General features: G+C 38.4%; 1 protein-coding gene across 1 annotated transcript; it reads left to right on the top strand.

Moving 5' to 3' along the window:
• Positions 1–2,921: 2,921 nt before the first annotated feature.
• Positions 2,922–44,512, top strand: SENP7 (SUMO1/sentrin specific peptidase 7; the record flags this gene model as incomplete). The annotated part of the gene is made up of 22 exons (XM_010084936.1): positions 2,922–3,029; positions 5,301–5,395; positions 13,329–13,526; positions 15,141–15,338; positions 19,188–19,303; positions 20,036–20,205; positions 21,029–21,389; positions 21,983–22,137; positions 23,117–23,263; positions 24,743–24,776; positions 25,607–25,780; positions 27,888–28,150; positions 29,214–29,347; positions 30,341–30,457; positions 31,954–32,073; positions 34,252–34,344; positions 35,170–35,381; positions 35,814–35,866; positions 36,203–36,240; positions 36,468–36,536; positions 38,720–38,870; positions 44,375–44,512. Coding segments are annotated over 22 exons (3,144 nt in total), but the record flags the coding sequence as incomplete, so codon positions are not given.
• Positions 44,513–63,479: the final 18,967 nt, after the last annotated feature.

The raw sequence follows: 63,479 nt of genomic DNA, 5'->3' as shown, positions 1-63,479 counted from the left end.
CGGACTCCCGGGCAAGCCATGGCGGAGGCCTGAGCTACAGCAGGTCGGTTTGCAGAAGCCGAGCAGGTGGCTGGACAGCCGGACCGGCCTGACAGAGCCGGGCCCTGCCCAGGGCTGCTCCAAACCCATTGTTCGGTGCCCCCTCTTCAATATGTTATTCACAGAGGTGCCGATTGGCTCAGCCCTGGCCTGGGTTGGGTCCAGCCTGAAGCTGGGGAAACTTCCAGCAGTTTCTCACAGGGGCTAGATCAGTGGTACTCCTTCCCCCACTCCCCCTCCCGGTTACCAAAGGCTTGGAGCAGGGTAGTGGGGGTGAACCCTTAGGAGTCACTTACAGGAGCCACCACTGCAGCCCCTCCCTTGCTGCCAGCAGAGCTGGAGTATGGGGAGACCTTTAGCAGCTGCTTACAGGAGCCATTACTGTGGCCCCTCCCTGCTGCCAGACAAACCCATCACACAAAACCATAGCAGTTGGAGCTCTCTTTCCTGAGAAACGGTTTATTCTGGTAGTAGTCAATAGTAATGTCTGCTGTTGAACATGTATCAATACATGATAGCCTTAACATTTGATTTCACATAAACAGTGCATTTTCAGGATGTGTTAAGACCTAAGATAACATCTGAAATACTGAGAGTAAAGTACAAGTAGAAGAGCTGCATAACTGCATAATATTTAGTTTTCTGCAGAGGTGTGTTCAGAGGCTACTTCTGCTGGCGTTTATTTTTTCTAAAATGTTCCTATTAGTAGTAGTTTCTAGCAATGGAAGCACTGGTGAAAACAAACTGTAGGCAAAGCAACTGCCTTGATTGGGTAAGGTCTGTACTGTCTAGTGTTCTAGAAATAAGCTGTTTCTAGCACGTTGTTTATGCACTTTCTCTGATCCTTGCTCCTACATGTGGGAACCTTCAGTGGAAGTACTGCTGGTTTAGATGAGGAGTCTTCTAAGTGCATGTGCACATGGATGTGTTGAGTTAGTCACTTTCTATTAGGGAAAAGCTGCGGCAACTGCACTTACCATAGGTGCAGACCTCTGCTGGTTACTTCTTGGCTTTGTGTTTGTTCTGTAAGGTGATTGTGGGCATTGCAAACCAACATCTTCTTAATGAGTGCAAGCATTGGGAAGATATTGTACGGTGAGGTGGAATTTTTGCGGATGAACATATCTTGTACTTTTTATCCCTTTCTGTCTGTCCATCTCTCTGTTTTCTGAGTCTGACCTTACCTGTTCTTGGTGTTGTCTGTTACGTTATAACAGAGGTTAACATGCATTTACAGTTACAGACATTCAGATAAAATTTTAGATATATATGTATTCTTAGGAAGCTCATAACAGAAACCACTAGTGAGGCAGCAGGTGGAGTTCTGAAGTAAGAAATTTGTACCTGGTCATTAAAGTGCAGATCAGAAGAATGCATTCTGACTGATAAAATAAGTTTGTAGGCCACCTGTCCAAAAAAAAAAAAACCAACCCCAAAACCCACGCCAAAATCAAACAATCTTATTGCAGACATTTCTGAATGAGAAAATGTCTATTTCAGTCCTTAAATGTTGATTGAAATGTAAGGGAGGTACTTGTATTATAAGTTGTTGCCTGTGCGTGACACCTACATCCTTCATAATTTGAGGAATCAGTTATTAAAGGCATATTAATTATTACAGTGTTTGACCAGCAAAAGCAGTTTGAGGTACTGTATAGACATTCAGGTCTAATTACTAAAAAAAAATAAATCTTTGTTTCAAGGAAGCATGGAGCATAGTGCTCTTATTCCTGTAAGAGCACTCACAATTCAAACTGAAGAATTATCTCATTATGGTACAGTATGCTTCATTTATGTCTGAAGAATTACCTACAGAGCTAATGAATGCAGTTCCTGTTTAATTATTAAGTTGTTAGTGTTGCTGTTCTAGAGTCCTTACTTGTAATTTCATGTTACAAAGTAGGGCATTTGGTGGCTTGCAAATTAAGTTCATAATACGCTTGACAGTAGCCATCATGTGGAGTAGCTTCAGCTTTTTCTTGGCTGAGATAGACTCAGTTGTCTGAAAGCTGAAAATGTTGCATTCCCTCTCTGATATGTTCCAATCTGGTCGTGTTTGCAGTGTAAGGTTTTGCTTTTCAGGATACCTGGAGAACTGACAAAGCTTACACTTTTATTCTTTCAGTTGATGTTATTTTAACTGGTTTAATTAACTGATAGGAAATGTCACCCTCTTTCCTTGTCTTGATGAACTGGTAAGAGGTAAGAGTTTAGTTTTACCATTTTTGTTTTGAATTTCAGTGAATGAACATTATTTCTTAGATATTTTCTCTGAATTGGCCAGTTTCTATGGATTGCTAACTACTTTGTCTTTCAATAATAACTTTCAAAATTCTGGTTTTGTTTTTGTGAAGGTTGGCAATCACAATAGCTGATACCATTTTGAGTACATTATAGTGTATTGATGGTTAATTATCATATGAAGATGTAATTGCTCTTCATCCTGATTTTTTTCTTGAGAGAACAAACCTGATGTGGTATTCATCTATTTTGTTTTCTCTTTACCATTCTCTGAGCTGAAGTGATTGAACTAGAGTGTAAACAAATCCAAGGGAACTAAGAAAACCATAAGTACCAGTAGATTGGTTCTCACCTTTTGGGCATACATTTGAAGTTGTAAAGTTAATGAAATAGGAAGAGCTTTTTCTTGATTTTTAAGACAGTTCATATGTTAAAACTAGCTTCTCATGTGGTATGACACATGATTTGGGATCAAGCATCAGTGAGGAATGCATTTAAAGTCAAGTCACAGGATGGTGCTTCCCTTGCAACTTTTTTATTTTGCTTGACGGTTAAGAAAACTTCGTAGATGGCACTACGTCAGCTCATGGCACCAGTGGATAATTTAGTTTTATCATGTGTGTAACATCATCTATTTTCAGTTTCGTATACCAAAGAAGAAAACAAACGCCAAGTCAGAGGATGTTCAAGTTCAGTCCCTTTTGGCAAGGCTCCCAGGCTCCCACCATTGGGACTACCCTTTAAAAGAGGTAAAGAGAAGTTATTTGGAGTGTAAAGTGTGTAGGAGAATGTTATATGGGTTTTTGGTTCTGTTTTGGAGGCTGGATTTTTTTCAATACTGAGTGCTGCCTTGTGGCCAATATCTGACGCAGACTGTCTTGGAGAGTGACAAGTGTGTAGGGCTGAAATCTGCCTGCAAGCGTACAGTTACAGAGGTGGAAGTCTCAGTGCCATTTAGCAAGCCTAAATCATTAAAAAGCAGAGTTGGTCTTTGGGTGTAGTTTAAAATTATCTTGAAAATCATGAATTTAAAGGCAAATTTTGTTTTTTTAGTTAATTGTCTTCTGATTCCTGAACTTCTACGTTATATTCAGGTCACTTACCAAACTTTTTGTTATGATATGGAAATAATTTTTACATTGAGTTTTCAGTTAGTCATTATTGGTAGCCAAGAGCTTGAACATTAAGAGAATATATTAAATACTGCATGACTTTTGACAGAATTTTAGGTGTTAATACAGAAATAACTGATTTCCGTATTAAGACCAAAAGACTATAAGAGTACTTATATGGCATTTATCATAAATGACTGTCTTGATCATCATGGTCACATATGGAAGCAAATAGTTGCTTCTATAGATCTGTTCCAATTTCAGTAAGCATTTTTAAAATGCCAAATTTTGGAAACGTATTTTGCTACTCTTGACTCCTTCAGCTCAGCATTGAGAGTTTGTTGCTGGTGTTAGTGCTTTCAGGATCATGGGGGTGGACAAACAGGTTCTTCCCCGGAGGAGTTTTTAAAACCCTAGTGAGGGAAATTAGGAATTTTTTTTGACTTCCAGTAGTGGTGGTAGTGTGACCCAGGTCTCTTGGTAGGCCCGGTCATTTGACTATGCTGCAATACGAACTCACTGTGTGGTTGTGTTCTATACTATTAATGCTTTAAGTGAGCAGAACATCCAATTACAGTCAGGTTTTGAAGTTGGAAATAATGTCTCCTGTGGTTACAAGCAGCAGCCTCTTAGGCAGAGCCAGACAGCACTTGTATAGAATTCTTGTTGTCTTTCTCTCTGCCTCTATAAAAACAGTGATTATACAAGGTGAATTACAAAATCTTTTTTTATTCCTTATTTCCTGTATATTGTCTGATTTCCCATTTCTTATATTTCTTACCTCTGTCTATGTATTTCAGACTTTTCCATGTGGTAGGGGGCTTTATATGCTTGAAACAGTAGTTAGTCTTTATATTCTACTTTAAAAGGTTGCTTATGAGGAATCATAATTAAAAGTAATATTACTGTTTTATCCATACAAAGGTCTGTCCAGGTTGTATTTAGTGTTGCCAGAGTTTGCTCCATTTTGTTTGAGAAATTGTGTGCAGCTTTCAGTGATTTGGGCATATAGGTCTCTGACATGCTTGAAGGCCAGTGCTGTGATGTGAGCTAGATAATGTTTGAAGGCAGGAGGAGGGGAAGGCACTTTCAAGGCAGTTTCTTGCTGCCAGCTGTTTTAATAATGAGAGTGTTCTCCGTTAGAGTCAGCCCCTGTGGTAGTTGGGATGCACCTTTCAGACTTCACTAAAGTATGTAAAATATAGGCATAAATTTTTCAGATGCCCTTTCACTCCATGCTTAAACAGAAATGAAGATAAGTTTGTTGTCTTTCAGCCTGACTGACATAATTCTCAAAGATCTGTTTGGTTTATATTTACATTTTAAAAAGTGGGAGGAGAGATTAGGATGAGGTGATGGCAGAGGGAGGTAGGTTTATGGAATTGTGGAAATAATTACATGTTTTGGTGGGGCTTCATTTGTTTAATTTGAAAATGAGAGTGCATTCTGGTAAGGTAAAAAATTAAGTCTTGCTGTTGTGGGTTTTGCCACCCAAGAGTACCAAAACTTCACATTTCTTCTCAGAATTTTATATCTTTGAGTGGAAAATAATTTGGTTAAATGCGTGGAGTTAAAGAAAGTAGAGGTTATCTTATATATTTGTGATTGTGTAAAATGGGTCTAATATTTTAAGTTTCGGTTTGGGATAAACCCTCGTTTTAAATAGCGAAACAATTGAATTGTTCTGTGTTGTCAAATTTCTTTAGGAGAAAAAAAGTTCCATTCAAGATCAGGTGATACATGAATGCTTTAAGTCAAGCAAATTCACTTTGCAGAATTGTTGTACATAGTCTTATTTGACCAGTTGCCTTGTTTCAATGTCTGGCACTGTTCCCTTTTTTAGTGTAATATCCATTATGGCATATTTATGTCTTTTGGAACCTGCCAATTGTATCTGTTTTATTTCAGTGGAAATTAAGGGCCAACAACAGAGAGCCTTCCACAAAAGGAAAAAGGCAAAAGGACTGCAGCAGACACAGCTCTAATGATGAAGAATCAGTTGGGTAAGAAGTAATCTCAAAATTCATTCTACTCTGTTTGTGTATTCAGATTTCATAATCTTTCTTGAAGACGGGTATCTCTGGTCTCTGTGTAATTACTTGTGTTATGCAGAGATGGTTTTCAAGCTGTTAGGTAGCCCACCTTCAGACAGTCATGTTTCAACTATGAAGCAACTGTACCTCTTTGTTTTAATACAAAACAAGACTGCGATATTGGAATGGGACTCAATACTTACTAGAGGAATTACTGCTTGTTTACCTGCTTGGAATCCTGAAACATGTTCATTACTCTCTAAATGTAAATTATCATTCTAACCCTAGATATTTTAAAGTTTCCCATATTATCTTTTGCTTATCACTTTTTTGCTCTGTAGTCTGCAATCATTAAGCTGGCTTTATCAACTCTTAAAACCAACAAAAAGCCCCAAGCAATATGATGATTAGTAGGGGAAGGCAGTAGAGAAATTAGAAGGGTTTTGCCTCTGTGTTAAGACACCTGAGTAAGTAAATAAGATTGGCAATGTGCTGCTTCTTTATGCTCTGTTGCCAAGAACAAGTATCTTGGCTTCTTTGAGATTGTAGCAAATTACTTAAAATCATCTTCTGTGAAGCTATCAGCTAGATAATTGTTTATCCAAGAAAATTTTGAATCTAAGTTGAGAAATGAAAATTAAAATGTAGAATTAGATTCATTAACAGAAGCTAGGATGCATGATGACTTCATGATGAAATAAATTATATTTATCTTAATGAAGCAATTGTTATTCCACAAATCATTCCAGTCTAAACAATAGGCATATGCATTCTCTGCCCCACTTCCTGGCTTGATCGTAAGGTTTTTGTGTTCAGGGTTTTTTTGTTGTTGTTGTTGTTGGGAGAGGCTGTTAAAGGGCACAGGTAATGAAAATGCTTAAGAAGAGCAGGAGATTTTGACACTGCTGAATTGGCATTTTTGTGACCTATGAATTTTTGTCATTTAGCCTGGTCTTTGTATTCAGAATGCTTCAAACTGTTGCAGGGAGGAGCTGAACTTAAAAAATACTCTGAATTTTTTTTTTATACCTCCTCAGAGGCATACATGTCAGTTTACATGTAGTTGCCTTGAAATGCTTCTCTCAGTAACTTTGAATTTAGCAAAATTTAAAAGCTATGTTAATTGCAGTTTCCTGAGTTTTAGTTATGCTGTGAAATGATTGATACCTGATGTCTCTAAAGGTCTTTTAGTAAACTTTGAGCTGACTTTTCAATGTTGAGGAGCTTTGAAAAAAAGGTACCTTCGGATCTGTTACATATGGTAATTTTCTGTTGCATATGTTAATTTTGTTGTGCAAGAAACTTTCAGGTAGCATTTGTAGGTGTTCCATAATTTTTACCAGAATTCCTACCAGCACTTTAGTAAGAAATAGTTTAGACTGTAAAGAGACAATAAATAAATAAATATTCAGATATTAAACCTGTTAATTTTTCACTTCCTCAGAAGAAGTTGTGTCTAGAGACTAGCTGGAAGTTCTCTGCAAAATAAACCTTGTCTACTGTCTGCAATAAATCTTGTTCTGTGTATTCCATTTGGGTACCCAGTGTTTCTAAGTCAGTCAAAATCAACACACTGCCTTGATTGCATAGTAAGTAGAACACACAGGTTCTAAAGAGGTGGTGTTTGTTGAGCAAAAAGTCTGAGAACTGACAAAACGTGGAAGAGGGAAGTGTGAAGTGACCTGCTGAGAATCTTTCTAATGCAAAAGTTTCTCTGTTCCTTCTTCCCAGTGAGGAATTTCCCATTGAAGGAAATAAGTCTTAATGACAAACTCCTATTAGCTCCTGATGTTTTAGAAACAGTTGTGTTTATTGGTAGGAGCTAATCTCAAATGTTTTGGGAAGCATGTTTCATCTGAAGTGTTGCTTAAGCGTTGTTACTGACCATTAATTTTAGTCAGGACAAAGTGTTGTTTTGTCACAACTTCACCTTCATTTGTGTTTTTTACTGAAGTTCTGGATTACAAAATTTGGTAGTTCATTGCTTCTGTCAGTTCTGCTGTGATGTGAGACAGTGGGAGCTGGAAGCAGCAACCACAGCTCCTCTCACTTGAACACCTCTTCTCATGGCCTTGTGAAAGGTCACTGTCAGTGATTTGTTCACGATCCCAGACAGGGCTCTCAAGGCAGGTTATTTCCCTTGCCCTTCTAGTGTAAGGTCTCTTACATGTTCCTATAATTGTGTCACAAAACAGATTAGGACTGTCATGAAATATGTGTAGATCAATTTATTAGTGGCATTGCAGAAAGCTAGGTACAGTATTCGTATAACTGATCAATTAATGTTTTGTATCCCACTTATGAAGCTTTGTCAAAGTGGATAACACTATTTCAAGGGTACCTATCGCCACCTGGCAATAGAGCTTAGAGGCATCCACTTACTTCATCTGTATTACTCCTGCATTCTCCAGACTGGGAAATAAAAGCAAACAAACAAAAAACAAAACAGAACACTGTTTTGAAATTCAAGCTTCTCATCCTGGTCTGTCAAGTTTTCTTTAGGGGGGCAGAGTGGGAGGCGTACTTAAATAAGATGTGTGTGATTGTGTCAGCTCAGTGTTTTAAATATTAATTGAAATACGTGTCATAGCTGAATCAAGTACTGACCCTCCAGCAGTCAGGTTTTTGTGATAACTATTTCCATACTGGTTCCCCTTGCCCTGACAAGTGCATTTTGGCAGTAATAACTTCCAGGTGCAGCAAAGCAAGTAGGTTAGTAGGGGTGTTCACATTTGCTTTTAAAACATTGACTTTTACCAGTTGATGAAAGGTCAGGGCCTTGAAGTAGGAGCAGGACAGAGAGAGCCTTTCTTCTCAATAGGATGTAGTCAGTGAATGTGGCAATTGGAGTTTCCCATTAATGATGGTGCGTCACATTATTCCTGTGGACTCCGAAAGGCCAAGGACCTCCGGAGCTGTGCACATGCTGCAGAAGCTCAGGAAGATGAATACATATCATGTCTATTGGTGCCTTTACTCTGTAAACCCAGTTCAGGTGTTCAGCTTTTATGGGACCTGATGGGGTGACCCTCGCATGGTATGTGGCATCCCACTGTCAAAATATTTGTTTCACAAAACTTGGGTTTACTAGTAGAAGAATGTAAGTGTGAAGGTGGTGGTATAGACAATAATAATTTACTCCAAAAGGAGTTTATAGCCTCCAGATCTCATTTTAGTTATACCTTCTAATACAAATTAAAAAAAAAAAAAAGTTAGTGGTTACAACACTGGTGTATACACAAATATAATCATTGAGAAAGGAACTGAATTTAGCAGCTCTGACACCTCACTGAAGTAGAGGTCAAACATTTTTCCCAAAGGGGTACAAGCAATTAATAGCTTTTGGTCCTGCACCTTGTAAGGTAGGATAATCCCTTTTTTTGCCTGTGAAAAGTGATTTGATAATTGCCAGGAGCAGCTAACAGCGTTTTTCATAATAGGTATTTTTTTTTTTGTCTGTTCAATCCTTAAATGTTTAAGAATGTTTTCATTACCTTTTTTTTTTTTTTCTCTTTTGTGTGGGGGGAGGAGAGGGGGGCTTGCTTTAAAAACAAAAATAATTGCCTTTGGTTTTCCTTTACCAAGATGCCTCCAGTCTTACTGTTGTGCAGGTTATGTGCCGGATCTGCTGGTGAGACTTGCTTTTAATGTGTATGTTGCTTGCTTTTTTTCCTGCTTGACATTATTTTTGTCTTTTTAAATGTCTTTTACATGACTTGCTCACCTTGTTCTCAGGACAATTTAACAGGTAATTTGGGGATCTGTGTCCCAACCATTGTTTACAGATGTACAGGCTGTCTTAAGTGTAGATGTTTTTCCTGAATCTATTTTACACCCAGTCTTAATGACATAATTTTTTCAAGAAAGGTGGCCAGATGTCATTCCTCCTTTGGAAAGGAAAACCATTGAAAGCTCTGAAGCCACTCTACAGCTCTTAAGATCGGGTCATAACCAACTGTTCTATTAAGGTCTTTGGTCAAAACCTGGTGCCACGTAAGAAGTGATGCCTTAGCCTGGCACTGACATCTTTAAGTATAGCTGAACGTATACTGTTTTCTTGTTTGTTGGAGATTCCTCTGGTTTGCACAGGTTTCCAGTACAAAGCCGGTTGCATGAGTGTGTGTATGCTTTGAATTGTAAGATCATGTTTGCAAAGATACTTGCTTAAAATGTATGAACCCCATTTAAATCAAGGGAGTTAGAAACATTACAAATTCTGCACCTAATAACAATTGGGAAATGAAATTATGGAGTGTCTTGGAGCCTGTCAAGGTCTAGACTGACATGAATGTAAGCAAAGGATGTCAGACCTGAGTTTACAAAGTGGACAACAAACTACAGGTAATGAGATCCAGTTTCACTGGAAATTGTGCTTCTGGCTCCTTTACCTCCTGCTGTGGGCTTTCTCTGTCATGATGGTATTGTTAAAGACCTTAAAGGTTAGAATCTTTTCCATTATCTTTACAAGCCCTGATAATGCCATTAAAATAAAGACTCTGTGACCGTGTATGTTCCCACTGGACTAATTACCTTGCAAGTTCAGGCTAAATTTAGTAAAATTTCATTATAGTATCTTGTGTTTGACAAACAGAAAGGGAAAAAAAACCAACCTGTTTTTTCTACAAGGTTGAACAATGAAAACTGAAATAATTTAGTTCTGGAAATAATAGACCATTAAGCTTGACATGATTCTAGTTAGGAGAATTGAAGTGTTCCATGGAGAATAGCAGATTTATGTTGTCTCATGGTGCTCTACAGTAATGATTTTAAAACATTTTTTTTTAAGGAGAGACAATTTCATATTGCTAGGGCCCACTTCTGCAACTGTTTCGTATTTGGAGGAAAAATGCCATTTGGATACTTAAATGTTTGATTTGTAATTTCAAGTTCTGTTAGAGGAAGAGGGGAAATATCTGCCTTAGTCTTTCATTGCTTCATCTCTTCTGGCATCCCAAAAGATGAAATATCTTACTATACAGTTATTTTGTAATGGGACCTCTAAAGTAATTTGGGTCTTCCTTATTTTTAAGGAGGAAATTAAAGCACAAGAGTAAGTGTCAAGTTTTGTAAGATTAATTTGCATGAGTTACTTGATGACTTTTTTTCTTGAAATTGCCTTTAACTGCTGTAGTAGTTGTAAATTTTCTTAACAGTCTAGTAGGTTCTTGTGTATCTGAATTTTGAATTTTTATCACATTTCTTAAATGTATATATTCTTTATTCTTTATTTCCTTACATATTGCTTATATATTCCTTATAATATACCTTACAGTTGGACAAACAACAAATGATGTATAAATCTGGTTACTGTAAGCTCTTCTGCCATATTAAACTATGGTTAATATATCAACTCTGAACATTTGAGAAGACCAGAAAAAAGCCAGAACTTCTGACTTAGCAGGGACTTCTGCAGAAAATAAGTCTCTTGCTTCCTTTGCTAAATTGAGAACACTTTGCAGGCTTGGTGTACGCTCACTAGGCTGCTACAGTTGGCCTCCACCACGTAAGACATCAGTTACTAAACTGTCTCTCATGACCTCTATTTTCTTTCTAAGCTTTGCAGTAGTTAAAGTATATCTTTAAATGAAACTCCAGCCTCTGCGTCCTTGGAGTGTAGAACAAACCTTTTGTAGGTCTACAGTATTCTAAGCACATGCTGAGACTCTGTAGTAGGTTCTTAAAAACAGCAGTTCTTTGTATTAGTAGTCACAGAGTATACGTGGGTCTAGGTAAAAGAACAAATGTGTACCTGCCATTTCCTGACCCCGCCTAAAACATTCTAGAGCACTTCTGTGGTTTAGGTCAGTCTTCTAATGAGATTGTCTTTGTACATATGACTTCTCATTGCCTTCACAGAGTCAATCTCTCACTTCAGAAACCCTGGATTTTCTCCAACAGCTAATCAGGACCCATCCCTTACGTAGCACTTTTTCTCCTCTGTCCAGATTCTTGGCATCAAAGTGCCTTAACTTAGGAGTATTTTTTTAATCCATCAGCACTTTTTCTTTTGAGACAAAGCTTTAGCTCTTCACCAATTAGTTTTTCTTTGGGAAACTTCTAAGAGAAGCCTGGAGAGTGGAGGAAACTGCCTTCACTTGAGCTTATGTTACTTAGCTTTGAATGGGAACCATTTAAGTTTATTGTCCATTGTCTAGATAGTGAACTCCAAGGTGTGGTGTGTGCAAGACAAGCCATTGGGGTGCAGGAAGGAAATATTTTTGTACAATTAATAAATAAAATATTTCCTCTTCATTGCATCCTTTTAAATTTCTGTTTCTGTATTTTATAATGTACATAATATTAGTACATTAGTACATCTATATAAATTAAATAAGCATGTTGAAGGTACATGTTCAAAATACTGCTACTGATGGGGTGCATGATCAACAAACGTTTGGAGACTACTGGTCTAGGAAATATATGGCACAACTCTAAGAGAAAGCAGCTCATTGCATATGCATTATGGCATTCAGTGATGCAGAGATCTCATCAGACTGACCAGTGTTCATAGCTTGTATGCAGGTTCTCTAAGCTGTGTGTAGGAACCTTACTGTCCTCAAGTTCAGTGAGGGGTCCTGTGTCTTGTTAATATGGTAAGTAAACAGGGAAAAGAACTCTCAACATGAAGCAACTACTGAAGGAGTAAAATATAAAGATTATGTGAAACATCTTCCCCAAGTTCAGTGTGTTTCACTAGCATGGCAATTCTTTTTTTAGGTTCAAGTATTGTCTCTTCTTTAGCAGTTTTCATACCATACTTATATTTGTTTACCACTAGGTACCATGTAACCATGCTGTTGAGCTGAATGCAGCATATCAGTGGAACAGCTATAATTTCCTAAAAGTTGTTTGCACAGTTGTCAACCCACTGAGGAATAGCAGCCATTTTCTTAAGAAATGTCACTGTTGCATGCATGTAACAGCTATGTGAGGAGTAAAATGTTTTCTGCAGCTATAAAAGAAGGATTCGTGCTCTAGGATGTGAACAATTTAGTTTGCTATGCAAGACGTGCAATAGAAAAAAGCGGTTCTTGGCTCAGTAATCTTTTAAAACCAACAAATGAGCCTGAACTTCAGTGTCCTCTTAGGACCAGCTCTGGGAAAGCAAGTCCAATTCTCATCTGTTTGAAAATAAAGTAAATCCTGACAAATCATCTATGATGTATAATGCTTATCAGCTTATCAGGAAACTGTCCAAGTTACTGGCCATGCTGCAGAATTAATTCTTTATGTGAAGACTTCAGTACCAATCTAGCAGAATCAGCAAAGTATAGATACTTGTTTAAAGAACTTCAATAGGGAGTTTTTACTAACTTTGTAATTCATAATTGTGTGTCATTTCCTAAGTGAAAGTGAATAGAAATCAGTTGAAGCTTCAAAACTGAGAGATTGTACTACCTTCTCTCCTTTTTTTTCTTTTTTTTTTTTTTCCTCCAGCAAGATCATAATCTAATCTGTGATACAGGAACCAATAATATTAATGGTTCTAAAATAAAATGCCACAATATGAGTGCTTATTTTCATATCCTACAAATGCTCAGGTGTATGCTTTCGGAATAGTTTGTAAGACCATAGTGACACCACTTTGGACATTTTGCAATAAAAAGATGCACCAAAATTTCCATGCTTCTGCACTGAAAGTTTGCTTATTCAGAATCACATATGGATGAGTTAGTCATTGATGCCAGAAGAAGGAACCTTGAAAGGCTGTCTTGATCAAGAGATGTTTGTGATTCCTTTTCTTCAAAGAGAACTCCTTTGTAAATTGTCAGGGAAATGAACTTAATTCTACTGTAAGTATAAGGTGTGATGCAGAAACAGTAAACTGATAGCTTTGTTGAATTCATGTGACTTAAGAATTTCTCAGCCCCCTATTATTAATTTATTATTGTATGTATGGCAGGCAACCCAAAGTTATCTTGACGAATGTCTTGAGGACGGAAATAGGAAGAAAATACACACAGGTGCTACCTAAAACTGGTGCTAATTTTTCTGATGCTGGCAAGCTGCAGTCAGATCAACCACCCTCATCGTCTGCTGCCAGCCTAAAGATATGGCAAATTTTAAACCCTACTCTCCAAAGCCTTTTTCTGTCGAAAAGGTATGTTGTCTTCACCTCATGTCACTAAACAAAATATTATTTGTTGTACCACATCTGTCTTGTTCATTAAATACATTCTCATTTTTGTGTTATCTAACTTGACTGAATTCCCTTGTACCCAGTTCCTTTTCATAATCAGTGAGAGAGATGGTGCCAGGCACCCTGTGGTGGGTTTTCTGATCAGCTGGCTTCTAGATGGTCCCATACTGACAAGACCAATTAATTCTGATTCAGCCATTGGACTTTCAAAATGTTTGGGTTTTTTTTTTTTTTTTTTTTTCTTGTGAAAATAAGAGTACAGTTGCATTTAACTGCCCTCTTTTCTCAGAGAAGGTGTCAAGGTGTATTTTCACTGTTACCATTTCAGACTACACATGAAAATAGGAGAACTGGCCAAAGGGTCAGAAGAAAAGCATATCTAGTCCAGTATCTTCCTCACCCACCCCCAACAGTGGTCAGTTGTAGACACCCAGGGAAAAGTATGGCTGGAGTGAATGCTTTTTCACTGAGTTTTCTCTCTGAGCTGATGATGATAAACAGGTTAGGGACTTCCTTTATTGGAGGTTACATCTGGATTACAGTGTTCTCCTGTATTAGACTTTTCCTCTCAGTCACATCCTCATTGCTTGTCACCTCTGTGCCTCTGCAGCATCTTGTCTGTAAGGTACTCTTCTGATTAAAAGCAAATATACATCTCAGTGCAAGAGAAGATCTGAGTGCTCCCCAGACATCATGCAGTCTGTCCTGAAGTGTGCTTTGTGGGTGAATACAGACAACAGAATTATGCATTTGATACCCAAGAGACAATGTTGTTCATAACAGATTCAAAAAAGGTCACAACGTTACATCCTAACACAAAATAAATTGCAATGGAAGTGGTAGGATTTACGTCTCAGTTTGAGAAGCAAAGTGGGTAAATCACGGGCTGTACAACAAGCTGGCTGCAGTGGCATTATTATGAAATAAGTTATATTATTATGAAATAAGTTGTGCTGCTCTTGCACATCTGTGCTCAAGTGGGCAGTTGCATCTTCATATTTCTCTTTAGCTTATTTTTGATACTTGTCTCTTCTAACACTTGCAGATGTTTTTCTGAGCCTTGCTATTGATATTATGTAGAATGCTGCCTGGAAGTTGAGGAGGGGATCAAAATCTAATGCTACCTTTTTATGTGTGTGCTGCTTTTCTAGCTGTTGACTAAGTGCTTGAAAAAATTCAGTCTGTTTTGCTGGAGGCTTCTTGTTCACAGGAAAATCAAGATTGTTTGCTCCATAGTTCTGAGAAAGGTGTACAGATACTGTATGAAAGATATTTAGAGATGAACATTTACTGTTTTTTAAGTACTTAGATGATGTGTTAGAGGCAATGTTGTGTGAATTGTATCTAAGATTAAATTATATGACTAGCATTTCTTACCCTAGTCTTTTGTTGCCTTTTTGTGTTTATGTGCTTGCCTTGGGTTTTAAGTTCCTTGGTGGGATTTTGTTTTGTCTCAAAGGGACTGAAAGTAATGATGTTTGATTATCAAGCCTCTAAGATGCACGAATTTAACAAGAAGTTTCTTTCTTTAGATTTCAGTGTAGTATTTATGATTTACTGTTATATATGTGGCAGGCAACCCAAAGTTATCTTGACGAATGTCCTGAGGACGAAAATTGGAAGAAAATACATAGACAGCCACGTAATAATTGATGTAAATTTATCTGATGCTGACAAATTACAATGGGGTCAACTACCCTCGTCATCTGTTGCCAGCCTACAGACATATCAAATATTAAGTTCTACTCATGAAAGTTCTTTTCTGTCTGAAAGGTATGTTACTCACTGCTGATTTTACCAGTCTTCCTGAAATGACATAACTTCACAATGGAAAATAATTTCCCTGAAAATTTTCGTTATACTCTTGTCTTGAAGCAGGAGATCAATTTTCTGAGTGCAAACTAACATGCTGCTCCAATGAGCCATTTTAACATTGCATTTTGATTTGCTGTAACTGATGTTAATAGGCTACTTTTCTTTCATAGAAGGAATTTCCATTTGTCATAGATCAGTGTTTTGATTTGTGAAGATGGCTAAGTAATTGAAACACATTCAAGTTGGGTTTGTGTCCAGAACCAAAATCTTGCTTTCCTGTTGCTGTTAGTGTGTTCTAGCATGATTTCAACTTCTTTTGTAAAATTTCTCCAAATTCCTCTCTGTGATAGAATGTTTCTTTTCACATTAATCCACCAGTGGTTTCAATCCCAACAGAGTGTCATTGTTTAAGGGTTGTGTGTGTCCTCTCATTGCTTAACATCTACTTTTTCTCTTTTCTTCCTATGTTTGGGTTGACTGAGCATTACAGAAATACTTGACATATGAAATTAGAAGAAATCAGATATTAGAATTATATAACTTTTTTTTTCATTTAAGATGGCAGTTAAATTCAGAGTAAGCTGTTTCCTCTTGTCTTTTATGGCCACTTCTTTGCTCAACAGCAAAGTATCCACAGGAACAAATAGTAAAAAAAATGGGGGAAGAGAATAAAAAGAGGAAGGAAGAGAAGAATGATTTGTGAGGACAGGAATAATCACCAGTTCCCAGGTTAAAGAAATCTTAAAAATTCTTGAGAAAAATAAGTCTTATTCCTCATTCTGATACATTAACGTCTTATACAGCCTAAATTATTAAGAATTCCTTTCTGTTTTTCTGTTGGTGCTTAAAATAATCTGACAAAACTACAATTTGAATGAGGGATTTAGAACAGTTTATTAGACTGTCTTATTTTAGAAGTATTACATTTGTTGCTAATAAACAGTTTTCCATAACTTTAGGCTGACTAAAGTGTGGGGAGTTTGTTTGGATTGTTGGATTGGGTTTTTTTGTTTGTTTTGCTACAAAATCTTTAAGATCTATAATTTTTAGTATCCAGTTTTTTCACTTGGTATTGTTTTGGATCATGGGAGGTAGTGGGTTCATAGAGAGGAAGACATGAACTCTTGTGTATAACTCTCTAAATCTGAGGAAACATCTTGCATAGTTTATCAGGCTCATATCTGAAGGGTGACTTGAGTTTTATGTTAAGCACAAGAATGGTTTGAACTAGTCGGTTTTGTTAGTAGTTGGTGTACTCAACTTGTTTTAGACTTGGAGTGGCTCATTGGTTGAAGGATTAGTATTCCATTCCCATGATATGCTTTTTTAATGTATTAAGTAAAAAGCTTGTTATTAGCAGGAACCTACATTAGGAGGATTTTCCACCCCTCCCCAGTGACCAGCAGGTTAGTGCAAGTTGTAATAGATATGACATGGGAAATGGAAAATTTAGGAATTATTTCAACAAAGCCATGGTTTGATCCTGGTCACCTGTCCGTAAGTAAAGTCTGTGAATAAGATAGACTTGGCACTGATTCTTTTGGCGTCCCTTCTTTCAGAGGAGAGTAAAAGCTCCTCCCTTACAATGGTTATGCATATGTATGCACACAGCCATATAGAGATTCTTTTGTATTGTCAGGGCAGCTAGAATGCCAGTTTTGTACAATAGAAATTTCAGGTTAAGTCAAAGAATTGTGTGTGAGCAGAGCAGGATGGTAATAAGTTAACCTTTCTTTATCAGCTAGGACTTGCTGTGAGTTCCCTGTTTCATTTCTTGCTTTTGGTATTGCAGAATTGGTGGATTTTGCATTGCTTGTTCACTGCAACCCAGTGTGAAATGCATTTGCTTAAGTCACCACTGACCTATCAGTATAACTAGTGAATTTGAGGTAGGTTTTAAATGTAAAGAAACTTGGGGTTTTAAAGTGTTTCTGGCTTGTTTTCTTGTGGCTGTTGAGAACACTTCAGTGTACACTGCTTCTTAGGTTATGCATATATTTGTTAAGAGGTGCGTTTTAAATGAGTTATCAGTGAAGACTGGAAGTGAAAATAAAATGTGCAGAATTGGTGTACCGAGTAAATATGTTTAGGGAAGTCTCTAAGCTGAAACATTCCTATTGACATGTTTCCTATTGCTGAAAAGCCTGATTGTGATGTTGATGTGAAAAAAATGCTAAAAAACACTTGGTGGTTTTGTATGGTCTTTTAAAGCAGTCAGATCTATATAGCTGTTATACATACAAATATTTGAGAGAGAGATGTGGGTTCCACAGTCAAGTTTTCTGTAGTGAGGTTATTCCAGGACTAGAGCTGCTCAATCTGTGGGAGACTCTGTCTTGGTCAATATACAGAATGAATAATAGTGCTTGCCAAACACTTTTTTGTGTATGGTATAATTCATGATTCTTAGTGAATGGAAAGATAAGCAGTAATTTCTTCATGGTGCTTATATACTGTTCATCACTGCAGTATCAGAGCACTCTGGAAATCTTTATTTGTCTTTACAGTCTTCCCAAAGAGCAACAATACTCCAGTCTACAGATATGGCACTGAAGAGTAGGCATCTGTTTAGAAAGCATCTGACAGTTTTGGCTATCTAGTTAGAGATGTAGGAATGTTCTTTCCCATGCTTGATGATGTTCTTTACAGGTCCAGTCTCAGCTTTCAGTGATTTCAGTCATTATTATAATTGCTTATCTCTTTGCAAATTGGAAACTGAAACATTCTGAGTTAGGCACATAATAAAACAATGACAACAAAATCACTTTTGATTAAGTGCGGTGACAAAAGGAGGAATGGAACAGATTTTCCAGAGCAGCATTGAATTGTGTTATCTGTGAAATCTTGATTTTCTTTTTTGTTTTCCAACTCTCTCAGAAAATGAAGCAGAGGTCATGAAGGTTAGTTTCTTTTATCTTGTAACCCTGATAAATTTTCAGAAGGGAAGTCTTGTGTACTGAATGTAATTAAGTTCCTATGACAAATAACTAAATGCATACACTAGAAACTAAAATACAGTTATGTAGACTTTTGTCAGCTGTAACTAGCCCCCAGGGAAGTTGAGAGTATGTTTACAAGATCAGACCTCAGATGTGAGGATATCATACTGGTTAGTCTGTCAGTACCTCCTGAATAAATTCTCCTATTTATAAAAAAGCTAATAAAATAAAACCCCTTCCATGTCCTTCTTTTTAGAATGAAACCACAAACTCAGCTGAACACCTGTAGGTTGCCTAGTTTCTCATACTGTAATTGTTTTCTGTTTCTATTCTGTCTCTTCCTCATTCACATGTCCTGTCACCCCCACCTCCTTCAAAGTTACTGTTTCAAGCCCTTTTGAGCAGGAATTCCTATTTCAAATCTTTTCTCGTTGCAGGAACTTACTCAGTGGATTCTATTAGCCATTCTAAATCTAAATCAAAAATATACTACATTGCCTCATTCCTACTACATTCATGACAAAGGCAAGGATACACTCAGCTGACTGTTGTACTCTCTTTTTTTTCTTGTTACGTGTTCTTGTTGCAGTCATGCTTTACAGCAAAATACTATTTCAGTGCCTGATGTCAAGCGTGTCAGATTTTCATTCTGTGTGCCTTTTATAGAAGCATCCATTTCATTAATAATGTCAGAATATCTGTGTATTTTGATAATGGGAACTGAATTCATTTGTGTTTCATTTGCCAAGCTCCCCATGCTTATGAGAGAGGCAGAAGTTTGTGGTCTAACCAACTCTTGTTTCTGTTGGAATTTTCATTCAGTATTCTTTCAAAATTAAAGATAAATCATAATTAATATTCTCTACAGGTCTGAGGATTGCCTGAGAAAGACAGATGATGATCTGTGTAAATTGACCAAGGCTTCTAAGGAACCAGGAAAAAAAAAGGTCTTCGCTTTTAGAAGACGGGAGCTGCAGAAGAAAGGTTTGTAGTGACCAATAATCCGGCATCTAAATATGGATTTTGGAGAGTGCTGGGAGATTTTCTTTTTTTTAATCTAGTATTATCAGGAGAGCACAGAAACAAAATATGCGTTGCATGCAGTATATATGTTTCTTCAAAATGCATTTTTTTACAGATAGGGTAAAATATATCAAATAACTGTTTTTAAATAGGAATAAAGCTATGGTGAATCAGATCTGTGTGAAAAAAGGAAACTGAGAGAAGCCTTACTGCACCATTGTGATCCTGATTTTATAAAAAGTCTTTTATACTCAAGAATGTAATACATTAAGAATGCTCAAATGATTTGTGAACGCTGCTAAAATGTTTCTATTATATGACAATATTTGTATTTACTGCTGAAAATTGATGAGCTCTATGCTGAGTCTCCAGAGAGAATGTACTATCTTTTTAATACTGGTTAGTAATATTTGCAGATTAGAACAGGAAATGGAGAATATTGCATCTAGCAGCACATAAAAGAAAGACTGTGGAGTACAGAGTGCTAATTCTTACTTGGAAGTAAGCTATGAATTTGGTTATACCCTTATCTTAACTAATTGTGCAAAAATAATCTTAATTATTTTTAGGGAGTATATTCTGGCATCTACACACAATAAAAAAAAAAACAAAGAAGTATTGTGGATATGAAGAAGTACAAAGGTTTTTAAGGATAACCCGTGAAATAACTTCTATTTTTTTTTCCGGACGCAGAAAACAAGAACTATGATGAACTGGAAAAGAAGAGCAGAAACATGAACAGCACCACTCTTAGTCAGAAGGAATCACACTCTCTTGAGTCTCAGAAAAGGAAAAGAAGATCTAGTGGCCTTATTTCTGATGATTGTAATGCACACATTCCAGAAAAATCACGTCTGCTGTCTGTAAGTTGCCCTTAATTGTAATGTATGTGTTTGTGTACAAACATGTATGTGCACTTCAGTAGCAGCATTAGAAACATCCAAAATAAAAGAATTCTACTAATAAGTAGGGTATCTGGGGACACTGTTATACCTGCTGAAGAAAAGTAGTTCAGTGGTGCCTCAAGAAGAGTGAGTATTTGTGCTTCTGTCCACAACATCAGAATATGCCTGTTGTAGCAGAAAAGTTGTGAGAAGTGAATGACAGTGTTTCCTTCGGACAGGAGCATGGAGCAGAGCAGTTTCAGAAGTAAGGAATCTAGCTGTTAAGTGAAGCTTCTTTCACAGATTGTATAGCACTAATTAGGGACTTCAGTAAAGACTAAGGGAATCAGTCAGTCAACTACAAACTGTGCTTTGTAATCAAGCATTTATGTACAACAAAGGCATCTCTGTAACCTGATTAAAACACCACAAAAGTAGGTAGTTGCGAGTCTTGTTCACCCACTTGACGAAGCCACACATTTGCAAAGTAATGAATATCACTGGTGCTTGGTCTTTCAGTGTCAGACAGTGAGAGTGTTGCTAAAAAATCAGAAATAGTTTCTTGTTCAGTTTGAATGGAGGTCATAGTAGACTTTTAAAAGGGTGTCCCTCATCCCATTATCTAATCACCTTTGGAATATGAGGAGGGAGAAATTACCCTGACTTGAGCAATAAATGCAGCTGCATTAAGCTGTAATTATTTTGTCTAGCTCATAGCTAAGTCTTAGTGATCACTGATCTGAACCATCATAGAAATGTTAAGGAATAAACATATACCCTGTCTCTGATTCCTGTTTTCTAGAAAGAGCAGAGATTGAGTTCAGCTCAGTCTCCTGGCCGCAGAACACCCTGTGAAGATGGACAAGGTCGCAGATCTAACATAATTCTGGTGCCAGATTGTATTCCCCAGCCATTAGAGAAACACTATAAAGACACTTCTGCCAACAACCACTTAAGGGCTGCTCCCAGCTGCACGGAGGAACCGGGCTCAGAGTCTCCTCCCATAAATTTGTCAGAGAAACAGCTTTCTGCCAGCAGTGAGGACATGTTTTCACCACAAGTTAGTACCATCAGGAAATTAAAGATGGACCCATCACAGTACCTGATCAAGCTGCGGAACAGAATCTGCAGGGGTAATGGACAACTTGTTTCAGTTGACACAAGTATGTACTGTATCTGTGCTGCTGACAATTACGATTGGTATGCTTAGGTACTAGGAGAATTCATACATGACTGACTAGTTGAAATATGTGGAACAAAAGATTGAAGACAGAGATCATGTTGTTTGTAATGCATCGTGCTGGTTAGAGAACAGTGTGTAGTGCTAGTGTCCTCTACTGTCCTACACTGGAATGTAGAGGGTCTTGTACTTAAGAAACAGGAAAGATGACGGGATTTTCAAATTCCAGTCCTTACTTTGCAGCTGATTTTGTGGCTATCGAAGATCAAGCCTGTACTTTTTAAAGATGCCTAAATTGAGGAAAAATATTCTCTCTTCTTTGAAGCAGCTATGTTGTGGCCTGTTTTCTTTTAATAGTCAAATAATTTTGAACATCTTGCTTAAAAAGTGTTAACAAGTACTGCTTTGTATCTTTATTACATGTACTTTCATGCATGTAGACCTTGACTGGTTTGGGCAATGTACTTTGTTATTGCATACTGGAAGAGAGAATTCTTTGCTCCTCTGAAATCCACAATGAATGAAATATTCTCAAGTCTGCATCTTGTAGTATATGTGTACTTTTTTCCTGTTTAGTTATCCTTTCCAGCGATGATGAAGATGGACCTTCTGAATCCAAATGCACAGAGCTGCTGGAGGATATCACTGGCAATAAAGAAACAGACCAACAATCTGACTTCTGTTTCTCAGCAGAGCAAATGAAAGACAAGATGGAAAGTCACACAGACCAGGTAGTCCAGTTTTTGGCCTATGTATTGTTATGCCAACCCTTTAATTTATTTCTACAGTGTTTAATTTTTCTTGCATGTTTGGACAAAAGTGAAGTGCTAAGAGCAGATATGATTAGTACCAGGAACAAGCAGTACCTGTGGTAATTTATTTCACAGATAGAATTCTGGACAGTCTTAGAAGAAGATCGCTGGCTCTGAAGCTTGAGTGTTTTTGCAGCATACAATATATTTAATATTTTGAAAATAAACATTTGGAAATGTTTAATATTACAAAACAGGAAGGATCAAATAATAATCTGAGCTAGAGATAGACATGATGAAGGTCTGTCTGTGAAAGAGTTTTTTTCACACAATGTTTTATATTGATCGTAGTTCAAGTCAATAGTTTCTTGTCATCCTCATCCAGTCATCTGTTGCAATTCAGTGCATAGAGAAGTTCAAGGATCTTTGTTGACAGCAGACAGAGAGGGTAAAGTTCCGTTTCCTGTGTGGCTAGCAGTGGAATTTGAATCTAAACTATCCAGAAAGGCTGTTGTCCCATTTTGGGCTTGATTAGCCTTGTGCTGCTTACTTTGACCTGGATTTGGGTCATCAGTGTAATTCTGAAACAAGTCAGAAGAGTCGTTGCTGCCTCTTCTCACAGATGCATTGTTTTGAGCATAAGCCTGTGTCTTGTACCTTTGATATCAAAAGGGGGTATTTTTTATTGCTCTGTTGTTTGAGTTTTTACTTGCCTCTAGAGTAGTAAAGAGCACAGGTTCTGTCTTGGGAACTTTAGAGGTGGAATGAGATACTGTTAAGGCCCTTAAGAACATTGTCAGTAATGATTGTGATAACATTTACAGCTGTTTTATGTGGAATTTCTGTATGGAAGTTGGCTTTGGGAGTAAATTCTTGCAAACGTAAAGAGAATATTCCTAAGGTTACAGGAAGGAAGTATCTTATGTAAAGTCTTGTAGTAAATTTACTATTTTTCCAGTTTTTAACAGAGTCGATTGATGATAAGTGTCCTATCAGCTTACCTTCTGGAAGCACACCTAGAAAACAGATGAACCCAGCACTGAACGTTGAATTTGGTAGTCTATACATTGGGAAATATAAATGGTTATCAACAGGTCCTGCTAGGGTAAGTTGATCTGTTATGGTGATGTTTTGAGAATATTTAAAAATTAAAATTCTGGTTAAGCAAGGCTAGTGGAACTTAACGTAGAAGCACTGAATTTTGATTATTGTTGCATGAAATTGCTTTGTCGAAACAATGGAGTGTGTAGTCTATTACCTTGTATGCTTGGATTGCTGTCAGTAGAAAAACTAACAGGGATTTTCTGTGGTCCCAATTTTCAGAGGTGAAGGTTTCGTATAAATGCTGTACTGGCACAGAAATCACACTGAGGAAGCTTTTCATGAGTTCAAATGAAAAATAATGGCCACGTTAGAGTTAATGTCACTTGACATGCACACCAGTTTCTTTTTTCTGAAATAGTACAGACATGAGAATAAAATAATCCATAGTGATCAGAGTTCACCTATCTACTATGCGTTTATCTTGCCTTTTAAACAGAAGATTGCTTATTTTGTAGCTTTAAAGAGCATTAAAAAATAGGCAACATGCTACTCACAGGTTGTAGAAATATAAGTAAAGGTGTACTTCAAATGGAGTATCAGCTGCAGGAGTTTCAACAGGACTTTGACTATGCTCCTTCTATATATTGCAGTTGAAAAATAAATGTTTGAACATATATATGTATATTTTTGCTTACAGGAAGACATTTTGAAATCTTGGATTGTAATAATAATTTCATCTTTTCACAAAACAGCAGTTTTGTGCAGCAGTTCTCATGCAGTAGAAAACATTTCGTTAAAATTTCCTAAATTAATATACCAAGATCATTTCAGGGATGAGTTGAAATATTTTTAGAATCAATACTTTTAGGTGGAAAGTGAAAATTTTCCTTGGAAAAAGAACTTTGTTCTTTGTGCTTACTGTGGTAATGTCAGAGAAACCTCTTCTCTCAGTGTATATGACAGCTCTCTGTTGAAGTGATGATAATGCATTTTACCAAGTCTTTAACATAGCAGCAGTATAAGTGGATACTTTAAAGACCTTTAATTCAAAAGTTAAGATAAATAGCAAAGTAACACCCCAGTATTGGTCCATTTGTAGTGTCCTTAATTCAAATAATGCAGCTGACAGTCTTTATCATGGAGTGCTTAAGCTCCTTTTGTCCCAAGTGTTCATAATTTTGTTTCTTTTTAAGGAGTCTGTAGGTAGCTTTGCAACTTTCTGCTTATTTCTCAGTGCTGAGCACCTCTGGAAATCACCTTGCTGTCATTTAGATTCTGCAATCTCTTTTTAGGAGTGTTTTTTTAGATGAAATAGGCAATATTAAGTCTCAAACCAGGCATACGAGACTTGGTAGTGTTAGGTTAACAGTTGGACTCAATGATCTTAAGGGTCTTTTCCAACTTAAATGATTCTGTGGTATTATTTTCAGTTTATTTGGCTATAAGCAAAGAAAGATGTACAGATAATTAAAAATTCTTACTTTGTTATAATCAATTTGTAAAAAGCAAACTAATTTATATTTTTTTAATCTTATTTCAGTTTACAACCAAGTATATTATGATCCCATTTCAGGGTAAGAGAATTTTTTTCTTTAGCCTTCTCTTAACTATATCTTTGAAGTATTGCATTAAAATACACAGTATACATTACATTATGAATAATTTATAATCTTATTTGCTTTCACAAAGATATTAAATAATTTTTTAAAATTTACGTTTTTCAGTAAATAAAAGTATTAGTGTCTCTAGTGTAAGCATTAATAACTTATCAGCTTCTTACACTTTTAAGGTGAACTTGTAGTTTTAATAGCCTTGCCTCACACTTTCCTGCTTATATTAAGTGTTGAACTATAGTAAATATGCTTTGCCTGTTTTTGAGGTGAAACATTCATCTTTTCAGATTGGGATTTTAGACTCTTAGGTTTATTAAATAAAAATGTGTGAGTTGACTGAAGCTAAGAGGAATATAACTGTAGATTTGCATTCAGTCCGTTTTTTCAAACATATGTGGTTTCTGTGTCTCGCAGGAGGTTTATGAGCAGTTCTGAATTGAATTGACTAAAACCAAGTAAGAGTTAGTGATTTGCAATATTTTTTTTCTATATTTGAGGGTATTGACTGTGGTTATTCTGAGCAAAAATAGTTTTTTTTCATGAAGAATCCTGCATTTAGATGTTTAACTTGTGGTGTTACAATTTAGTAACTTTGTTTTACATAGTTTGATATAACTGATTTAAGTATTAAATTATCAACACGCTTTATGTAATGCCAGGAATAAAATATACAAGTACTGTTTTAACAAAAACTCTAGTCATACTTATGTCTTAGTATGTAATTACTCTATGACTTTACAATTATCCATGGCTATGAAAGATATGGTTATTTTAAATTCTATTTTCTGCAGTGGCTCTTAACAAGAATATTAACCTGACAGTGGATACTCTGGATCTGAGAAGGTTTGGCTTGTGGAGAAGTGATGGTGACTGTTCTTCAAAAATTATAATTTTCCTTTGGTTGTCTGTGGATTATGTAGAAAAGGTTGAAACGCAATTAGGAAAGTTAGTTATCAGCAAGCCATGTGAGTAATCACTTTCCTTAAATGCAATGAAAATGTCTCATATATGACATGTCAATAAAGTGGTTATTTTATAGTTGTGCTTCTGAAATATTGAAGAAAGCCTGTAGCTTTTTAAAGTTAATTTGGTCAGTTTGGCTTTTCTAAAATGCCTCACTATACTTGTATTTGGAAGGAAAACATAACCGAATGTGATTCAAAACCACTGCTACTTAATAAAAACACCTTGTAACACAGTCCAGTTGTAATCTGTGTGAGGAGGCCTTCTGAAACTAGGTGTGTGTATAAGTATTTCTCCCTTTAAAAAAGGTGGGTCATTTTAAGTGTTCTTACTCTTGAGTAATGTATATGCTAGACAAAAGGCTTGGCAGATAAAGGTTGATTTGATCTTTGACAAGGCTGCATTGGGCCATTGCATTATTATTGGAGAAAATTTCCACTAAATGCCAAATGGGCTATTTAGTCTGTAGAGGCTCATGGACTGGCTCTGTTTGTTTTTCTAGCATGAAGCTCCGTGAAACTGAGTGTAACATTTGCTCAGATATTCAGAGTGGCACTGGGTTTTTACATTAGCAAAACCATTGCAAAATGACATCTACCAAAATGGTGATGTCAGAGTTGCCTACATGAAATTTAACAGTCTGCTTACCCTCTACAATCACCACCTGTATGAAAAATTGTACGTAATGTTAACTTTAAGAAGCATGAGTAGTTTGAAGTGAGATACTGAGTGAAATTTTAGCAGACTTACTTGATCTAAGTTTGTCAAAGTTACTGGTAACTTCTACAGACACAGCTCTCAGTGAAATGGGTGGAATCTGAGTATGCACCTGTGAGGCACTTTTTAATCTTAAGTTTACTTGACTTGATTATATTATTATTGTAGGAGAAACGTTCAGGTGTTGTTATTAAATTTCTATGCTTGAATGTTTTATGCCTTTTAAATATGTAGTAATGTAAATATTTTGAAATGTAAGTAGAGACTTGTTGAAACAAACCAGTGGTGGTTTTACAGATTGTGGAAATGGTTGCTATGATTCTGCTCTGCCTTCTTAGTGTGTTAATATTACAGGAAAATATATCACGCCAGAGCTGACAGCCTGAGAGGGGTGAGGCTGCTGCAACTCCATGTTCCCAGGTCCAACCAGTAGCAGGGCTGAAGATGTCCTGATAGGTAGAGCACACAGAGAACACATGTACACCACATATATACATAGCTGGCCACATAGATAACACAGGCACACAGCACTCATACGAACACAGACAGCACCAACAGCCTCATCCTGCTCCCCTCTGTGGCTGAGCAGGATGGAGGCCCACTTGTGAGAAAACAGAAATACACAGACACACGGACACACACAGACAGACACACAGAGACGCACACACAGACAGACACACACACAGACAGACATAGATACAGACAGTGGAATATAGGAGGTTCCACCTGAATATGAGAGAAAACTTCTTCACGGTGAGGGTGACAGAGCACTGGAACAGGCTGCCCAGAGAGGGTGTAGAGTCTCCTTCTCTGGAGACATTCAAAGCCCGCCTGGGTGCGTTCCTGTGTGATCTGATCTAGGTGTCCTGCTCCGGCAGGGGGATTGGACTAGATGATCTTTCGAGGTCCCTTCCAATCTCTAACATTCTCTGATTCTGTGATTCATTTGCCTGCCTGTGCTTCTTCCCTTAGCAAGCATCCCATAATAAGTCCTACACAATCCCCAATGCTCTTCCCCTGCATCCCATCATGTGTGCTGTACAACTCAGCAGCAACCCCCCCTCAGTCCAAAAGGTGCTCTGGCGTTGACTCATCTTGACAGGTTTCAGGTCTGGACCCTGGGGCTGAGGCTCTCCTGGGACAGCCCTGGGAAGGGCCCAGACTGGGTGTCCCTTCCTCCCAGCCCTTAATTCAGGTCCAGGCCTGCCATTGTGCCCCTGTGCTCCTCTGGGCTTGTGGAGGTGGGCTGGTGATCCCTGTGATGGACCTGGCAGGGTATTATTTGGGCTCTACCTCCTGCCAGTGTCTCTCTGTGCTCCTCTGTGGGTATGCAGACAAGTTCTTGTCAAATAACATAATAGTTAATACTATCCATTTTCTCCTTTTGTCCAGCCAAATCTAGTGAATTTGTATTTCTTGAACTGTCCCAACCACTCACAGAAGGGGAAGAACAGAGACTGAATGAACTGATTACAGAAGTGAGCAAGAAGAACAGAGCACCAGATCTCCCTGAGTTTTTGTCTTTGAAGCAAGCATTACCGTTACTTATGGACCTTTCTCCTGAAGAGAGCTCTTTTATGAGTTACAGTAAGGATCTTCTAAAGCAATGTATGCCAAAAGAGAATACCTCAGATGCTCATGAGCCTACAGTTCAGGTTAGTGAGTAGCTGTTGCTGGATTCATCACCACCTGTTGGCATTCATATGTTAAGTAAATTTTAGATCAACCAGGTGCAGAAAATAAGTTCTTTCTTGATCCATAGCTCAAAAAAAAAAAAAATGGTCATGTTTGTTATTTCTCTCTCACAGTAGGGCAAGGGTTGCAGTAAACTAGATTGTGTCTGTGGAAGGATGGTGTATAGACCTCATTAGTAAGTGGAAAATACTGAAGCTTTAGGTTCACTTATGGTTGTGTGTGCCTTGAAACTCAGGGATTTCCTGCCCTTGTGATGTCTCCAGGACAGCAAGTTGGGAGTTAATCAAGTAATGAGTGATGGACCCATTTTTCGCTTGATCTGGAAATCAAGGGGTGCAGCAGAGGAGGAGCTGTGTATCTTGCTCATTCCAGACATCTCAACACATTCTTGTGAGGGCTCTACAGCTTGAAGTGCTAAATGATTCCAAAGGCTGCTTGCTGGGGAGATGGGGCCGTGCAAGTTAATATACCTCCCTCTGAGGAATAAATGTCTCAACCCAACCCCAAATCGTTGTCACTTCAGAAATTATTATGTTTGTTTCCATCAGAACAGAGACAACTGATCAATCTGGCTACGAAACTATGAACTTAAAAATTGAGCCAGCCAGTTCAAATCTGTATTATTTTTAGGGAAACTGTTAAGAACTAGATTTTCAAACCTTCTAAGCATACACAACTCCTAGTAAGACAGTCTGATACTTGTCTCCATTCTTTCAGGTCTTGTTTCTGCTCCAAAACAGATTCTGCAACAGTTGGTTGAATAATACTTAAACAGTTTTAGAGAGAGATATGAACAGATGAAGACCTGCCATCATTTTAAAAGGGACATAACTTTTTTATTGTCTGAGCAGTGTCACATTTGCCTAAATACTGATGTTTACACTTCTGCTCTCCAGCAAGATTCCTCTTCAATAATGCAGGGTACTCCTGTGGGCTTCAGGCTTAGTTTTTGTGTGTTCTGTTTAACATATCAAATTGTGTAGTGCTTTTTGCTATTATTATTTTTTGGATTTTTTCTGTTAGGTATCAAAACCAAAAGTGGCTAGGCCCAGTTATGCCCTTGCAAATAGGCAGAACAGTGGTTGCTATTCTATCTCTCTGTCCTCTGCGCTGAATGAAGAGTGGAAAGAAGTAAGAGAAACTGGAGCAGTTGACAAGTAAGTATATTTCATGTAAATGAGAAGGAGAAAATAAACTGAGTAAACAAATTGTTGGAATAAAAGCATTCTGTACTTGCTTCAACAGTGTTGTGTGAAGAAATCCAAAATGTCACCAGAGTGTAGTTGTTCCTCTTTCCATCCTAATAGTTAATAGACAAAATGGATGTGTTAAAGGATGACAGAAAATCTCACAGAACTTAGAGAATACCTGAATTGTGATTACAAGCTCATATCATGGATGCATTGATGGGGGGGATAGGGTTTGTGCATCATGGCCTCTGTGAGTGCCTGTTACTCCTCATTCTTCCAGTACAGCAAACAGTAGTGAAGTATATTGCTCTTAAGAACTCTTGTCTTTTGCTGTCATTGTTTTTACTGACAGTGTAGCAGTTGGTTTTGTTTCTGCAACAGCAAAAATGGTCAGCTCGTGGTTCCAGTTAAGTAGGATGGTTGTTAATCTAGAGCTTTTTAAATACCAGTGTTAGAAGTAACTTAGGCAGTTTCAAGCCACATAGATTACGTATGCTGCATGGTGCGTAAACCCAAGTTTCCCACTTGGAAATGTGGGAGTTGTTATTGGAGTTTTAATGAATAGAAATTCACTGTTCATTCATACCATTTGAGAATATGTCCCCTAGTTTTTTTGTCCTTTTTATATAGCCATTTGTCAATTACTTTTATTAAAAATAGAAAAACAAGATGAGAGTAAAAAATAATCTCCTTTTCAAAAGTTTGATCAAAATTTCAGTGTGCAGTGGGTGGGGTGCATATTTCTTTTGTAACACTTAAGTACTGGAGGAAGAAATGGTAAATAACTTTTTACCAGTCTTATGGTACCTACCTATGGTAAATGAGTTAGTCAACAGTTTTGAGAACTACCACTTTTAACAGGTGTTCTAGAAATTCTTCTACATGTGGAACTGCCATACTAAGATGAATGTCATGTAAAACACAGTTTGTCGCTGTTACAACATGATTTGTGTTTTCTAGTTTAATTGTTTATCCACCCCCACCCGCAAAAGGAGGACTGGGAGTCACAAGAGAAGACCTAGAGTGCCTAGAATATGGAGAGTTTCTCAATGATGTAATCATTGATTTCTATCTTAAGTAAGTAATCACAACCTTCATTGTACCCTTCTTTCTGGGACCTGCTCTGGACTTGAATGTTACTGTAAATGTTGGTCACTACATATGATCCAACAATTTAACTTTTTTTGAAGCTTTTGTGTATTCTCAGCACTTAAATTTGTTTCAGTTTCATTCTTCTTGTCCCTCTAAAGGACTATGATACAATCCAGACAGAATAGTTGGGGGAAAAAAGACTCTTGGTGACCTCACAGAACAGAAGGCGCTGACTAGTTTTAAGCAGGCAGTTGAACAAAGCAGAGGGTCTGTACTAGGTAGTTACTAAGTTTGTATGAGGTGGAGCATCCTCTGCTATTCTGTGCAAGGGTTCAGGACTACTTCTGATGCAGAGCTCCTGCAGAAAGGAACACAGCTAATACTTCTTAAGGAAGTTGTGCTTGGCTTACCTGCTTCATGCCATCCTGCTCAAGTTGCTTGTGAAAGCAAGTTTTCCAGAACCAGCATTGTGGGCCACCATTCCCTCAAGCTGAGGTTTGTTGTCCCTGTGCTGACTTAAACATCAGCAGAAGTCTGTCTCTTCTGAAGGCTGTCTGTGAGAATTCGATTTTGCTTGGTATCAGCATGGCTGCAGTAACTGTGAGCGATAGGAAGCCATTTAAAACTTCTTGTCTAGAGGAGTGGGAAAGGAAACATGTACCAGAATGTTTCAATGTGATTTAACAGCAAAGTGACCTGTGTTTTGCTCTCAACTAGAAATAAATGAGCATGATCCTCTCAATAGCTGTAGCTTTATCTCACCAAAAATTGAAGCTTTGGATAAAGGAATTTAATGCAGTAATTGCAGAAACCCCTCTGCTTTTTAGATTTTGTTACACTTCCCGTGTTCTCAGTTTTCATTGTGTTGCAAGCTGTGTCATGTATGACCGTGTTTCCCAAATCACTGGGTGAAGCTGGAGGCATCTTGTGTAGGATGACTGCAATTTTGAGAGCTTTGGCCTTGTAGGATGACCAAATAAACACTCAAGCTGATGTTTACAGTACAATGGTCAACAGTAAAATTGTACTGAATTAGTATCTGTAGAATATTTGCCTTAACTTTCATGTGCATAACCTGTAGAAGTAAAATTGACAATTTATAGTACTGAACTGTTCTATGCTTTTTTGTAGCATAGGCTTATATTTGGTTAGGTTTTCAAGCCTGTCTTAATTGTGAGGGCTAGAAACCTAACTCGAAAAATAAATTCAGAAGCATTAATACTGGAGGAGAAATCTGAGATCAAAAATAACTGCATTCCTACAAGTTGCTTGGCTGCTACATACTCTGATGATGTCTACCCATGTGCATATTGAAAATAGAGTAGAGAGAAAAGTTTGTTGTGATTAGTGGCTGTGAAGGCAACTGATAGTAAGCACAACCTGAGTATGATAAGCCATTAAAATAATTGTCCTTCTTTTTTACCAGTAATGGTACTTTATAGAAAAGGAATTTAATAATTTCTTTCTTTCTGCTTTGGTAGATACCTGTTGTTGGAGAAGGTGCCAAAACATCTTGCTGACCGTACACACATTTTTAGCAGTTTCTTCTATAAGTGCCTGACCAGGACAGAAAAAAACTCTGAGGGGGATTTCAAAGTTTCGTAAGTTCCTTTTAGATGCCATTATGACCAGAAATAAGCTATTGATGCCACTTTGAAGTTCTGCAGATCATCTCCTAATTAGCACATCAAAGGATCTGTGGTTAAATGTTGTAACTCACAATTTAAGCATTCTGGTGTTTTTCATTAAAATCTACATGTGATTCATACTGAATATGAATTAAAATGTTATCACTTTTCTCCAACTTTATCTGACTCTTTACTTCTGACAATTATCTATGGATTTTGATATTTTTATAATAAACTCAGAGTTTTGCAAGGCATGCATCGTTTTTAGATTTACAACATATTGGTAATAAATTATTTTCCAAGTATTTAGTAAGAAAATTTTCTTACACATGAAGTTTACACATCTGTTATTTAACAGTTAAGCACACTGGGATTGGACAGTTTCATGAAAAGGTATTATTAAGAGCTAAAGAACCCTGTATCACTTTTTGTTTTCAGCTAAGACTGTGTAAAGGGTAGGACCATGCCTAGCACGATTTCTGTTCTGTCTCATCACTGATGTTTGAGACTGGAGCTTGCCCTGCCACCTCACTTATGGTGAAGATCTGCTGGCAACTTCCATTCTGTTTTCATCATTCAGCTTATCAAAGTTTTTTTTCTGTTTTTCTGAAGTGATTTTTCTTCTACTATCCATGAAGTCCACAGGCTTTCCGTTCTACTGGCAAATGAGGCCACCTGAACAGAGTTGTGCCATCTTGTTTGTGTTACAGTCACTGCTGGGTGAAAGCTATGTTAAAGGGAAAAAATGCAACTTCTGTAATATTTTCAAAGATGTCTCAAAAATTCAAGGAGCTGTGCTTGAGAGAATGTCTTCCATCATTTTACTGTCTTCTGACCCTGAACGTTCTGAGGTGGAGACAAAATTATCCACATTAAGGATGCTGTTGTGCCTTGATCTGATTCCTTTTACAAGGCTGGACTGTCCATGACCTTCTTGAGGAACTAGAATGGCACTCTTAATTCACCGTATTTGAATGACTGTAGCTGCTCCGCATCAGCAGATAGCTTTGGAAATTCCAGTTTTGTGTTTGGGTATAGATACTTACCTGGTGAATACAGGTAGTCAGGGTTTTTTTGTTTCTGTGGGGTTTTTGTGGATAAATGGATAGTGGAAAATTGGGCTCTGTATTGTTGTAATTGAAATTAATCTCAACCGATACAGATACTTAACTTAAAGACCCTTTGCTTCTCTTTCTTCACACTGCTTAGGCAGTAGACTGAGAAAGCTGCTTCTACAGGTGCTTTCCCAGGTTGCAAACATGCCATCCCCTTTTAAGTTCCCAGTACTTCTAGAGTCATGTAGCAGAGGAAGTTTGCAGCAAGTCTTCACTTAATGCTGGCCCATGCAGAGTCCCACAGCAGCTGGTTTTTACATTCCTCAGTCCTTTTCTCCCATTCCTCTTAACCTGAAGTCACGTTTCTTGATCACAGATCAGGATGGCATCAGAATGGTCATAGGGATGTCTCCTGAGTAGAGTGAATTTTGCTTTCAGATGATATTGGAGCAAAGTTCTATTAACCGTTGGTTTCTGTTTCAACTTGTGCAAACTAAGAAAGTTGAAAATATAAATTTAGGTTTCTTTTCAAATTTTTCTTATTCTCTTAGTATCCTGTCCTCATGCTTTATTTCTGTAGGAACTGGAAATGAAATGTGCTCCAGCATTTAAAGCTGAGGACTGGAGAGAGTCTGTTTCAGTTCTGGCTTTGCTACAGGTGTGTTGCATGACCCTATGCAAGGCATTTAGCTTTTTCCTTCAGAAGATAAGGTTGTTTAGACAGGCCTTCAAAAGTGGTATTGTGAAGTTTAATTCATGGGTATTTATAAATTGCAATAGATCTGTTTTTACACTGGCTGGTGTTTAGATGAGATCTTTGCATTTAGTGTAGCAAAGTGCATAAATAACTGTAAGAAATCCTTTCAAATCTTTGGATCATCTTTTCCAGAAGAGTTTTAAGATGGTTCAGAAATTGCTTGTTAGTCACCTGGACTTAATGGTGTGCTGATTTTTTTCTTTTACTCTGTTGTGGAAAATTCACCAGTAAATGAAAAATCCATTGAGGGACTGTAAAGATGTAGGAGTACTAATCCCTATACCTTGCTTTAACTGGAAAGAGCAAAGCCGAACAACAACTGTCATTTGATTTCTGCAGGGCGGCACAGAGAAGACACAGAAGAGTAAGGACATGGACTCGTCATATAAATATCTTCAGTAAAGATTATATTTTTGTGCCTGTGAATGAGGAGTAAGTCTATGTGTTTTAGACACCTTTTCTGATATTTAAAGATTTAAATATTTGAATGCTGTGGTGATAAAAAGATTTATGTCTGTAAGCTTGGCTCATGGGAAGTAAACACATTAGGTTTTGAAGATGTAACAGGTGTGGCATGAGTAATTTTTGAAGTCTCTTCAAAAGTTTAGTTGTCTTCGATAAACTTTGCATCTTTTGTTTTTTGTTTTACTGAAAATTGCTTTTATGTATTTTTCAAAATAATTTGTGAGTCATTTTGATGATTCCTGTGCACTGAAGTAATATTTATATAAAGAAATCACAGCAACTCATAGTGTTAATGGATCAGGATTAGTACTTCGGTGGCCTGTGCCTTGGCCTGGTGGAATAACTGACCTGCACATGGAAACTCCAGTAAAACTGAATAGTCATTGGGAGTCACATATGCCAAACAGCTGCAGAAAGAGATAAGGCTCGAAGCCTGCCATACCCTCAGCTATATTCAAAACTGGGATCACCATCACAGATTATTTTATTACTTTTTTTTTTTTTAGTAGTGTGGAATGGGTGATGAGACACTGATAAATTGCTGTGTTGGGTTTGTTGGGGTTTTCTAAAGGAGCTGAAAATTAATTTTGTTGTTATGCCACAATGCAAAGTAAAAAGCAAGTGAGAGGGTTAGTATGAGATACCATGAAGGAACATGGCAGTGATTGTGTGTGTCACAGAACAGTTGTCCGTGAGCTCTTGATGTTATGAAAACTTTAAATATCCTTTTCATAATGAAATGTTATACAGTTTTGACCTTTTTTTCCCCCCCCTCTCCCCACTGCTGGGCAGGTCTCATTGGTACATTGCAGTTATCTGTTTTCCTTGGTTAGAAGAAGCTGTGTATGAGGAGTGTCCCCATCAGAATTCATTAAATCACCAGCCTCAACAGTCTCCATTTGGGTCAGAGAGTGAGAACACTAGAACTGGTTCAGTGTTGGCCTTTTCTGTTAACTGGAAGGATGAAGAAGAAGTGGTTGCTAACAGAGGTTTATTCTCAAAAGGTAGGTAATCTAGAAGAAAATTATGTCAAGCCATATACAGTTCTAATAGTGTCTTAATCTTTGAAGGACAGATATGATGTCTTAAAAAGTGTCTTTCACATCAAGATTGATGTAATATGTTTTTGTATTACCATGGATAGCAAGGACTGCACTGAAGTCTTGTTGTCCACAACTCTGGAAAATACTGGAAGGGACATGTAAAATCAGTGGCTCAGATCCCATCATGAGTGGAAAGTTCTTGGATTTCAGTAAGAATTTTGTCAGGAAGGAAGGTCCTCAGTAACTCTGCTGTTTGAGCATTCAGAAGGCGAGCAAAATTGGTTAATACTTTACTATCATATTTTGAATACAAATAGTCATGAATTTGAAAATGAAAATATTTAAGTTAGGAAATATTTTCTTAAGACTTTTAAATTTGTTCTTCTGTACTAGGTAGCAATGAGTTTGCTGCTTCTGCTTCAGTCCTGGATTCAGCTATTTCTAAAGTAAGTGCCTTTTTGTACTGACAGAGGAAACATGTATTATGCTATTTCTGAAGGCTCTGTGACTTGACCAAGTGATTTTGCATTATTTTTTTAGCAGCAGCTGTCAATGTTTGCATGGCCTGCTGCATGCGTAAGGCACTTTGAATTAGCCCGAAGTCTTCCTTTGCCTACCTATGTTGTCTATGCTATGCTTTCATGTGTTTTTAAAAATTATGTATCAGTTTCTCCTTTTCTGAAATGGGAGCCTCTCTGGCTTTAGCCTTAAATCTGTGAAGATGTTTGAGTTTGTAATTGTTGTAGTTTTTTTAAGGTTATTTTTATTTTCTCTTTTCCCAGATGTCCTTAAGTAATTCTAAAAGGCAGATTTGTAAAAGGTACGTTTCTGTTTTCATACTAATATTGTATCATTAAATTATATTAAGAAATTCTGCAGTCTTTCAGTTGTCATAAAGGCACAGATGTAGGAACTTCTGCATTTTTTTTTCCGTATTTGTTTAGATATTGATGCTCTTGTTAATCTGTACTCAAACAAAATATTTGCTTCAGTAGTGTTGGTTATGAAAGACTACAATGATTTTTTGTTTGTTTTTGTTGTGTACAGGCCTTGTATACTCATCTTAGATTCTTTGAAAGCTGGTTCCGTGCAAAAGACAGTTCAGCTTTTGAGAGAGTAAGTAACTACAGTTTCTGTTTATTAGAAAGAGATGCTATTGATCATATTTCTATGTTCAAAATACTTTTCTCTATAAAGGCGTAGATTTCTAATGCTAAAGAGCCATGACAAAGAAAACTGTAATAACAATACAGAGGCTTGTGTGAAAAGCCTGTTTTCATTCTGCAGCCCAGATATAATGCAAAAATTGTAAAGTGGACAGTCTTTTTGAAAAATAAAATAAAAATTAAAAGTAGAGGGGGGTTTTGGATTTTTTTTAATCTGCTTCAGTAATGGAGATTGTTTTTAAGGGTAGAAAAACAGCTTCTTTAAAACGGATACTTTGAAATTTAAATGATTAATTTTTCAAAGGGCTGATTGTAATTTTTTTTATGGACCTTACAGAATTACAGTGTTAAATCCACTCCTATCTATGTGCATAAAAGCAGAAACTAGACTGAAACTGTCTAAAAGCTTGATATGGCAGTGTAGTTACATTGGAATGGTATTATTTGTTTTGAAAAGTGAGAGGAAAAATATATGCAGTCTTTTATGTGATAAGTAGGTAAGTATTGGAAGAACGTCTTCAAACTTTCAGTAATTCTACATGCTCCTAATGAGTTTAACATCTATTAATAACTTCTTAAAATATTGCTAATATTAAATATTTGAAGCTAAACAGAATTGTTTGTTTTCTGTTGTCTTCACTTGACTGACAGGAACAAAAATCATTAAACCAAATAGTACATCCTTCTTGTAAAAGTAAATTTTTCAAAATACTATGTGAGGGTTAAATGAGAATCAGAAATTTTTGTGAAACCATCTTTTCCCTAGACAGAGGCTTCTGCACCATGGGTGTCTTGGGAAGAAAAATGAAATAACCTTTTTTTTTTTTTTTTTTTTCATTAGTCTCTGTGGGATGTATTAACTTAGTATTAGTACTCTATGCTTTGAACTACTCCTGGTGTTGAAATTTCAGAGAGGGTGGTTTCTGGGGTTCAGAGGGTTGTCATGAAAAGTCAGAAAACAAAGAGATGAAACTGTGAGATCAGGGAGGTCTGGGAGGCAGACCTCTTATTCCTTCAATTTGCAGTTACACCATGAAAGCAGAAGTTTAAGGAAACTGATGCAGGGGTTCCATGACCTCTTCTTTCCTTGAGTTGATTTTTGTTGTGTTTTGGGCAGTGGTCAGGCTCAGACAAATTTAATTTTTAAGTCTGCAGTCATAGGTTCTTGCAGTTTCTAGGGAGTGTGCTTCACTGAATTGTCTTCATCTTTGAATTGTTTCATGTTTGCCTTCTTTTCACAGTTGCCATTTTCCCCAAAGGTGTTTTGGGTGTTTTTATTCTCACAATTGCAAGGATTTGGGGCTTTCAAAAATTACACACAAGGTCTGGCTTAATGTATATATATATTTTTTTCCCTAAAGTCAGAACTTATGTTTGATTTTTCACAAGCCCTTAGCCTTTGCAACTCTGTCTAAAGCTGGCAGAGAAGTATAGGTAACTGTCACATTTGAAAATCAGACCCTTATGCTTTCAATCCCACCTCCAAAATCAGTGGTCAGCCCAGTATGTGGGGCCAGTGTGTTGCTACTGAAGCACAAAACCAACAGAAAAGCATGATAATAAATAAGTCATAATCATTAAGGAAGTGATCCCTTAAGGTTTTTAACAAGTCTTTATATATCTTGTACACTAGTATGTTGCAAGGGTTATATTAGTGCAACTGTAACTGCTGTTCTTTGTAAGGTGAATTCTAAGGTTTTTTTTAAGGGTTTTCTTAGGTTAGAAAACCCCCTCTGACCTCTTAGGATGAACCCAGGAAAGAAATCTGTGTGATAGCCAGGAAAGATTACTTGAGTTCTTCCTTTAGTTAAGGCTTAAAAATGTCCTGGTATCTTAATAGCTTGAAGAAACTCAGCACAAATAATTGGTTTTTTTTAAATAACGTCATGCATCTTTCTGTTTTGTATATTGCATGTGACCTGGTAGAGACGCCTCTGAGTGTGATAGAATATTGGATAGTGGAAATTGTGTTGTTCCTTGTATGAATTTCTTTGACAGCTTCTGTGAAAGAAATTGGTTAAAGCTATTTTAGCTTTTTGGCCAGCTCCAGAACAGTATTGAGTAGTATCCCAAAATGCATTGAGCTTGGGAGTTATTTCTCAAGTATTTAATCTATTTGCTTTCTTTTGTTAGGTACCTTGAAGTGGAATGGGAAGCTAAACGAAAAACATATCGGGAATTCAATAAATCAACAATGATTGACCTGTGTCCCAGAGTGCCTAAACAAGATAACAGCAGTGATTGTGGGGTCTATTTGCTGCAGTATGTGGAAAGCTTCTTCCAGGTACAAAAGGAAACTACCTTTCTCTTTTTCCCCAAATCACCCTAAACCCCAGAAAAGTGTTTCTGAGGGAAATACTGTGACACTCAGCCTAAAAAGTATCAAAGCCATTTGAGGAAGAGGAGGTAAAACCCATTCTTCAAGTAGTGGCAGGGTTCTTTGTATCTGGAGCAGAGACAGTTTTTCTTCTGTCTTTGTTGGCAAGCATTTCTGACCTTATAGTTTAATGTTGCTTTTACATTGACACATTCAATATCCCTCACTATTTGGATGTATTTGGAGTCTATTTAGTTTATGCATTTCTGGCCTACAGATGTTAACTGAGGCATCTTTTCAGTGCATCTCTTCTTGCAGCCTCTAAAACTTTGGTCAGCTTCTGCATTGGCCTTCGAGTGGCTCTGCAGGCAGCAGCTTCTGCAGAGAGAGGGAGTGGGGAGTCCTTAAAAGGGAATGCACAGATCTTAGGCAGCCTCTCTGTCCTGTTCAGCACATACCTTTAATCATCTGCATGATTACCATACCCCATCTGCATGATTACTGTACCCTATTATCTGCATGCTGGGCTTCAGGTGCTGTCTTTCAGGGTGTCCCCAAGTTTTCCTCGCCCTGATCAGTGCACTGCCCTCTTGCTCTGTCCTTTGAATGGCTCTGCTTGTTTGATGCTTATACATGTGGTCCACATTATCTCTGGGAGTCTTGTGCATGGAAAGCTTTATGTGGGTCCTTGGCCAGTGAACAGATTTTTCTTCTGTAGTAGAAAAGATTGCCATTCCAAGGCACCTTTATCCTAATGCACACAGCGTGGGGAATAAATGTGACGGATTAGAGATCTGTATGCAGCTGCAGGGCTGTGGTCTTGTTGAGATCATGGGGATGTGGTGGGATAGCTCATGTGTCTAGAGTGCTGTGATGGATGGATACAGGCTCTTTAGGAAGGACAGGCTGGAAAGACGAGGAGGTAGAGTTGCCCTTTATATGAGAGAGCAGCTGGAATGCATGGAGCTCTGCCTAGGGTTGGATGAGGAGCCAACTGAGAGCTTATGGATAATGCTTAAAGAACAGACTAACATGGGTGACATTCTGTGGACAGATAGAAGCAGCCTCATGTTCACAGGCCCTGGTCACTGTGGGGGACTTTAACCACCCTGACATCTGCTGGAGGGACAACACAGAAGGACATAAGCAATCTGGGAGGTTCCTGGAGAGCATCGATGGCAGCTTCCTGGCCCAAGTGATAGAGGAGCCAGTGAGGAGAGGTGCTCTACTGGACTGCATACTCACAAGAAAAGAAGGTCTGATTGGAGCTGTAAAGGCCAAAGGCAGCCTTGACTGCTGTGAGGTGGAGTTCAGCATCATGAGAGGAAGGAGCAGGGCAAAAAGAAAGATCACAGGCCTGGACTTTGGCCTCTTCAGGAATCTGCTTGGAAGAGTTCCATAGGATAAAGCCGTGGAGGGAAGAGGGGTCCAAGAAGACTGATATTCAAGGTTGATATTTAAGGAACACTGCCTCCAAGCTGAAGAACAGTTCATCCAAACAAGCAGGAAGTCAAGCAAAGATGCCAGAAGGCCTGCATGGATGGAGGAGCAGCTCCTGGCAAAATGCAAACATAAAAAGGAAGTAGACAGAGGACAGAAGCAGGAACAAGTAACTTGGGAGGAATGTAGAGACACTGTCCAAGTATGCAGAGACGTAATTTAGAAAGCCAAACACAACTGGAGTTTAATCTAGTGAGGAATGTCAAAGTCAACAAGAAGGGCTTCTGTAATTCTGTAAGCAGCAAAAGGAAGAGCAGGGAAGATGTGGACTGACTGCTGAATGGGGCAGGGACCCTGGTGACACAGAACAAGGAAAAGGCTGAGCTTCTGAATGTCTTCATCTGTCGTGACCCAGCACATAGAACCACCCTGGGTGGGACGAGTGGGGTTCGCGGAGGTTCTATATATATATTGCCTTGGGGCAAATTAAGGTGAGACGGCACCAAAGAATTGCATACTGGCTTATAATTTTTAATGTATATAATTGTTTAGGGAAAAAGGGAAAATGTGGGGTATATAATTGTTTAGGGAAAAGGGAAAATGTGGGGTATACAACAGAGTCAAGGGAAAAGGAAATCACTTGGTAAAGACAATCCATGAATATTTTACCGTCCACTAATAACACAAAATCTCATAGTAATGGGGCAAGGATAGCATAATTACCAATATCACTAGGGTTAGTAATAAGCACCACCAAAATAAGCAATCTACATGAAAATGTACTAGGGGAAAAGGGAAATGTAGGGTATAAAATGTGGAATATAACTGAATTATAAAAGAAAACAAATTACTTGATAAAGACAATTCATGCCAACACTACCAACCGCCAACGACACCAAATCTTACAGCAATGTGATAGCGACAGCATAATCAACAATACTAAGAAACCCACAGCCGTCACAAAACTTGCAATCACTTAACCAGCAACCGTTTACAACACTTGCAATCACTTTTCAGTACTAAAATAAGCAACCTACAGAAAACCTGCTAAAACAGCTCCAAAAGGAGCTGGCATGAAACTTATAAGGTGTTGCCATATGTGCCAGAGAGAGAGATCAAGAGATAACTAGAAGAGAAAAAGAAAGGAAAAAGAGAAAAGAGAGAGAAAAGTTTTCACCACTCTTTGGATCCTTGGAAAAAAGCATTGACATCTTGAAAGGTGGGGGGGTGTTGCTCGATCAGTCTGTCAGCATCTCAGGAGTCCTCAGGTGGTGGGCGCAAGCACACCTTCTCTTTGCTTATTCACCTCCTATAGGCAGAGGCAATGCCTTGCTCGGCAGGTATTTGCTACTTTGTTGTAAGAGCAAGACTGAGTCCATTGTTAGACTCAGCAGGGGTTTGCTGTCCATCGTTGATGGCCTTACTGAGCAGGGGCTTTGCCAGTCCATGGAGTAAGGCTTTCAGCGCATTCCCCGCCATCTTCTTATCTGCAACTGGAATGTTTTGAGACACCACAAGTCATTGGAGACAGTCAATTTGCAGTCTCTGCAAAACTGCAGGAATAGTTCTCCACATCATCTCACTCTTTTTGTTAACAGGACTGGCTTTCAGGAGTCCCAGGCCCTAGAGACTGGGGAAAAGACTGGAGCAAGGAAGACGTACCCCTGCTGGAAGAGGATCAGGCTAGGAAACACTTAAACTGGACATTGAAAAGTTCATGGGCCCTGGTGGGATGGTCCCATGAGTGCTGAGGGAGCTGGCTGATACCATAGTTAGAGTACTCTTTATAGTCTTTGAACAGTCATGGCAATCAGGAGAGAATTGGAGAAAAGCAAGTATCACTTTTATCTTCAAAAAAGGCAGGAAGGAGGACCTGGGTAGTGGCAGGCTGTTCAGCTTCCCCTCAATCCCTGGGAACGTGATGGAGCAACTAATCATGGAAACTATTTCCAGACATGTGAAGGACAAGAAAGGGATTGAGAGTAGTCAGCATGGATTCACCAAGGCAAAAGGGAGTCATGCTTGACCAACCTGATAATCTATGACGAAACGACTGGCTTGGTAGATGAGGGGAGAGCAGTGGATATTGTCTACCCGGATTCAGCGAGGCTTTTGACGCTGTCTCCCATAAGATCCTCATAGAGAAGCTGATGGAGTATGGGCTGGATGAGCAGGCAGTGAGTTGGATTGAAAAACAGCTGACTGGATGGGTCCTGAGAGAGGTGATCAGTGGCAGGAAGTCTACTTGGAGACCAGTAACTAGCAGTGTACCTCAGGAGTCAATACTGGGTCCAGTCCTGTTTAACATCTTCATTAATGATCTGGATGTTGAGGCAGAGTGCACTCTCAGCAAGTTCACAGATGACACAAAACTGGGAGGAGTGGCTGATACACCAAAGGGTCATGCAGCCATCCAGAGGGACCTTGACAGGTTGGAGAAATGAGCCAGCATGAACCTCATGAAGTTCAACAAGAAGTGTAGAGTCCTGCGCCCAGGGAGTAACAACCTCAGGCACCAATATATGCTGGGGGTCAGCCAGCTGGAAAGAAGCTTTGCCAAAAAGGACCTAAGAGTCCTGGTGGACACCAAGTCGAACATGTGCCAGCAGTGTGTTCTTGCGGCGAAGAAGGATAGCAGTATCCTGGTCTGTGTCAAGAGGAAAGTTGACAGCAGTTTGAGGGAGGGGATCCTTCCCCTCTCCTCGGTGCTGTGTCCAGTTCTGGTCTCCCCAGTACAAGAGAGCGATGGTGCTATTGAAGCAAGTCAAGCAAAGGGTCACAAAGATGATTAAGGTACCCCAGTATCTCTCCTGCGAGGGAAAAGTTGAGAGAGCTGGGACTCTTGAGAGCAGGCTCAGGGGGGATCTTATCAGTGTGTACGAATATCTGAAGGGAGGGTGCAAAATGGACAGAGCCCTCTCTATTCATTGGTGCCCAGTGACAGGACAAGAGGCAGTGAATGCAAACTGAAACACAGAAGGTTCCCTCTGAATGTTAGAAATGCCTTTTTTTTTTTTTTTTTTTACTGTGAGGGCAAACAAGTTCTGTCACAGTTTGCCCAGAGAGATTTGGAGTGTCCCTCCTTGGAGATATTCAGAGGCCATCTGAACATGGTCCTGGCAATTGGCTTCAGGTGGCCCTGTTTGAGGAGGGGGGTTGGACCAGGTGACCTCCAGAAGATCCTTCAATCCCTCAACCATTCTGTGATTCTTTGATAGATGAGTTGAGCTCTTGTGTAGGTGGAAAATGAAATTCTTTACTGATGGCTAGATGCCATTCTCTAATAGTGGGGTCATGTTCTGCTTGCAGAAACAAGGGCAGGACAAGGTGGTTGTAATTTGTTCTAAATATACCAGGGCTCACAGACTGCAAATCATGATGTGTTTTTTGCTTTGCTTTTTTCAATTTATCATATGCTACTTTATTCAAAGGAAGGAGAAGGTGAAATATAAGCATGGCAAAAGAATGAAGAGGGAGAGAGGGGAAAAAATTGAATTTGGCAAATTAGATGTGATGTTTTGGTCTTAGTCCAAAGCTGCCAGCATCTCTCAGCCATTTCAGTTTGCTATCCTCTTTTGTTCTGAATTCTCCCCCTCTCGTGTCCTGCTAAAACTGCTAGCAGTGTTCTTGCTGAGGCATGAACATGCCTGAGGCAACAAAACCTCATCATGCTGTATGCCTGATCCTTCCCTACAGTGTGATTGTGCGTGTGTGTTTTGTGACCAAAGTGCATCTGTCCCTTGTTAGGTATCAACAGTATGTCTAATTGTATGATAGTACATGGCATCTGCTTTGAATATGTATGTTTAAGAGAAATGGTGATAAACTGTTTGATGTTTACCATGAGTAGCTTGTGGTAAGGGTATGTATATAGGTGATTACCATGGAGGAACTGGAATTTGACCTTGAAGCCTGTCACGGTCTCATGGCAACTTGTTTGTGCCTCCTTGGTCTCAGCAGTAATGGAAGGGTTCCAATTCTTTGAGGGCTGCTTTAGGAAATTCATGCCGTATTCATTTTTCTGTTACCAGAATCCCATAGTTAACTTTGAAGAGCCACTGCATCTGGAGAAGTGGTTCCCTCGTCAGCTGATCAGAAGCAAAAGAGAAGAAATTCGAGACCTCATCTTGCAACTGCACTTTCAACAGCATAGTGGCAGCAGCAGCTAATAAATCTAATAAGCCAGACCTGGCAAAGAACATTGTTGTATAAAGTAACTGGAACTCTGCTTAGCAGCTTTTGGACTCTCTGCATTTGAAGGAAGAAAAAAAAGAAGCTAACTACAAGAAGTATTTTGTTTGTTCAGTGTGTATTTATTTAAAGAATTTTTTTTTCATTTTGGTAGTGGGGGGGAAGGAGAACGTTGTAGATAAGTGTAAATATGTAAGTTAAAGCTGATACATATGGATTGCTAATTGATTCTTTAGTTGGAATATGAAAGCAGTGTACAGGTTATGTGCCACAAGGATGTAAAAATATTTTCATCTTTTGGAGCCTGTTCTTTACAATTCTATATAAACACATATGATCGTGTAGGAGTCAGGCCGGAAGACAGGATTTTGATCCTATACTGTCTCTTTCAATTTTGCAGGTCGTACAAATAAAATGAATACTATGTATTGTTTTAATTTAAGGATCTAATATCAACTCTCTTTAGAGATGTATTTTTTGCTTTTTTTTCTGATTATATACAGAAGTAGTCCGCATGTGTCAGAAAGTTCTGCCAAGATTTGAGGCTGAGTTGTGATTTTTTTTATTGTTTTTTTTTTTCCCCCCTACCTAGCATTTTCATCATAAAAAATTTATTTCCATGAGTGGAAAACATCTGCTTGAGTGTGACCACTGAAATTTCTTAAAGTTGAGAGTGGAATTTTTAAAAATATTTTTTATGAATTATTTCCTTATCAAATTTTAGAAGAAGTCTTGCTTTCAAAGTACATGCCAATACAATACATTTAGGCAGTAGATTTTTAATCCTGTTTGCCTTAATTTGGGGAGTTATACCTGCGAATCTTATGGTATCACTTGCATTAGAAAGGTTGTTCCTCAATAACCTCAAAAGTCTGAGGTGTTCTATTGAAAAATAAGGCCATTTCAATTCAAAAAGTTCATTATGTTATTTAATGTGTCTTTAAGATATGTAATTTACATATAAGGCAAACAGGATTTATACTTTGCTCGGGAGAATTGAGTAAAGATGCCCAAATATTTGAGTGTTTGAACTCAGACTTGATTTGATAAACTAGCACTAGTTATTGTCTTAATAATTTATGCATGTAGTTATTCCTCAAACAGTGATAGCAGAACACTTCAATAACATTTTGACGTGCACACTTTTTTCTATAGCTACTGCACAATAGAAGTTGACTGTTTTAAGAGGATGCTTTTCTCTGTTCCTTATTTAAGTGTCATCACACCCCTCAGGAGGACCATGTGTCAGATAACCATTAAAACCATCTGTGTCATAAATGTATGTACAAAACCAGAGCTCTTAAACCTGGAAGTAGTCTAGAGAGTTAAAACAAAAATTGAGGGCAACCCAAAGATGTGAGCATTTTTATGGCATTTTGGAATTCTCAGGGCCCCTTCCCTCAAGACAACTCTGAAACCTAGCATTTGGAAAATCCAGTTATTACTTCAGGTTCTGTACAGTCATCCAAAAAAATTTCCCACCATGGTTTCTCAAACCAGGAAGCATTCTTTCTGGAGAAGAGAGACAATTTTAAGATAACTTGCTGAGCACAGTTACCTTCTGTATAGCTGTGAGCAGCCTAGTGCAATTACTGTGTGGTTTTTGTCTTTGTTTCTAGTTTAATTCTGTAGTTTGTCACTACCAGCCCAACATCATCTGTCCCCGTCATCCCAGAGGTTTTGTGGCTTTCATCACCTAAATCACAAAATCAGCATCACTTACAGGGATGATGTGTATTTATTGTAAGACAGATGAAAGATAAAATGCAGAAATGTGTGCCCTTTCTCTACACCTTTTTAATTGATGCATATTTTCAGTGTTCCCTTATGACAAATAGTTTGGGGTTTTTCTTACGGTAAACTTAATTTTTATCATAGAGTAATTTCTTCTTTTTTAGATTGTCTGGTTCATGGATATTTAAAAGTAAAAGTCATGTATAAACTTCTCTAAATTGTTTTTGTAACATTAAAGGACTGCCTTTGTAGATTTGTTAGATTTGTGCTATGAGAATGCCAATACATTTGATATTAAAATTATCTTCAGAAGTTGCTGAATGTGATTGTTACCATTCTTTTCCCAGCTGCCACAAATAGCCAGTGAGCTAACCGTAAGATAGACCATTTTACTTCTTTTAAGGTATATGTGTACAGTACGTGTCTCTTAACCCAAATTTGTATCAAAGTGATTATTTGTTTCCAGTCCTTATAAAGGCATGCAGCTACTTCACTGCTTCTTGTGGCAAACAAGGCTGCTTTTTGACTCAAGAGTCTTACAATTTTTTTCTGTAATTAGGTGAACAGTCTTGACAGCCTGAATGACTACCCTGGGAAATGCCTGGGTCCACCAGCTGCAGCCCACCCCATTCCAGCCATTTGCATTTCACAGATACGTGGTGAATGCTAGGAAGTGTCTGTGGAAGAAGTTACACTCCAGGTACCTTCGTGCTTCCTTTTTAGTTGCTAGAACTCCCCAAAGATAACTTTTAGCATATATAAGGTACCAGACTGACCCAGGGGCCTTTTTGCATGTCTCCTGCATCTCCATTTCCTCTATTAGTCCTGTTTAACTGAAATGGTGGAGTGGCATGATACTTCAAACCAATCTTTTCAAAGCTCTTTACCCTGCAGTGTGTAATCTTGGTTTCAAGGCAATGAATTGTATTCAGAGTGTTAAGTGTTGATATTCTGGCTGTATGGGACCAGAAAGTGGCTTCCATGAAGAAATGTGACTCATGGAGATCTGTTTAAGGTACTGTTGTCAAGCGTGACACAAGAAACAAGGTGGAAGAGAAGTAACTTGTAGGAAGTAAGTCCATAAAAAGATAAAGAACTAGTTTTTGTCAAGAACTGGAAAAATGAATCATGAAACTTCAAGTGTGCTTTTTAAAAAGTATTTATGGACTGCTGTGTTTTTCCTCTGGAATTGAATAGATTCATTGCAGTCCATCTGTCCATTAATGGCTGAATAAAACCAAGACCAACAGCAATAATTCTGTCCAACCAAACTGAAGTTGGAAACACTGAACAAATAGGAAGCACAGGCACCGGGATCATCTTTGACTTGAGCAAGGTAAGAGATACTTAACTGATCAACAGCTCAGAAAAGGAGGAATGCTAAGAATAGGTTTACACGATGAGGACAGAGTAGATAATGACGTGTTAGATCCATTTGATTGACCTCACTTTCTGATTTTTCTGCTCCAAATAATTTACAGTATGATGTGATGGAAGAGGTGGCAGTGTGACAGGCTATGGTGGGCTGAATTTGCCCAGCTGGAAGGCTGAACAGCCTCAGACCTTGCTTATTCTTGGGAGCCAGTTCACCAAAGAACTCTCCAGGAGCACAAGCAAAATGGCAACATGCTTGGCAACAGCAGCCACAGAAACTGAACAAGTGAAAAGGTTTTGTCTAAGCTAATTTTCTCAGCTAAACTGATTGGGAATTTTGTTGGCGAGTCCTGTCAAATGCTATAAAATCAGTTGCTGTAGTCCAGTCACAGGACACAATTTATAATCTTAAACCCTGTGAGCTTGAAGATAGGGAATGTCTGCCATCATATGGCTCTTCATTAGAGGCATTTTCCTTAAAGTGTACCTTTATTTTCCATTATTTAGCTACATTTGAGTGGATTTATCTTTTTGAATAAATTGCGTTTGAAAACAATGAAATTATTTACAACAGTATGTGTGCTGTAGCAGAATTTCAGTGACCATTACCTTGTAGAGAACTATAGTTCAGCTTAATTACATCTGCTCTATGAAAGTGTATGTCCTTTCTTTTCAGAAGTACAAGTTGTCAGAAAATGGTCTTTTTATTTTTCGAGGTACTGATGTGACCTTGGTATGTTACATCACTAGGATTATACTTCCCTTTTTTCCCTAGCAAGAACATACTTTTCCTAAGTAGTTTTGAACAGATACAATTTGGCTGCTGTAAGTGAAGAATTATGCATCTTCTGATGCAAAGTATTACTGTAAAGGCTTTAATCAAATCAAGGGAGGAGTTAATTTTCCAAGGTTATTTTTGAAAACTATTGCAAGAGTTGTTTTGCGTGTTTTAAGAAGCTTTAAATGGTTGTGCTTTTAGTTATGAGTTTTGCTATCATAAGTTAGGAGATTTTCAGCTGTTGCAAATCTAAATTTCAGTGCCAAAATCAGAGTTGAATTTAAAATTGCTAGCTTGAACTAATATTAATAAAACAATTTAAATGTTTAAAGTATTTTCACACAGAGAAGCTGACATAGCTATACCGATGTAAACAAATTTTGACAGATGTAAAGCAGATAGTTTTTATACTATTCACATTCTGAATGCCTTTGAGTACTTTACTGATGAAAAAACCAGCAATGCTGTTAATCTGAAGACTCTCCAAGAAAACTTTTAATTGGGTTTCACACTCTTGCTGAAGCACGTGTATTCTAAGAATTTTCTCTAAAAGGGTTAATTGTCATGCATTCTTCAGGTAAGTTAGCCTTTGCCTTTATAAGCATGTACAGTGTCTCTAATCTTGATTTGGTTGCATTTTTGCAGGGTAATGCAAGCAAAAGCATTTGTGACATTGAAAGCACCAGTCTCTGCAGAGGATTTAAAAAAAAAGGCTGGTCTGTGTTGTTGAATCCAGGATTGTAATAAAGGCACCTAAGCTAGCCTCAGAAGTTGCCCTGTCTACCTAGAGATGCTGAGTAGGGCTTCAAAACAGCTTATGAGCACCATTGCGATGTTTTTCCTGTGCCTCGTGTTCTTAAGACTGTTCAATTTACAGCTCCAGTGTGGTCCACTGCACTTGGTGCTGCTGCCAGTATTGTAGTTAGCTTGACAGACCCAGCCTAGGTGAACAGTGCTGATTCTAAGAAAACTGTTTGGGGGTGTTAGAGCAGCTCAGTGGTTTAACTTAAAGTGTAACTTAGTAGTTTTGTGGAAAAATTAAGGAAAAGATGGTGGTGTTTTGAAAAATATCTACTAGATTATTTTAGATGTCAGAAGACAGAGCCTAAAAACCAAGGTAGTTTTATTTGATTCCTGATGTAGTATCAGGAGTTACCAGTGTTATCTGTATTGTTGGAGTTCAGCAGAGCAGCTAGAAGAGAGGAGTCAGCACGGTATACCTAAGGAGCTCTGCATAAATGCTACCCAGACTCTCATCTGGGAAGCCTTGGGAATCCAGCTTTGAAATATTTACACAAAACCGCTACCAAGTAGTCACTTCGGACAAACCAGCAGATTGATCTGAATGCACAAACCGGCAAGTTCTGAGTTAACGCCACCCAGGAGACAGGCCTGAGGAGATTTTTCCAGTGGTCTGAATGCCTCTGCCATTGCAGGACTGCTTTCCTCCATGTGTCCACAGTGAGCTGACCCTGGACAGGAGGGGAGCTGAGACTGCTGCTGCTTTCCTGCACTCTGTTGTTTCTGCTGTTCTTCTTACCTGATCATCTTTTCAGGTATCTGTGCTCATTTGTTCCTACTGCTCATGTCAGATGATACCTGAACAGAGGTGAAAGAATCAGAACTTGCCCTGCCGTTATCTTTAGGGGGAAGCGAGGGACAGCGGTGTAACAGTGAGAGACTTTCTGCTTTAGCACAGGCTGGGGCAGCAGGGCTGTATTAGCTCTGCCACCAGAAGAAACAATCCTGTAGAAAGATTGCTTCAGTGTTACCCATATCGGTGTTTAAGTGAGTCAGTGCATTTTTAGATCCATATAGTTGTACAAGCAGATGACAAAACACACCAAGACCTTCCACTGGAGACTAGAGTGCTCCGTCTGAGGTCTTGTGGTCAGTATGACTTTAAAAAAGGGCAGAAATTGAAGGGCCAATGAAAAAACATGGTTAATTAAATGTGAAAGGTGCTGTCCTTGTTTGGACTGTCTGTTAATGGTGTGACAAGCTCTGGTAAAGAGCTTAGCTGGCCAGATTAAAAAATTGTCTCAGTCCATCTGCTAGCTCCAAGGAGTTTACATCCATCACCTTTTCTTGTTTCTTCCCTGAAGCAGAATACTGTCTTTGAAAAGAACATTTCCAGGATGTCGTGGTTGGCTTCTTTTACCTGATGATTTTTCCAAAGATAATTATATGTGACGTCAAGACATTTTCAAGAAGGGCAATGCTCTCAGTTGGTTCAAGGATACATTAAAGACAACAACTCTTTTACTAAAAGGGATTTTCTTTTTTTTCCTTGCTTTTTTTTTTTTTTTTTTCTTTTGCAAATAAGTATGTGTGGCTTCATTTGGAAAATGTTTCTTTGCCTTCTGGTTTTGGGAATGATTAAAGAAGATCTTCAGATTGTTGCAGGTAATGCAGAAATCTTACTTATATTCTTATTTTCAAGTTTACTTATGATAATGTGTAGAAATAACAATACCTCTCTGCTTTAATTGTAAGAAAGGGGGCTAATACAGAGAAATGTTTGGTCAAATCTGTGCCATGATATCAATGTAAATATGGAATACTTAAGAGTTATTTCCAGGAGGTATTACTGTACATTTGTACTGTACATTTGTAGAATGTAGCTACTGGAGGCAAGTTTTTCCAACTTTGAGAGACACTGATTACTGATAAATTTTACTTGGTGCTTTTTTCATTAAAAATTTTGTATTAAATCTTAAAAAGTGATGTTCTGTCTTCTGCTTATGCACACTGAAGATATGTCAGTTTGGGTAAAGATTGGGCTTTTGCCTTAGTGACCTTTTTTGATGTTCCCTTCTCCCTCTGATGTACCATCTGGGGGTTGTCTTCTGCGCTAGACCTGACTGTTAACATACCGTCAAAATAACAATGTTCTTCATCTTTCAGTCATTGAAGTCAAAGGTGCTATTGGCTTTGAATTTGCAGAATAAGCTCATAATCTGTGGGATGAAAAATGCCATACACATTACTGTTCTTTCTCTAAGAAATGATTCATTGTGATTCTTCTTCAGACATGTTTTCTGGGGAAAAAGTAGTAGAAGAAAGTTGAATTAACTAGTTTCAGATCGTCTGACTGTGGAGGATAGAGAATTAGACTGTCAGACTAAAACTGAATACACATTCTCCCCTCAACTGTAGTTTCCTCTGGAGTGATGTGGAACAACTAATGTAAGAGGGAGTTTTAAAGAAGCTAAAGCTGTGAGCCTTTTTTTTTTCCTTTTCTTTTTTTCACCTTTTTTCCTCCCTTTTCTTCTTTTTTCCTCCCTTTTCTTCTTTTTTCCTCCCTTTTCTTCTTTTTTCCTCGCTCCAGTGAGGTAGGGACCTATCTCAGGGTGGTGAAAGGTGTACTTGCTAGCTGTTAATTCAGGCAGCTTTCTTGATGCAAGGGATATAAATGTTTCTTGTGGAAAGAAAGTATGGAATAAGGGGATTTGTTAATTATTTATTTAATTCCTGGCCCTGAAAGCTTCTAAGTACATGTTTATTCACAAATGTAGTCCTGTTGACTTAAGCCAAGTCACGGAAGGGAAGTTAAACACAAAACAGCATTCACAAGGTTAGGGCTTTAAGTTATGTTATCATTTAATGGGATGCTGTATAGAGCTTAAGGCTGTTTATAATAGCGCAGTAGTACAGACAGGTTTTGTTAACAAAAAAAAGCACAGTTATGTCCTTCAGAGACCAGAGCAATGGCGTTGAGATAGTGAAGCAGTCGTATGTATCTTATCTGAGAAATTTATGTGTGATTTTAATTTTACAGCAGAAGGTTATTCAGCTACAGAAGGAGGACAGGCTAAAGATGGTTCACTGACCCCTCACCTCAGTGGCTGGCAGTTGGCAAACCCTTCTCTGCCTCCTGAGTTGCAAAAGCTTAATGGCAGTGTGGAGGCTGAACAGGTCAACAAGCATTTGCTGTTACGAAGGAGGCGGTCCGTTCTTTTTCCCAGTGGAGTTAAGATCTGCCCTGATGAATCTGTTGAGCAGGCTATTGCCAACCATCTGAAATATTTCAAGCTCAGAGGTAAGTGATTGTATGTCTCATGAGTAATTGATAAAGAACATTTATTTATAAAAAAATAACAGATGAAGGTTTTAAGCATAATAAATATCAGGCCTCAGGAAATACATGGTTACCTAAGAAACTTTAACCTTCCTTATGAGAGCTGTTCTGAGCTAAAAAACCACCTTCTGATTACACTCATATGTCATAAAAACTCCCAGTCCCTGAAACCACAGTTAGTGTTTAATAATTCCTCATCCTTTCTCACAGAACAATTCAAATGCTAAGAAAAATAGGTGTTATGTACAGGTTAGCTAAATGACAGAGCTTGTTGTTTTTATTTTGTGTTCTTCAAGTGCTAGTAGAATTCACTGAGGGATCTTTCAGAAAAGGTTGAAGTCTGAAACATTGGTATCTCAGCCGTGTGACTTTTGACTATGGCTGGTGGTGCAAGCCTTGTATATTCCCTTGTCTAGAAAGCCAATCTCTGTGTATCAAGCTGTAGTATAATGGAGATGAAGCCTTTTAAGATGTAGAAGTTGGTGTAACAGAGCTTTCTCTGAAAAGCTGAAATATTCCCAGTAACAGCTTCTTTCATGTGATGAAATATTACAGCAATATGATGTATTTTGACCATTCTGTTTGACAACATTGGAATGGGGCACTGAGGTCATGAAGCACTTTCTGGTCTTTGTCCATCTCTGTGTTGTAGCATTCCAAAAAAAATCGTAGTGTCTTAACATGTTTGCACATAATTGGTGAAACAGGAAAGAGCTGCTGTCACTTAAAGGAGAAGGAAAGGTGTTCAAAGACACATGTTTCATGAGACTTTTTTGAGTAGCTATAGAAGAAACTGCCTCTGGTAACTAATTTATTCACTTAGAGCAGTGAAAAACAAAACTGTGAGCTGCTGTGTAAAAGTAAACATCAGGAATGTATTTGGAGAACAAAGTGGAATTATATAGGATCAGTGCCTCATTCAAACATGAGTTGTGTCCAGCTTGCGAGGGATGTCAACATTGATGATCATGTAGACAGTTTGACAAGCTTTGCAAGCTCTTCTTTATGTCCACCCAGTAACATTCAACTGTTCTTTGTTTTGCTCAGAATGAATCCATACTGTGTGCTTTTAAGTGCAGTCACCCCTCAGTTATCTGTGATAGCAGTATGCAAGGGCAATACCAAGTAAGCAAAAGTGTGAGTGGTAATAAAGAAGGAAAATCTGCAAATTAGGTTGTAAAAGCTTATTTAGGACTTCATGGTCCTACATTAAACCAAAAATTCACGTAGTCCATCTGCTTCCTTGCTGGATTTAAGGCTTCCACAATCTACAAAGGTATCTTGAGCAGAGATGCTATGACCACCCTTAGCACCTTTAGCTTAAAACTTTTGAAAAAGGTCTCCGCAAGCAGCAGAGGTGACTTTAATTAGCAGCAAGTCGAGCAAGGTCTGGTTCAAGCAATTTGTCATCTTCCGTTAGCAGCAATGCACTGCACCATAAGTATTTGCAAATGTCTAGTTAATCACATCCTGAGTAAATGCACCTGAGGTGAGAGTTGATGTTGCTGTTACTTTCATTCACAGTAAAGCTGTTCCTTGCGTGTTATTGAATTATATACCAGCTCATTGTTAAAACCATGCTTTTACTAGCTAGCTGAATCAGTGAAGTGATAAAGTAGTGAGATGGACTTTCTTGTGTCCGCACTGTCCACAAAATAGTCCCAGGAAAGAGTAAATAAGGAAAAATAAGTGATCCCACAAGGGAATAAATATGAGCATACACAGATCTGTTGATTTTTCAATCTTGGTCTGGATTTTTAGAATCTCCTTTTCATTCTGTATCTGTTGAAGTGAGGAATTACATTAATGTGTCATACTTTCTCTGAAAAGGATGGTTTCAATACACTCTATACTTTTGTTAGTTGTATTTTACTGTCAGCAAAAACCACTGCTACTACCATGTAAGAAAAGGTTGATTGCTGTTTTGATATAAGAGCTTGTTAGAAAAAAATAAAAGGTTTGCATGTACTGATTATCCAGGTTACGTTTATTCTATCTATATCAACCTTAGAAGGAAACAGGTAGGAATATAATTATCTGTCTGTAGCTCCAAGCTTTATTTACTTTTGCTAGCTTGCTAAAGCCTCTATTAATGTCAGGGACTGACTGACGAACATTTCTGTCACAGGCTTTAAGCAAGTGCTTATGTCATTTAGCTGTAAGCTTAACAGTATAGAGTTGTTTGGTTTTTTTCTTTTTTTTTTTTTTTTTTCAGACCACATCATCTAGATTTTCTTAGCCTTAAAAAGATACAAGATAAAGAGGTATGATAAATATATAATAAATCATTAAAAAATTCAAAGGGTGGCAAAATACAGGGATCTGGAGAAAAATCAATATCGGTAAACCACCAGTAGCATCCTTCAGGATATGAAAGTCAAAGTAATGGTATGATTTTTCACTGGTGGTTGTTATTATTACTATAGTAGTCAGAAGCACCAGCCAAAAATATGGGTGGTTTTGTACTTGTTTCTCTATACCTGCATTCTAGAAGACAGATATCTCAAGTGCTGATTTATTCCTGTAGTCAATCACATTGCAGAACAAACTGAGTTTTGCATTAGCAGATGATAGTATTTTCAGTGTCTTTTGAGACAAATCTGGGATTATGATTGTCGCTTGTGCCCCCCAGTATGATGTAGTTGCTGCATCTCTTGTAGCTGTATATGGAGGTTGCTGCTGTTGGCTGGCTTTGTATTTAATTTCTTAGAATATGGAGATGGAAATCAGTTATAGATACTTACAGATCAGGTACCATAGGCACATGGGTTGGGTCTTACAGAGTCTTTTTTAGATTAGATATTAGGAAGAAATATTTTACTCTGAGGGTGATGAGGCACTGGAACAGGTTCCCCAGAGAAGCTGTGGATGCCCCATCCCTGGAGGTGTTCAAGGCCAGGCTGGATGAGGCTTTGAGCAGCCTGGGCTAGTGGAGGGTGTCCCTGCCCATGGCGGGGGGGTTGGAACTCAATGATCTTTAAGGTCCCTTCCAACCCAAATATTTCTATGATTCTATGGTTTTTAACATGTCCTTTTAAATGGTAGCAATGTTATGGTTGCTGCTGGAAGAGTCACGTAAATCTAGTGGTGGTCCATAGCTGGACTGTTGTGCTGAACACAAAGTGTGTCCAATGGGCAACTGGAGGTTTCGCAAAACAGATTTTCTGGAAATCTAATAGTGGGATTTTAGATAGTGAGTGTGCTGTATATGGTAATGTTGATTATGAATAATTATGTTCTTTACTGCTGACAGGGAATTGGTAGGCCAAGCCCCTGTTAAATAAAAGTCGTTATAGGAAAAATAGCCAAAAAAATCTTCCATGTGGATGAGTTAATTCATATTCAGCTATTTTAATTTTAAATCCTGATTTGTTGTGTATATTACAGGCCATACATAGCAGCATCTCAGCAATAGATGAAGTGATTTTTGTACCTGTGTGTATTATTACTTTGTTTAGCAAGTGCTAACAAAGTCTTTTGCAGGAAAGAGGTCTTTGGAGGTGTCTGTCAGTCTCCCGTCACTGTAGTCCTGATCAAATTAAGCCATTCAGTTGTGCAAAAAGTGTTAGAGAGGAGGAGTTGGTCTCATGTTGCCTCAAAATAGACTATTCAGCCTGATTCAGTGCTCCTAGCCACTGTACATGATTCAACTCTTAAGAAGCACTAATGGGATTTAACTGGGATTAAACTCCAGCACTGCCCACTTACACAAATGTCCAGAAAGCCGCCCTAACCGCTACTAGGTGCCTGGTGCTGTCATGTGGTGCCCCTTTTGTTAACCTCCGAAATCCCTGAGCACAGACTGAGTGTAATAGGCTACTTGTCTCTCATTTGAAAGATAAATGCATCCTGAGTGGTAAAGCTGGAGCCACAGAGACACTGTATCCTACCCAGGAATGTGAGAGGTAGACATAGAGAAGAATTTCAGAGAGAGAGAGATCATCACACATCTTATCTGGAAGTTTTGAAAAAAATGATTAAGTTTTTAGGAAAGGAAGCTTCAAATAAACTTTTTTTCACCCCTTCCTGCAGATTTATAGGACTGAAAAGAGCTTGTGCCTGCCTATGTGGAACTTCTTTGTCTGAAACACAATTTATCTTAAGCTTTTCAGGATATTCTCTATTATTTGTTACTTGAGCATAAACACTGTGTTTCAAGCAGATAAACTCCCAAAGGCTGGGCTTTTCAGCTTTGGTAGTAGATATGCTGAGATTCATATGGTCTTACTATGCATATGGCTTGCTAAGGCAGCCTTTGAAACCTGTTACGGCCTTTAAAAGTCAAGACCTTGCCTGCTTTAAGTGCCTATGACACTTTGCTCAAGTGGAAGTTTGCACAAGGGCATGGGCCAAACATGCTGATCTTTCAATTTTTCCTGCCTCCTCAGTGATGAGTTATTAAGTGACTTCTAATTTCTGAGGAATGCCTCATTTCAGGATGAAGTACATGCAAAATGTAACATGCATTCAAAAGGTACTTTGGGAAAAAACTGCAAAAAAAGCCATCTGTTTTGCATTCTTGATTTAAATTCTGGTTATTGTGTCAGTCAGTTACACATCTTCTGTGTACCTACTTACCTTTTCTATAGACAGCTAGAACAATTGTATATCTGTTAAGAGGGAGCCTCTCTTTATCTTATAAGCCTTAATTTATTTTTTTTTAACATTTGAATTCTTCAGAGGAAAACTGCAAAGCAGTCAAGAGATCAGTTAACACTAAAATACAAGTTATTTATTACTGCAGCCATGGGATGAAGGAAGTAATTTTCTAGAGGAGCTTACCTTCCCACCCACATGTAGCTTCAAGGCTATTAGCTCGCTGCCTTAAAAGATTGATCTCGATTTTATGATGCTTTTAATCAGTATTGTTTGCCAGGGATTAGAGGCCTCGTCACAAATCCTGTCTCCTCCAGGGCCTGGTGTTGCTAATGCTGTCCCATGTACCTGTGCCTGTGGCTAGCCCTGTAGCAGGCTAGTGAAAGTCTGGTGTGAGATCTTGCCATAAAGACTGGCCCTTCTCGCATGCCCTGAGGGCTGATCTGCTATTCAGGTGACATGTGGCAGCACTGCTGGGTCTGCTCAGTAGTTTCTTCCTCATCCTGGCAGGGCTGTCTGCTTGTTTTTTTTCCCCCCTAGATTCTAATTTTCTTGTGTTTTCTATTTTGGTTTCAAGGAGTCAATATTTTAAATACTAGACAAGAGTTGCTTCATTTCTTGTCAGCATATGTAGATAGTATATGTGGCACAGATACTGGTATGTTGCTGGAACACCAGAAAAGAAGGATAGTGAATTATTTTTATACAGTAAAGGATAGTTATTTACTGAAGCTCCCAGTCAAGTCCAGTTTAACTTCGTTTACATTTTTATGTCTCCAAATTTTGTCTACATTTGAGCCTTCCTGAAGAAAGCTGTGCTGTTCTTTTTCTGTGCTTGGTGTGGCAACTCTTATCTAACTACAGAACACTGAAAAGGTGTATGAGAAAGACAGATTGAAACAAAATTGCTCATTTTCTTAGCCAGGCTACAGGTTTGCTCTTGAACACCATATAGGTAAGCACACTTGGGGATGGTTCTTGGGTTGAACCCTTACAGCCTGTATTTGTTATCCTGCAAAGCAATCCCCTGCTTTATAAGCTGTCCAGTTAGAATAAACAGGACAATGACAAGATGGATTGCATGTTAACAGGGTTGTAGGATGACTGTTTGTGGCAAGCAGGTCAACCATGGCTAGGGACGCAGTTTCTAGCCCAGCCCTGGGCAGGGCTAACAGAAGAGTTTAAATGGCAGTCGCGGTAGATGTTCACCTGGGATTTTTGATCCCTCCATGTGTGTAAGAACTACCAAACTCCCAGACTACTTAGGAGGAAGAAATGGGCCAGCCTTTTCCTTCTGAATACAAAATCAATTTGCACTATGTTGTCCAACTTGTTACTGCTCGCTGCAGTGGAAACGGCTAGATAGGACACAGGCTGGAGAGGACAGAATGTGCCTCTGCATCCATGTCCCCTTTCTTCTTTCCACAGAAAATATTACCCGATTAATGTAGGTCTGATTAATAGGCTTGGAGCCCACAGATGGCACAAAGCCTTTGGGACTGGAATTCAGTGGGGTGTCTAATTCCAAATGAAAGGACGCACAACAAATCCTTAATCTACTGGGAGCTGATTGGGACAACTGTTCATGCAACAGCAGCTTGTATTCAGGCAAGCCACTGTCTCATCACATTTGTTCTAAAAAAGAGATTAAACTTATTTAAGAGCATTAAGGAAAACTGCCTTCAATTATTGCTGCTAATTATTACTTGCAACTAGAAAACCAGTCCTTTGCCATTTGAAAACTGTAGGATTAGACAGTGCCACTACAATGCGTTTGCAAGCTCTTGCCATAGCTTCATCACTGATAGCCTGCTGAAGATTTATCCCAGCCACAGGGAATAAGCTCATTGTGGGATTGTTGCTGTACAATTTTGTACCTGGAGTGAAAGATCCATTAGTCAGAATGCAGGATACAAGTACTGCCAAAGGAAAAGAGAGTGAGCAATATTCCCTATTGTAGGCTTCTGTATTTGAAACTAGACTTTTATCTTTTCCTGGATGCCCAGCTCTTAGGAGCGGGATGGTAGAGAGAGGGTACTACAGATGTCATTCTGCTTCAGGAAGCTTATTAGTACTCCAGCAGGATCCAGAAGTCCCAGAGCTGGATTATGGCTTCACTGCTTGAGGTCTGTGCAGAGGTCATACAGAAATGTGGGCCCTGCCTCAAAGAGCTCGTTTCCTCAGCTGCTGAGGAAGGAAGCATAACTTGAAGGGGAATGTGAGAGGGTGCATGGCTGCTTGTAAATTTGGCTATGTATTTCTGATTAACAAAGATGCATAAGCAAAACTGATTGGAAGCACCTCAAATACTCCTTACGTAGTACTCTGTACTTCTACAGTTTGAGGACTGTATTCTTCTCTAGTCATAACTGCCAAGTGAGCTACAAGGCTAACCTCCTTGTAGAAAAGCTGTCAGGAATGTGGCGTGGAAATGAGAGAGATCTGTGAATCTGTAGAGTTCCACAATGGAGAAATGGTCTCAACTGCTCTGATAAACTGAAATTTGGGGTGGAGAAGAGCTTTTTCTGCATGGTGCCACCCAGCCTGACCAAATCAGCTAAGCTTGAAGGGGGCTACTGCATGTGAAACAGTTCCTTGACATTGCTATTTGTAAAGCCTTTGCATTTAAGAAAAATGTCCCTCTCTTGGTTGAGTGAAGGTATGTTTCCATATGTGATCTATGTGTTAAGTTTTACACAAGTACCTTTAGTCGATTTTGGAATTCAGAATGCAGAGTATCAAGAAGAAATAGCAGTCAGGTAATGGTTTTGGCAGCCTGGAGCATCTTTTTAAGCTGGTTGAAGAAAATTACTTTCTAAAGTAATTCATGGTCAGTCTCCTGTAGAGTGTTGCTTATTATGTCAAGACTTTCCCTGAATGCAAAGTATTCCTCTGCTGAACTGTGTATTTATAACCAGAGAAATCCGATTAAGGCCCAAATGCAGGTTTGCCTGCTACTGCTCCAGGCTGGCATTCGCTGCGAGTGACTTTTAGAGTTGTTCTCCTTTTAACATTGCTCTCTTCCAGGACACAAGGAAAATCCTATAAATCTTCCTCTCTTTCAATTATTCTGGGTTACAGAGAGGTTCTTGCTTGAGCTTTATGTGAGCAATTGCAGGGAGGTTAAAGCAGCTGGAGTAGTACAAGATAACCCTTAATTCTCTGACTGTTCACTCAGAGATGTCTAGTTCTTTCTCAGTACATACAAGCAGTAGGGTTAGAGGTTGACTTATTTCTTAACATCTTGTGTTATTATGTCATCATCCTGCCTTGTTTTTCAAATTATTAGTGCAACTATAATTTCTGAAACTTATTTTAAATTACGTGTAAAGGTGAGTCCAAAGGCATTGTTAATAATTCAGCCTCTGAAACTTCGATCAGTGCAACTGTCATACTCACAAATTAAGCTCCACCTCTACTTTCTGTGAGGACATTTGCTATACTGTTTTGGTTTTCTAAATTTTCTAAAAATTTGACTCATTGATCAAGAGCAGTTTCACTCAGTGGAAAGGTGTTGTTCTTGATGGCTCTTAGAAGACAAGTGCGCTCTCTCTTCCTCTCTTCTTTTTTTCTTTAGTGAAGTAATTGTTTCAGTTAAAAAAATCAGGGAAGGAAGTATGAGTGTGGAAGATCTGCCAGATCTTCACTGTCAGTCCCTTCAACACATTACATGTTTACATGTAGGTGTATAGTCACTGTATTCTATGCGTTAGTGTACTGAAAAGCATATAATTGGACAGTACTATCCTGGCCACCCATGCCATGGGAGCACTCCTGTTGTACTAACTCCAGAAGTTTCTTGTGCCTGCAGTGTGTCAGGAAACAGTCTGGGAGGTCTTCAAGACGTTCTGGGATAGACTGCCCACGCATGAAGAATATCACACCTGGATGAGCCTGTGTGAGGAAGGAACAATGAGTATCTTTGAAATGGGCATGAACTTCAGTCAGTCAGAAGAGCACCGGAGCCTGATTGTGAAGGTGGGTACAGCAGCTGGTTGGTGTTTTCTCATGAGCAAGGGCATAATGTCCCACTGCACCATGCAGCTTGGCCTATGGCAGGTGTGGGGCGGTTAAAATGGACAAGCATGAGCTCTTGGATCCGTAGTTCTAAGATCAGTTCCAAACCCTAAGTTGTAGCTGATTTGATGGAGGAGAAAGCAACAATGATGAAGAGAATGTTGTCTTCAAGAGGTAATGTTCCTGATGAGTGAATGATGTATAGACCTCTTGTCTGAAGAGGCAGCATGACATGAGGCAGGCTGTGGCACATTGCCCTCTGTGGCATGTAGCAGCCTTCCTGTGCTGAACTGCACGTGGAGATGCCTTCAGTTCAAATGGCACTTCAAACCGGGAAGTTTTGAGCTGTATTTCTGATGCTACCAAGACATAGGGCAAAATTACCTGCTTGATGTTTTATGTTGCTGTAGGTTTCTGTCATCTGTGCACTGCAGCCTGGCTGAAATGAGTGTGGTGATAAATATAAAAAGCTTTGGTGTCCTATGAAGGCAACTGATAACATTGTCACCATGGGAAGTTGCAGAGGTTAAAATTACAGTATGAGTGTAAAAGAATTTAATAAAAAATGGATGAATGTCTTGGTATATTTTCTGCTATTTCATTTGAAGCAAGCTTAGTTTAGCTTAAAGCAAATAAAAGGAGCATTAAGCTAAATTAAAGAAGCCTATCTCAAAATGAAATATGAAGATGTCTTTTTCAGAGTTTGTGAATTTTAAAATTAAGTCCTTACTACAGAATTAAGTAACTTTGTACCCATGTAAGATACAGTAGATATCCCAATTTCTCTGGATAAAAGGCTGTCTTAAAATGTATGGTAGTCTATGGATCTTCTTTAAGATTACAATTTCTTCTATCTTTGCAAGCTAATGGATGAGTAGTCTTATGAAACTTATGATAAGTCTTAAATGTATGATCCCCATGGAATCAGTAATGTTCTGCTAGTATGGATGTGCTGACATTTTTCCTTTCTGCTTTTTTATGGACTCCTATGCTAGAAATGTGCACTAGGGAATGTGAATGTGAAAACTGTTGTGGATAATGGAGAGACGTATTTTTTCTGAGCTGGATGTTCATCTTCACAGGTGGATGCTAGCCAAAGTTTGCTTCTGTGATATGGTACTCTTGTCCTTAGGAGACTTTGCAGAAAGCTGGAGACAAATAAAATTCATATTTATTTTCATGTGCATAGTGAATGTATCATTGCTTTATGTGAGATTTGGGTAGTGAGATGATCTATAGTGGCAGCTTATTAAAAGAAATTAGGATGATTCTTCGAAGCAGGATGATTCTTCTGATTTCCCACTGCTGCTTTACATTTTTGGGTATGGCCCTTCAGCATTATCTTAGAGTCAGATAAAGTGCCCTGTGTTTGATGATTTATTCAGATGGTTTATGTGTAATTTAGCTTTCCTTTCTCCTGTAGATGGGTATGTTCCCTTCAGCATTGCAATATTCTGGAACATCCTATTTGCTTTCAGCACAGTTGGTAAAAGGTGAAAGTTGTCAGGCTGATTTGAGACTAGTCTGTGTTGAGGGGGATTGAATGCTGTCACCACCGTGTTTCACACAGAAAGTCACGAATCTATCAGGTGACTGTTTTGAAATAAAAGCCTAAACTCAGTTCAAAAGACTGAAGGTGTGAGCACTCTATCCTGTCCCTGATCAGATAGCTGCAAAAGGTCTGATGGTGTGCTTTTGAACACATAGGTCACTGTGGATTTACTTGCTAACTCTAGTACTGACTCACCCTTTCTTGTATGTGGTCATGCACAAAATGCTTGTCAGAGTGTGAAACCTCTTTAAAGCAGCTCTGAGAACATTAAGTTCAAACAGATGGCAGCAGTTACGACTCAGCTTTTAACAACATCCTTCCTCCTGCTACTTGCTTGCTCCAGTCAAATGTGGTGGTAAAAGCATGGGACGAAGTGTACTTTCTAAAGCACTGTGTCCTATCATCTTGTTCTTTCCACTTTCACCAGCTAAATTGACCATGTTGCCTGGCTAAGCCTTTCCCTTACTTGTGAGATTTATTTTTTTTTCCACTCTCGTTACAGCGTGTTCATTCATTTGTTCATGGTCAGCTGTTGCCATTTTTTTTTTTCTTTCATTCCTTAGGTTTGATCTATAAAGTGCTGGGCATTTCTCACCAAAGGGCTGCCATCACTTTGCAGCGTGCACAGTACTCTGTAGTGTGCATGCATGATTTGTGTGAATAGTCCACATGCTTAATTGCTTGAAAGGAAGACTCCTGCCCGGCACTGCAGAAAAACAGCGTATATAGTTGGTGGTAGTTCTTTGTCTGGCCAATACATGCCTCATAAAATACCATTTGTTTCTAATCTTTCTCGGCTCTCCAGTGTCTGAA

Source organism: Pterocles gutturalis, unplaced genomic scaffold (genome assembly GCF_000699245.1).
Source record: "Pterocles gutturalis isolate BGI_N339 unplaced genomic scaffold, ASM69924v1 scaffold20560, whole genome shotgun sequence".
Taxonomy (NCBI): Eukaryota; Metazoa; Chordata; class Aves; order Pterocliformes; family Pteroclidae; genus Pterocles; species Pterocles gutturalis.
The sequence above is the reverse complement of the archived record's forward strand: the minus strand, read 5'-3'. Positions and strand labels throughout refer to the sequence as shown.